At 32.1% G+C, this 56,093-nt stretch overlaps 2 protein-coding genes and 1 long non-coding RNA gene across 6 annotated transcripts; 2 read left to right on the top strand and 1 right to left on the bottom strand.

Annotated features, from left to right (window-relative positions):
- Positions 1–3,526: 3,526 nt before the first annotated feature.
- LOC127738424 (leucine-rich repeat and immunoglobulin-like domain-containing nogo receptor-interacting protein 3) lies at positions 3,527–5,602 on the top strand. The gene is made up of 4 exons (XM_052249670.1): positions 3,527–4,019; positions 4,293–4,652; positions 4,896–5,090; positions 5,313–5,602. Exons 1-4 carry the CDS (start codon positions 3,527–3,529, stop codon positions 5,600–5,602), a joined length of 1,338 nt encoding a protein of 445 aa, XP_052105630.1.
- Positions 5,603–10,488: 4,886 nt separating this feature from the next.
- On the bottom strand, positions 10,489–37,711 carry LOC127726679 (uncharacterized). Of its 4 annotated transcripts, XM_052234129.1 has the most exons (17): positions 37,618–37,711; positions 34,511–34,652; positions 30,594–30,683; positions 28,638–28,736; positions 28,162–28,260; positions 26,951–27,052; positions 23,486–23,574; positions 20,914–21,253; positions 20,434–20,619; positions 19,917–20,203; positions 18,504–19,228; positions 17,198–17,346; positions 15,413–15,540; positions 13,962–14,047; positions 13,282–13,442; positions 12,121–12,245; positions 10,489–11,664 (listed from the first exon to the last, which is right to left on the bottom strand). In XM_052234129.1, the coding sequence occupies exons 2-17, from the start codon at positions 34,553–34,555 to the stop codon at positions 11,583–11,585; spliced, it is 2,793 nt and encodes a 930-aa protein (XP_052090089.1). In that variant the 5' UTR covers positions 34,556–34,652; positions 37,618–37,711; the 3' UTR covers positions 10,489–11,582. The 4 variants fall into 4 exon arrangements, with proteins under 4 accessions (XP_052090089.1, XP_052090096.1, XP_052090103.1 ...); XM_052234136.1 differs by lacking the exon at positions 34,511–34,652; XM_052234143.1 differs by lacking the exons at positions 26,951–27,052; positions 28,162–28,260; positions 28,638–28,736; ... (1 more) ...; positions 34,511–34,652; positions 37,618–37,711 and adding an exon at positions 26,256–26,859.
- A 10,610-nt stretch (positions 37,712–48,321) lies between these two features.
- LOC127726741 (uncharacterized) lies at positions 48,322–53,671 on the top strand. Its single transcript, XR_007993671.1, has 3 exons — positions 48,322–48,510; positions 49,765–49,797; positions 53,076–53,671. It is a non-coding gene; the product is annotated as an uncharacterized LOC127726741 (long non-coding RNA).
- Positions 53,672–56,093: the final 2,422 nt, after the last annotated feature.

The following is a 56,093-nucleotide window of genomic DNA, read 5'->3' as shown; positions in this document are numbered from 1 at the left end:
CTATTTTTTCAAGCCAGTAAACAACAAGTGATATTCTTATGCGATCATCGTGGTTTTTGAGACGACCCCTTCATTTCTTCTGTCGATGTCGTTTTCAATTGTAGCTGTAAACAATTGTTGAAAAAGTCTATTATTATATACCAAAGAAATTGCAAATAAAAGGGTGATGTACATTTTTTAGTCGAATTATTGACAATTAATAGTATTTTGTTTTCGCATTTTTTTGGAAGAGGATTAGAGACATCTAACAGAAAAAATATTTGCGGATCGCTTTTGATAGAAATGTGAAAATGAATTTGAAAATATATATAATTCTGTATTATAAGGGATGGAAATCCGCAGGGCCGAGTTGCCCATGGTCACTTAAAATTGTGAATGTCTTTTATTTTTCCACATATTTGCTTGACTATAGTATAATTCATACTAGCTAACACATTTTGTTTTCACATTTTAATCGGAGGATCTTAAACGCGTATCAAAAAAACTTGATTGTTTTAGAAGGAATGTAAAATAATATTTTTAAATAATTCTATAATATACTTGCTCTACCACCATACAAATCTGATATTTTGCGACTTTGTTTACATAGTTGCATGCTTTTTTTTTCTAATTCACGAATTACGTACCAAATTATAAGTATCTTTGATGAGTTTTTACAACCACCATTGAGTCGATGCCACTGCTGGTGGACATTTAGTTCCCGAGTATATCACTAGCGCAATAGTGGCACTTTTTCGTTTGATATGAAATATCATTAATATGATCATTTTCTAATTTAAATAATTTGAAATTCATGGAAAATTTTGACTCTTGAGTCGGAATTTTTAATTTTATTAAGTCAGTATTTCAAGTGTAAACAAGTCGAAACTTTAAGGTTTAATCTGTCGAAATAAAGTAGCTTAATACGTAAACAAAATTTTTTTTAACGTCGAAAAAAATGAAAACACTTTATAAATTTCTTGCGTTCGAGGCGCTTTTCTGGATTTATCTTCATCAAGAATGCTCAAAGCCGAATATTTGAATGCCAAAGATGTATAAGAACCAAAACAGTTGAAAAGCTATTTGACCAAAAAGGACCTAGAAATAATAGCCAAATCCATCTAAGGTCAACTTTGCCTGAGGGAGTTGAAACCCTAGTTAGAAGAAACTAAGGTTTATAAATTCATTAATTAATTATATTAAAATAATTTATAAATTTATAAACGAATAATTTAAGAAATGTCGAGTTAATGGAAACATTCAAGATTTGAAAAGTGAAATTTCGAGTTAAAGTCAAAATTTTAACATATCAAATGTCGAAATTTCGACTTGAAAAAATGAGGTACATTTACTTTGTCCCTACGGCTGATGCATAACTAAGTCTTTATACTATACAACTTAACTAAAACTGAGAATTTAATCTCCTCTGACGTTTCATAGGAACGAAAAGACAAAACAATACATAAACACTAAAGAATATATATACAGCACGAACCCTACCAAAGGCTGGTGGTGAAAACTTAATATTTTTTTTTTAAAGCGGTATATTCTTATTCATCCAGGTTTAATCTACCATTTACTACATAAAGAAATGTCTTTACTAAGTCAGAAATATGACAGTTGTTTCCATCCGTTTGATGTGTTTGATCTTTTGATTTTGTCATTTGATAAGGGACTTTCCGATTTGAATTTTCCTTGGAGTTCGGTATTTTTGTTATTTTACTCTCTCCTCACTTTTAGTTACTTTGAATAAATTATCAAATTTAGCACAATAACAAAATTAGGATTAGCAGTCCATCCAGCAATGGATCCCTTCTTGTCTATTTTGGTAGTCTTTGATTATCCACCTTGATGATCTCATAGTTAATGTTGTAAAATGGGCATATACTAATGTAACGTGTACACTGGGTAAGCGTGTCTATTTTTATTATAGAAAAGGTTCGTAACCAGTTCGAAACTAGATTCAAAATGTTCTTTTTACAAATACTCAATAATGTCAACGAACTTAATTATAAACAACTGACCTTTGCGTTTCTATAAATTATAATGAATATTATTCATAACAATTCTACGTAAAATATCTATACAACTGATGCACAATAGTATTATTACAGATGTGCGTCCTTGTGGTTCAATTATGTACCCTACACGACACGATTTACACGGTACAATGTGTACGTGACAAGCTACAACTTGCTCAATAGAAATAAGAAGATGTGGTATGAGTGCCAATGAAACAACTCTCCATCCAAGTCACAATGTGTTAAAAGTTAACAATTATAGGTCAAAGTACGGCCTTCAACACGGAGCCTTGGCTAACACCGAATAGCAAGCTATAAAGGGCACCAAAATGACTAGTGTAAAACAATTCAAACAGGAAAACCAACGGTCTAATCTATATAAAATAAACGAGAAACGAGAACCACTGAAACAGGTTCCTGACTTAGGATAGGTGCAAACAAATGCAGCGGGTTTAAAAGGTTCAAGTCTATTTAGAAAAGACACCAACCCATTCCTTGTTCCACAACGATTCAATTACGTATAAGGGACTACAATCTCTAATAATCACGTACCGTGTCATATCCATCGTCTTCGTAGATTTAAGATGAATGACACTGAACCAGAATTCTCGTCTGCTAGCATACTACTCTAAATTTGTTACCATTATTGCAGAAGAGATGATCCCCTACATTTTCAAATTTCCTTTGACCTGACTTAATATTTACCCGCCAAATAAATTTTTAATTTTTATGATTTATGTGACAATCCTTGAATATGATATCACTGAATTAGGCTTGGATTTTCATGAGCAACACGACGGTCGCAACATATGGAGCATGATATGCTTACCCTTCCGGAGCACATAAGATCACCCCGGTTTTTTGTGGGGTTCTTGTTGCTCAATCTTTTTAGTTTCCTTTGTTATGTTTTGTAGACTGTTGTTTGCCTTTTTGTCGTATTTCTGTTTTTTTGCCATGACGCTTTCAGTTTATCTTCCACTTATCAGTTTTAATATCCTTTTGGTATCTTTCGCCTCTTTTTTTTAATTAAGTATGAACAAATCGTAAAATAATGTTGCTATCAAAAAGTTACTATTGTAAAATTGTAAAATGACTAAACTACAATTCAGTAAACATCACACTTATAACTGATTGTTCACAAATGATTAAGAGTAAAACAAGAGTTTCTGTTTGACATGCAGGTCTGGAATGACATTTATTTTTGCTGATTTACATTATAAGGGAGCTATGTACGGGAAAAGTTTGTCGGCCGAGAGCAAAAACCCCATAGGACATTAGATGTTATGGTATGGATGTGTATGCAATATTTCCCGTTTCACACCTCTCAAACAAGTCAATACATCTTCTAGGATTCGCGTAACCGAACATTTCATGCATTTGTCTTCTTTAACATTTAGGCTCGAGCGTACATGATGTTCTACTAGCAAAAACATGTCGTACGCAATGCAAACGGCATTGCACGTTTATGTAATTGAAAACTTCACTTGATTCATTGGTATTTTTTTCTATTTCAGGATACAGGCAGTATGTACAGGTTGTTATTTATATTGGCATTGAACCTGTATACTGTACATTCATGTGAAGTTTGTGAGCCTTGCGAGTGTAATGTTATCAAGTTCCACAGAAGGTTTTTATGCACAGCTAATTGTTCTAGTCGTGGTCTAACTTCGATTCCAGGTACACTTCCAAGCGAGATAGAAGTGATTGATTTATCTTACAACGACATTCATAGTGAAGATTTGGAACGATTAAAACTATTCACAGAATATCTTGCGGATCTGAACCTTTCATATAACAACATAACATATCTTCCACCTCGATCCTTGTCAACAGCCTCCCAGCTTAATGTACTCAACCTTGATGGAAATGTATTGGAGAAGGTTGACAGTACTTCATTTGGACATTTGAAACAGTTACACAAACTGATAGGGATACATGCAAAGACATTTGAAGAGAACACGTTTGATAATTTGGAAGGATTGAATGATATGTCTATCGTTTTTGGTAGTAAAGAAGTCAGTGAAAACATATTTAGTCATCTGAAATTAAAAACTTTACACACGAATTTTAAAACAGCTACACGTATTCCTGAAAAACTGCTTAATTTTGGAATTGATACGCTCGTAGATGTTTACTTGAATGCACCGAACGTTGAAAGTCTTCACGAGAATACATTTAGCGGGCTTACTATATTGAAATCTGTCACTATACATACTGAAAAGATGCAAACATTACCGACCAACTTATTTCATTCGACCGTGAATGACGATAGAAAAATGCCTGTTAATTTAGTGACTGTTATGATAGATGGCGTCAAATCACTACCTAGAAATCTGTTCGATAAACAACAGAGCTTGAAACATTTGTCTTTAAATAACATTGAGGATCTCATCTTGCCGAAGTCTGAGTCCCAAGTCGACACACTAGATCTTTCTGGAAGTACATTATATCGAATATCGGCTGATTGGTTTATTGGCTTTAAAAATTTACGGTTTTTAAACTTGAGTCGGACAAAACTGATTGAAGTCAACAACGATACTTTAATGTCACTTTTATCGCTAACGGTATTAGATTTATCATATAACAATATTACAAACCTCCCAGATGCCTTATTCAAATCCTCACAGAATACTATAGTAGCATTTAACGTAAGTCACAACCAACTTCGGAATATTTCAAACCGAACATTTGAAGGGGTAAAGTCTTTGGAAAAAGTAGACATGGGAAACAATAAATTAAATTTTATTGATGAAAATGCTTTCAGAGATCAATTCATGCTTACAGACTTATTTCTAAACGATAATGAACTCGTGTATCTTTCAGGTGATACCTTATTTGACCAAACAAGTTTATTAGATCTTAATATTGCAAGAAATAAAATTAAACATCTTCCAGGTCGTTTATTTAGAAATGCCCGATCTCTCAGAAGACTGGATATCTCTGGAAACAAAATACAAACATTGCCACATGACTTCTTTGAAACAATCCGCTTTCTTGAATTTGTATCATTAGATGACAACCCTGTTCATTGTGACTGTCCTCTTATGTTGATACGAGACAGCATGCCGAGACTTAATTTAATTGGAAAATGTGAGGCACCTCCAAAATTGCAGGGCACATTGTTGAAAAATCTAAAATTAAATGAAAATTGCCTAATTACTACAAGTCCTACCGTATTATCAACATCGTTTTCATTCTATGATGTATCGCTCGTTTTGTCTTCAACGTTAGACCTTAAAACGTTTCCGTCTACCATCGCATCAACGCCATATACTTATGCAACAGAAAAAGTGGAAATAGCATCAACCTCAGCAAACCATCTTCATCCGTCCATAGTTCAAATATTTAATCGGGACACACCTGAACAGGCTATAGGGAATGATTTCTATGATACATTCCTCGGAACCAGTGCTTTTTATATTGCTATTGGTTGCGTAGCTGCGGTGTTCCTTGGAGCTTTAGTTGGAGTTGCTGTTGTCATGGCACGTCGAAAATTGAGAAGCAGAGCCTATGAAGTAAGTGAGACCACTGAAATACCGAATGATGATATTGCTATGGCTTTACGGCATGTTCATGAAGAAGATGAAACATTGCATTTGTAAAAATATGTCTTTTGTGTTAGTGCTAAAATCGCCGATTTCTTCGGTTCGGGATAGGTTTATAATCTGCACAGTCAAAGAAATTCATGCGTGATATCTGTACTTTTGATTTGTTTACCTTTAAGTGTAATTAATTTTAGAGTTGATATAAGGAGAATAAATAAGGTTGAAAACTGGCAAATACAAATAACTAAAAATACCCACACAGAAGAAGTCCCTTACATTTACTAAATATCAAATCACTGATAGATATACCAATGTAATCATAACACAAAAAATAATGAAATCTATCTCAATAACAAATATTTGTATTCATAATTGTTAATGCAAATAAGCAATTGATCAAGTGCACAGGACGCAAAGCAAACTCCATTTTTTGGACAAATAAATCATCATTTTTCCTGTTTGTTTCAAACCCGTTGAAAAAATATTTCAAAGGAAGGAATATTTTATGAAATTTAACATTTTACATAATATAATACTTGGTGTTTTAAGTTAATAAGAATATCATGATTTTTTATTGAATGTATTTAAGGAAGTTAATGATGGTACAATGTTTTATAAATAACAATATACATTCCTTACATAGGTTAAAAATCTTGATAAATCTGTTAAAGCTCTACAGCTTACAAGAAAGTTTTATTAATAACTCCATTTCTCAAAACATAGAAAATCATATATTAATCGTTTCACTTTAACGAAGCTCAAGTCCAGGCTGTTCCTAAATTGATCGTGGTGAAATTGGTGGGAGGAACTCAAATCAATAAATTGTGGGTGATTGCATTTTCCTTATAATTTTGTAAGAGTTATCAGTAAAATGAAAATTTTATGGGTGATTGGTGTCTAAAAAATGCCTCCCATGCCCTCCCCTTTTGCATTTAATTCTGGAACAGCTCACAATCTATATAATTAAAGTCAAAATATTTGGGAGAATATCTACATACAAAAGGTGTAAATACAACATTGTATAAAGGGTGCAAAACACATTTATGATAAAAAATGGATTGCATGACACATTTCAAAAATTGGATTAGATAACAGATTCAATATCACATTAGAATTGTAGAAAAAATAAGACATCATTTTTATTGACACTAAAATCTTTCCAATTCGAATGCATATTATCTCTTGTACTAGAATACCAACGTATGTCAACCATGTATAACTTATATAGTATTATTGATGTTTTTACACATTAAATGAGCAAAAATAAAAATAAGAATTAGAAAATTATATACCAAAGTAACTTATATTGCTCATTTGCCAACAAGTTATCCTCTAATAGTTTGTTTATTATCAAATGTAGATATCTCAAGAAATACAGCCATTCCATAATTGGATTTTCGTTAGACTGTTTATGGTGAATATTCTACAAAGAATTTTGTAAAGGATGAATGGATTTTTATTGATTTTGCATGTTTTTTGTTTCATTTGTACGATATATGATTTGTGTGTTTGTTATGAATGGAAAGACCATAATGCATAATATGATCGCTGAAAACTAAGATATAGGAGTTGTTCAAAATTTTATATAAATATTGTAAGAAGACTAGAATTTCATTGTGAATACCAAGGTTATTTCCCTTGTTTTAAAAATCATGTAAAATTCACGATTAAGTTTGATGACTTTGAATACAACACAAGTAAGTTGCTTCTATTTCACACTACTGCTTTGATGCATTATCAAGTACATATATTTAATTTGTAATAGATTTACCAAATGTTAAATGTTTTCCGACTATATAATTGGTGTTGAAATTCTATATGTTGTGATTTAGTTGCCTAATTATGATAATGTTCTATTAGGATAATTTTCTTTATTTGCCTTGTTTGTCGAACTTATTTCACTTTCCTAAGTTTACTTTTTCATTTCTTTTTTTCTGTTACACTAGTCGAATGCGTACCTGTGTCGGCAGTCCGTCAGCTGAAATCTCAACAATGTTAAATAAATGATACTTTCACATTTTTATCACTGTTAAATACATTGTGTATGGTAGAGCATATTGAAAGTTAAAAACTTCTTATTTTTGTAACTCATTTCACATGAAATTTGTATAAAATCATGATTGTTGTAATATAAATATATTATTGTTTTATTATTGTTGTTGAAATAATTATGTTTTTTTTGCGTTACTGATGATTGATTTACTGTTGACATTATCAAATAAAAACTGTATTTAGTCAAAATAATGTTCCTTCATGGTTGTACAGTTAGGATCAGTTCTAACCTCTCGTCAGAACTGTCAGGATCTGTTCTAGAGTAGAACTGTCAAAATATGTTGTATAGTAGAACTGTCAGAAACTATTTAAGGTGAGAACAGTTCTAAATGACGGTAATTAGAGCAGCTCTTTGATAATGATGAAGAACAGTTCTAGTGGATATGGAACAGGTCAGGAACAATGTAGAGAATATTTTGTTTGAAATAAGATCAAATTAAGCAATAAATAAAGGCATAAAAAATGAATGAATAAATAGAGCTGTCCAAAATTATTCCAGAGATAGAGCTTTAAGGATCTGTTCTTAAGTAGAAACCAGAATCAATTAGTGGTACCCGTTATGTTGCTCATTACAAGTAATAGTTCGGTCAAAGGTTGCATTCGTTGATAGTCGTAAAATAGAATAAGAGGACACGACTGTGGTTACAACGATTGAACATAACCGCAGTCATCTATGAGACGCATTTCTCTTTATTGTCAACCAAGTCAGCGCGTTTCTGGATTTTACTTCTCTAGAAAAGCTCTAACCTAAAACAATTTTGGGTATATAGGAAGAAAACAAATAGTTTATGGGCAATTCAAAACAGCACCAAAATAACATTCAAAGTTCAAATACTTTCTATCTACCACGAATACATTAAATTTTCCTCAAAACCTAAAATTTGCATAATGCATATTTCCGTAATCTTTGCAATTGCAAACATGAACAGTTTTCCAAATTAATCATATTACACGAATGTATGAATAAAACCAAATGCGTCAGTTTGATATATACTAATGATATGCAGAAAAAAATCTCCAACTATGCACCATTTTGCAGTAAGATGTGTAATTTAACTTTTTAATCAATTAAATGATAAATATTTCACTACTTGTTACAACCTATATGATATAAGCCTTGGTTTTGCGTAGCTTTTGTCATATAAAGATCCGTATCAATTTCCTTATAAGAAATTTCTAATAACAGCTCATATTATTCTTCATACAATTGATGTACTAGTCCATTAAAAAAACCAGCCATTTGTAAAGCTTAAAAGAAGAACAAAAGAACAAAATTATTTACATCAAATGAAAGTATAGATTTAAGGCGACAGTAGTTTACCAATTTGGATCGCGTTTTAGCAATTTTCTGGCATAGTCCTCAACTGCATCCATCAGTAACTTAAAGTTTTTCTTCCAGTTGATGGGTTTTGAAATTAGATATTTCGGGTCTTTGGCTAACAACTCTTGAAGTTGTTCATTGTTTACGATGCTAATGTCAACAGTTATAACATGACCCAGGGGACTATATTTGTATATGGAATATGCACAAGAGCAATCAGGAGGTTTTGGTTTTTCATCTCTAATGGTAACTGTCTCTAATACCCTCTTTTTGTTGAAAATCTTGGAAATAATAGTTTAGGTGTAGGTATATGAAATTACAGATGTAGTTTTATCTTCAAAGTAATCAGGTATTCTTTTCTGCACCGATTTTCGATAGAAAATATAATAGAAAAGCAAGCATAAGTATGTTTTCAATTTGTACGGCAAACTAACTTGAATCACTTTTTTAGAGAAACAAATTCGTCCGTCGTTATTTGAGCTGTATTAATATGAAGTAATTAACTTTGATCAATCAAATAATGTTTGTGACGAATATTCCAGTCCTTGACCATCTCAGTTGTGCCAAATACGGCTATGGCAGTATATGCCTCCGGCTACAAATTATTGGGACGCAACTAAACAGTTGGGATCAGTTTGAACATCTCTTCAGAGCGTCAAAAAATTCTGCCATAGAACTGTTCCAAGATAAAATTGTTAGAATCAATTCTATGGTAGAATTGTCCGAATTTGTTTTAGGAAAATTAAGGCGACGGTAGTTTACCGATGTTCAAATCTCGTAAATCGAGTAAAAAGAGACAAATGAAGGGCACAAACAAAAACAGGGGAAATCGTATGAACTCCAAAAAGAGAGAGACCGGTTGCGTCGACAGAGTAAGCGTCTTCTGCTATGCACGCATCACCCGCCATGCGAATTCACACTTAGTAAAATGTCACAATCGGTAAAATTACAGACCAGGCGGCTACACTGGTGAGTTATGAAACAGACGAATCGTATCGGTCAACCATTTTGTTATGATGACCATAAAACTTTTGTAGTATCTATTTCACTCGTTTATCTCATAACTCTGCTTGAACAGTTTTGAGTGTAAGGAGCACTCCCTTGTTAATGAAGTCTGTACAACGTGAACATGTAGGATAGAAATTAAAGAAGCTTTCTGATTATAATTAAGAATGGTTCTAGTCGTCGAGAAAGTCAGGGCATTAAAATAAAGGCAATAGTAATATACCGCTGTTCAAAAGTCATAAATCGATGGAGAGAAAACAAATCCGGGTTACAAACTAAAACCGAGTGAAACACATCAACTATAATAACAACGAAATAACAGAACACAGAAGTGCAACAAAAACAAACAACAATGCAACATTCATAGAAATGAACTATTGAATATCAACTGCCATATTCCTGACTTAGTACAGGACATTTTAAGAAAAAATGGTGGGTTGAACCTGGTTTTGTGGCTAGTCAAACCTCCGCGCTTTATGGCAATTTTAAACATACTGCTAAAATGACTACATTACATGACGGGAACAGAGTACAACTAAATGCAAAAACACCAAAGAAAGAGAAATACATAAATAAATAATATAATAGTACATTTCGACATGTTAACCAAAGAATAACAACGAATAACTAAAATAATTTAGGACAGTACACAAAAACAGCTTAATAGAACTAATTGATTTAACATTATTTGTAATTTTAGAATAAAGAATTGAACAGTAATCTATACAATGTTATATTGAAAAACTATACTATACATCAACAGTTCATAAGCAAACAAAAAGTAAAGAAAATAATAATTAGAAAACACTTGTATTTATGTCATTAATTGATACTCCTGTTCATTTTGACGGACCTCAAATGTTGAAAAGAGACAGCATGCCGAGACTTAATCTGATTGGAAAATGTGAGACGCCTCAAAAATTACAAGGCACATTGTTGAACAATCTAAACATAAATGAAAGTTGTCTAATTACTTCAAGTACTACCGTATCATCAATCTCGTTCATTCCTTGATACATCCCTCGTCTTGTCTACAATATAAGACCTTAAAACGTTTCCATCGATGCTCTCATGAACGGTATATACTTATGCAACAAAAATACTGTAGTTGAAATCGTGTTAAATGATTCCAATAACACATTCCTCATAACAAGTGCTATCCTTATCGATTTTGGTTTCGTAGCTGTGGTGTTATTTTGAATTTTAAGTGCAGTTGCTATTGTCATGAGACGACAAAAATTGAAAAGCAAAGTCAGTGAGAGCACTGAAATACCGGATGAAAATTTTAATATGGTTTGACGACATGTCACTTCAACCAGATGAAATATTTAAATGGTAAAAATCAGTAGTGTGTATTTACGCTAAAATCGCCTCCATCTTTGGTCGGGAGAAGTTCATTTGACTTGCACAGTCAAAATGAGGTTTGTATCTCTATTTTTAATGAGTTTTACCTTAACGTATAAGTTCAATTTTAGATTTTACAAAAGGAAAATAAAAAAAGTCTAAGATTGGAGCAAATGAATATCATTTTGAAAACACACACACAAGAAGCGTATACATTCCTTGGATATCAAATCACTGCTTTACTTATGAGACAAAACATATTGAAATTTATTTCAATTAAAAATATCTTTATTAATTTTTTTCTAATACAAATAGTCAACTGATCAAGTGCATAGGCCGCAAAACTGACTCCACTTCTTTGACAAAAGGATCATCATTTTTCTTGTTTGCTTCAAGCCTGTTAAAAAATATTCAAAAAAGGATTATTTGGTGTTTCAGAAGAAAAAAAAAAAAATTGTGACCCATTGTACATTACTAAACAAAAACCTTATTTTGTGGTGACAACGCTAATTCAATTATAATACACCAAAAAAATGTGAGACAACATTCCGTAACCCTCCTTCTATATTATCGGAATCTTTAAAATCGGTTAATGTTTACAATAAACATAGAGTAACCTAATAAACATATAGACATTAATATTCAACATCAAGAAAATCTCATTTAAATCCGCACCCCTTCAACCAAGTTTAAATCCACTGCTACTACTCTCGATAATTCTAGTCAACATGTTTAGGAGAATATCAATATACCAAAAAATATTTCAATATAACATAGTAAATAAGGTAATCGTACCGACTATCCTTATGGTTATATATCTTATTTGCTTTGAAAAAAAATATGTAAATCTTACCAGTTTTCTGCTGCCATTATTACCCATTTCTTTCCAACTAACATTTCTACCTCACCCATAGCATTAACAAAACTCCGTAAAGCCTCACTTTTTGATGATTTCTTATCTCTTGCTTCAACAAAAATCTGAAATATAACCCAAAAGCATTCATGGACAACACATATCTTAATCTTATCTATACAACTAAATAACATGAAAAAGATACCGAGACTAATTTTGTGGTCTCTATTCGAATTTCGTCGAAATTAATTTCTCGTTAGTGATGGTGCTTGAAACCTCTCTAAAAACCGGAAAGTATGAAACGTTGAAGAGTATCAACTATACATAACGCCAAACAGAGGACCAAAAAAAAAAACAGGTATAAGGAACTCTTGTGCATCAGTAGGAAGACCAAATCAAAATTGCAAATGACCTAGATAAAATTAACAATGTCTTTAAAAGGTGTTTTATTGGCAAGGTCTTCCAATTTGGAATACACATTCTCGTATGGTTGTGGGCTGTTATTTATTTCCTGCATAATGAGATATTTCTCGTATCACACTGAACCGATCTGATATGGAAAAGTGGTTAAAAAAAATCGTTAATTTAGTTCTTCGATCCTGCAATTTGATTCGAAATTGCGACATTTCCATTGGATATTCGTTAGGTCAATGGTGATTTTCAAAGGTCAAAACAGACTATTTTCTCCCCGTGGCAACGGAAATTTATGATTTCTTCAATACTTCAATACTATGCAAAACACTCACATTTCACCTGAAAGTATGCTTTTTTACTCAGATTCCATTCTGAAGCGTACAAAAAGCTTGGCAACGACTCGGATTATTGAATGGCACAAGGAAGTCATACTTTTTAAGGGCAAAAGACAAGTACCATCATTTTGCAGCTTTCCGTTTTAACACAAATATATTTTTGACCATACAAGAAATAGGTTTAACATCTCGTAAGAATTGGATATCGCCAACGTTTATCATTATATTGAAATCAAAGAACTCGATTTGATATCAAGCGATTTTCAATTTTCACTCTATATGAAACCTTTAAGTATTGTTCGTATCGGGATATCAAAGGTTCAAAAATCTGTACGACGTAAATAGTAAACATGGTGTATTTACAAGATAAATGAACAAACAGTAAAATGAAAAAAAAAAAGAAATTATATACCGCCAGTAACTTATGTTCTTCAGTGGCCATCAATTTATCCTCCAGTATGTTGTTAGTGTCAACTCTAGACATCCCGAGAGACACGCCTACTTCAAAATTTGGATTTTCTATCGACTGAGTCAACAGTACCAAGAATTGATCAGACATGGGTGGTGGATAATCTACAAATAAATTTGACATGATTGAATTGACTAAACTGTTGTCCATATGAACAAATGATGGGTGTTCAAACTAATAGGTGTTTTACTTGATTAATTTTATTTTTGTTTTGTTGTGTCAGTGCATCTTTTATTTGTTGCCTTGTTTGTTTAGATGTCTTCACTGGTCAAATTTTAGTATTTCGCTTTTTTACAACTTTGCTAATTTTGACTGCATTGCAGAAGGCGAATACCATAAATGTATAAATGTATTGCAATTAGAATAAAATAATTCCTGAATTGGGTTTTAAGCAATTACCCTTTTTCTACATTCAACAAATAGGCTACACCACCTCGATTTGTTCGAATTTAAATAGATATTTTCACAGATGTAAAATATGGTAGAACATGTTGAAAGTTTAACAAATTCTTATTTCTTCATTTTATTATGGTTTTTTTTTTGTTGTTGAAATAATTATATTCATAAATTTATTTATCATTGTGCTACTGTTAACTTTTATCATATAAAAAGAAATGATGTACCTCCGGGGTTGTATATGTCAGGATCTGTAAAAGCTTTGTTTACCCAGCGCCAAAATTTTGTTTTCTTGTTACCGTCATTTTCATACCTGGAAAATTAAACAGATATTTCAGCTACCGTCTTTAAAATGCATCAGATCATGACATCTTGTAGACCTTGTCTAAAATAATGTCTGATATTGTACCATGTTCCTCGTTATCCCATTTAATGAAATGATATTCTTGTAAATATTCTACTGACACGAAATGAAACGGAACGAAAAACTTGCCATAAATATCGTACAAGGTGAATAAACTGGATTTAACTATTAGAAACTGACCATATTTTATTTTCATGACACCATGGTAGCATTTCACTCTTAAATAAAAAATAAAATAAAAAAAGCTATGAATAAATATTTAATCATCACTAAACAAGTACTGCGGATGCCTCAACGAATTGATCGCTACTGAGTGTCGCATATTCTCATCTTATCCGAGTCCTTTAATTTCTGTCATGGATTTCATATTTCGCTATTGTAATCGGAGATTGTTATCGATTTTTTTTAATTCCCATAGCTTTGACGACTACTACTTAATATGGTCGGAATCGTATGACTGGTAATGAATGTATAGAAGGATATGCTTACCATGTCGATGCACTTAGTTTTATTGTTTTCACTGGAATGTTAGTCAGTTTATACCATACCAATGAAATTTCAGTAGACATTTTATATACTACATTAATAATACAAATGTACACAATTTCGATTTCTTTTTTTTACAGGAACTGGATAATTGCTGCAGATATTTGTTTCTTATGGTACGTGTATTTCGAGATCTTTTAGTAACAGCTTATTTTCTAAGCTATCGGGTTGATTTTATTATTCGTTGTTTGAGCTTTGTCGTCACAAATTATATACCAATAAGAACTAGATAATTTGTTGGTTAAACAAAAATTTAACAGCTAGAGGCGATACCTGTTAAAATGTAAAAAAACATCACATCTATAGTGACCTTCACACACTTGTGTACTTAATTGAATTACTGTACGTTGAATTTATTTTTTTATTGCCGTGATTTTCATGTGGAATGTCTATGCAAAGCAAATATATTGACAGTAATTTTTCATCTTATCCATCTGATGATAAGTGTTTTCTTCTCCTGCTAGTGATTTTGAACTTTTGATTTGTGAAAGAACTTTGGAATTGAGTATTACAAGATAATTCATATTCTTTCAGCATCATTCTCAAACATTTGAATAGATAAATATACATAAAACCGTAAACGATCTCAAATAATATTAGATTCTATTTACTTGCAGTCAGTTGAAGTCTAATGTGAAAAATATGATATCATTAATCGATTCAATTTATAATGAATTACAACCAAAACATAAAATACAATTCTAATCATATGCCTTATGCATTGATGAAGGTACATTTCTGAAATAGCAGTATCGGTAATTAAATTACCATTGTTTCATATCAAGCAAAATTGATGTGCATATATCTCGCCGGCCTCCTTTTGACACAGCAGTTATTAGATTTGCCATTCCGAGGTCGTCTCTTGCTCTACTACTATCTCTCCATCGTAATAAAAACTGAAATGCAGTGATAGAATATGCCTTTGTTTGCAAATATATTCTGTACAAATGTGAGACAAGGGGTCTATAAAGTTGTACTTACTATCATAATATTGTTTTCTCCCGTTTTAATCAAAATTGTATTAATCAACAGTATTCGAACAACCATAAGTTTTGTAATGTAGACATTTGTTATCCTTCATACACTTTAAGAAATATTTTTGACATGTATGTCCAAAACAGTTAACATTTTGACTGTATGTTTCCTTTTTTTTACGTTGCTTACGGATCTGTTGCGATAAGTGTGTTTTCCGGTCCATCATGAATTCATAAAAGTTAACTACAACAAGTGAAGTTTGGTTTTTCATTAAAAAAGATATCGAACTGAACATGTCTGGCCATGAGATCACGTGATTTCGCCATGACGTCTGAACGTATTTATTTCAAAATGTTGAAATCTACCCAAGGCATTTGATACAGAAGTGTTGGCACTTTGCTTGCTTGCTATATGAATGGTGGTTCTATCCAACAAATGGTAATAAGTCGAGTTCGTTTTTCAAAAAGATCTTTAATTAATATCAGATAATCAAAAGATGAAATAGGGAAGACGCATGTTGTAACGTTATAACGATATATTTTCAAAGAACTGTAATTTCTTCTATTATTACAAGGAAAAACATATTTTATAGACTATGTAGTTATAAAAAAAAAAGCGGTTTAACACATAAACCAATGAAGTAAGAATATCACTCTTTCAAAAGTTTGACTTTCTCATGGTTATTCAAAAGGGGATAAAATTGCAATAAGTTGATATTTACTGTCAATTATAAAAAGTAAAATTACAAAAATATCCTTATTTTGTCATTGTGCTAAATTTAATAATTTAATCAAAGTAACTGAAACTGAGGAAAAAGTAAAATAACAAAATACCGAACTCAAAGGAAAGTTCAAAATGGAAAGTCCTTTATCAAATGGCAAAATCAAAAGCTAAAACACATCAAACGAATGGAAAACAACTGTCATTTTCCTGACTTGGTACAGACATTTCCTTTTGTATAAAGACGTACTGTTTGCAATGAAAACACACTTTTTTAATTTTGCGTGTCTTAAGATGAAATAATGAAATACCTCTGCAATAATTGATAAATGACGATAATATGAACCGGGTTCCGCGTGCAAAACATAGAGAAAGTCAGATTTAATAGAAATTCCATAGATATTTTCCCGTAGGCCAAATAAAATTATTGGTTAACAGTGGTCTAAAAGACAAATATACTATTTAAAGAAGTGTTTATTGAAGAAACCCATGGGCCGCAAAAGTCTATTATCGCAATGCATCCCTTGTTGTGACAGTTATTTAAAAATATTAGTTTAAGGAAATTAGAAAAATAAAAGAAATAATGTTCAAAATTGCCTTTCTAGCAACACCTAATTAGATTTTTCCATTGAAATGTAAAATTGCATTATACTAACTTTTCGTAATATTTGCAATTGTGAACATAAATAGTTCACTAAATGAGTCATATTGCATGAATATTTAGTGACAACAATCAGTTCGGTAATTTCTTGTTGCTATGCAGAAATATAACCCAAATGCAGCAATATAATTAAGAGGTGTAATGTTACTTTATAAATCAATGATTTGATAATTATTTCACTATGTGTGAATGCCTACATGATATATTTTTTGGTCTTGCGTAGCTTCTGTCATATGAAGTACCGTATCCACTTCCTTATAAGGAATTCCCAATAACACAACTAGCTTATACCATTCTTCATCCAATTGATCTAATAGTCCATGTAAAAACGAGTCATTTGTAAAACCTTTAGAAAAACATAATAAATCAGAAAGCATAGATGAGTATGTATTCAAAATGTACGACAAAAATGATTTAAGATAGTTGCTTGTTAAGAACCAAATTTTTAAGTTGTGAAAGGAGAAAATAAAAAGTCAATCAGCTGTCAAACTAACAACATCCAAATTGCTTTGAATTGGAAAATAAAGAGAACAATTCTGAAAAATAAGTGTATTTGAAATAAAATAAATAGTATAACAAATATTACTGTCCATGAGCGCTAGAGTGGTTTTGTTAATCCTCATGTAATTTGGCTAATTTGGGATGTCCTTACAAAAGATAATGAATGAACATAATACTTTATAGATTTAGTGCGTCCAAAGCACTTTTCTGGATTTACCTTCATCAGAAATGCTCATACCCAAAGTTTAAAAATCAAGTATGTGTAATAACTTTACCTGAGGTAGTTTGGTGCTAGTTTCTTGATAATATCTAAATTTATCAACAAAGGTTTGTTTTAAAAGATATGTCCGATCTGATATTTTATCGATTGTGTCTTATTCTCGATAGTGATATTTTGACTGATTGTGGATTCGTGTGGCGGGTGGTGTGTGTGTATAGCAGACGACGCATGCCCTTTGGACACATACGGTATCTCTCCTTCTGGATTCGTGTGGCGGGTGGTGTGTGTATAGCAGACGACGCATGCCCTTTGAACACATCCGGTATCTCTCCTTCTGGATTCGTGTGGCGGGTGGTGTGTGTATAGCAGACGACGCATGCCCTTTGGACACATCCGGTAACTCTCCTTCTGGATTCATGCGATTCCCCCAGTTTTTGTTTGTTACCTGGATTTGTATCTTCTGAATTGATTTATGAGGTTTGAACATCGGTGAAATACTATTGCCTAAATTAATCATATCAGTACTGAAGCTAATGAGACCATCGGTGATTAGCAGCGGCATCGACCTAGTGGTTGTAAATAAAAATAACACGTTATAAAATTCTCATTGCAGTTAATCGATCTCAATTTAAAACATTTTTGATCCCCATGATTTTGGCTAATTTTATTAGTCCTATCATGAAATTCTAAAAGTTACTAATTAGAGTTACTGAACGCATCAAAACATTATATGTTTGTATACATAAGACCATCTACAAATATCAAAGAAATATTTTATTTACCTTTCCAGGATGGATCCCCCTTTGCCTCCTCTTTAAAGTTGACACCTTTCATGTTGTTCATTTTAGACATTGTTGGTGTAACATCTACTGGTGTCATGGTTGTCCTAGTTGGCGATCTAAAATCATCCATGGTAGGAGACATTGGAGGGATATTTGGAGTTATGAGTGTTGGTTTAACATTTCGAAATAGTTGAATGGAAATAGATGCTAATGGTTTGTCTGGCTGTGTTTTATCAGGTTTCTCCGTTCGAATGGACAGATCTTTATTTTCATCTCGTGACTTTGTTGATTTAACAGAAAATATCTGTAAATCACCTTTAGCTTCGTCAAAGTTTTCTGCCATTTGCAGAGTAAAACATTGGTAATTTATCCTTCTTGCATGGAACTGCAGATAAACTTCGTCAGAATCGTTAACAAGGAGATTTTGAAATGACTTGCTAAGTTTACATCTATATTTGTATCTGGAATAAGCATTAAACCATGAAGATTGCGTAGGTTTTTGATCAGTATATCCTTCCTCTAACCAATACTCTTTTCGACTTTCTGCATTTTCAACTTTGGTACACTCAACAATAATGGTAAAAGTATTTCCATTGCCAATGCGTTTTGACATGACTAAAAACATAACAGTATATTCTCGTTTTTTTGCTTTTTCAAATGCGATGTGTACCTTATCTGTTAATGTTGAAGGATCGATTCCCTTCTTCGTTTCCACACATGCTTTGCTAAAATACAATGAAAACATAAATACAAGTAATAATGATAAAGATACCATAAGCACATGTCAAAAACGTGTCTTCTCGGACTATTAAATGAAAGAGTAAAAATGAAAGAAGACACGAAGACACGAAGGAAGAAGTTGGAGAAATACAGGCAACGTCTAGTCAAAAGAAAAAGACAAAAGGACAGAAAAAAGTTCACAAAACATTTAATATTGAAAAAAACACAAAAACCTAGGTTGGACTCGTTTGCATCGCAAAGGTGAGCAGATCTAGCTCCTCTAAAATAGCTTGAACACTCAAGTAAGTAGCCCTAATTGAAAAGTAAATCATCCGACACCTTGGTATTGAGACGGACAAAGCATTTATCTCCTGCAGCTCTGTATAATGAAAGCAAATGTTTTGTCGAATAGGACTTCGAGATAAAATAATTTATGTCTGTGTTTTGTTCGTATACAATTATTGTATGTTCTGAATGTAATTAACATCTGTACATGTTAGTCGACTTCAATTTGACTGCAGATTGATGAGCTGATATACACTCTGATTTCTATTCAATTCAACTCCTTCTATCTTTACCCCCACATCTCTCTTTCTCTCTGTCGTTTTAAGTAAATGATGATGTTCAGCCAATTTTTTTTTTCTTCAGATTTTTCTTTTCCCTTATTCATGAAAAGAAATATTCGATACTTACACTGAAAATGTCCGTGAAGAAAATTCTACAAGTTTGTTAGAAACATTAACATTTGTATTTAATGCTGTCCAACTGTCCACACTGACATCTCCTATTTCATAAACATTAGATTGAAATGCATACAGTTGACCACCTTGGCCATATTCTTCTGGTAATGGAAAACGAAATATGACGTCATTTTTTGGTCCAGCTTTGTTTTCCGTATGAACACTACAAAAACATGTGCACGAATAAACATTTTCCATATGAGTTGTTGCAAAAAGTTCAGGGTTAGGTGAATCTGTTATCTGAAAAGCAATGGAAAGCCTATTTAAATTGCAAAATAAGTAAGACAATCTTTTTAATTGTGTAGTAAAAATTAAGGTCAAGCTTCTCACTACTACTCAATATTTTTTGTTTCATCATACAGATATAGACTACTACAGCAATAACATAAAATAAAAGTGCTGCGTCAGGATAATTTGAAGCATTTGCCTTCGGAATACAAACTGTTGACTCTTAATACCGTTCTACCTACTTCTAAAGTCAATTGCGTTCTTTCTTCAAATGTTTCAGGAGGAATGACTAGTTGTACGCCTGGGTTAACCTTTGACCTGAGGACAACAGCTGTCGAATCTACATTGAAAATTTCTTTGATTGGACGACTCACAACAACGAAAGCATCAAGTGATGACATATCAATCGTGACGATACCATAATATTTCTGAAATTAAAAATAAATTGTTTGATGATAACAATTGTTTAAGTATTGCTTGTCTAAATTATTCTATGTTTTTACTTTCATTATATTTCTTGCTTTTACTTTTTTCCTTTATTTTTTTGTTTTGTTATTGTTATTGTTTTGCTTTTTTTATTTTACGCATAAAAATACGGTGGCATTCAATTAGGATTACATGTCAAATGCTAAGACTAGAAGTACATTTTTTGGCTGATTTATCCTTTTTAATATTAATAAACATATGGAGATAAAAATGTCAAATACAATCATGGATCTCACCTGTCCTTCGTTTTTTAGTGAAGTTATCGGAGCAGAATAGCCACGATTCCCTTTCAACACAAGCTCTTCTTTTATCTCAAGTTCACCAAATATTGGTACAGTGAGAGTAGCTGTAGTTTGTCGACCTTTCCGACCTAACCTGTAGTTAACGACATCACTAAAAATTTCGTCCCTATCCGTGAGTCCGAAGTCCTCGTCAGAATAGTCAATAGCTTGCTTCCGGCACATTACAGAAAATTGGTCGTCAGGTGAAGCATCTGTATAGTCTATCAGGAGATCGAGGCGATCACAAAAAGTTTTGGTGCCACCTTGCATGTCAACTGTTTGTAACTGAATCTCTCTGTAATTTCAGGAAAATATGTTTATGATACTTTATTTACTTGTTATTAAACCAAAGAGTATGACTAAAAAAGTTTCGAATTATTCAGGAGGCTGGTAGGCCAGTAACATCTTTTAATTTCGGTTGGCATTTTGGACTGAAATGCCGCGAAGAAATTCGATATTAAAAATCGTAAACTAGATAAAATTGTAATTCAGCCTTCATGAAGGTATATATAGTCTAGCTGATTTTTACAGTTTGTTCTATGTTGTGCCGTTACATCACTGTCGCAGGTAAGGGGATGTTGATCCCCCACAAACATGTTTAACGCTGCCATATTATCTATGTGCCTGTCACAAGTCCGGAGCCAGTGTTTGTCGTGGGTTGCTGTCTGTCATGTTTTTTTCGTTTATTGTTTTGTAATAAATCATGTTCAAATATTTGAATAATGATATTTATTTAGAATATCATTATTATATCTATATATTTTGACCTTTAAATTCGATCGATAATATAAACCCGAGAAAAAAATGCACCAATACAATTCTTTTAATATACATATACTATGTACTACACATACATGGCATAAAGGTTTTTTTTTTTGGTGTGGCTATTGAATAACTATAATGCAAACGTACAGATAGTAATTCGCAAGTCAGCGAAATCTATTTGATGCATCATAGCCTTTCCAAATTTCCTTTCTTAAAAGTAGTCGTTAACGGCAAAAGTTAGTTTAAAGTTTTGTGCATTTATACAAACAATCTGCAAAAATAACTGTTTTTCGCTATATTCAGAAATGAATGTGATCAAAATGTATGGCAACCCGTTTTACTATTTATTCTAACTTCAAGATATCTCATATAATATATAAGATATCTCAAAAAATATATAAGTTATCTCATATAATATATAATATATAAGATATCTTATATAATCTAGTTTTAATAAGATATCTTATAAACTTTATAAGATATCTTATAAACTTTATAAGATATCTTATAAACTTTATAAGATATCTTCTAAAGTTTATAAGATATCTCATATACTATATAAGATATATCATATTATATGAGATATCTTATATAGTATATGAGATATCTTATATAGTTTATAAGATATCTCTTATAATTTTCTTTATAAGATATAGTTTATAAGATATCTTATATACTTTAGAAGATATCTTATAAAGTATATAAGATATCTTATAAAGTTTTAAGATTTCTTATAAAAACTAGATTATATAAGATATTTTAAACAAACTAGTTTGTATAAGATATCTTATATATTATATGAGACATCTTATATAGTTTATTAGATATCTCATATAGTTTATAAGATATCTCATATGATTTATAAGATATATCTTATAAATATTTGTATATAAGATATCTTATATACTTTACAGATATCTCAGATAGTTTATAAGATATCTTATATAGTTCATAAGATATCTTATATAGTTTATAAGATATCTTATATTGTTTATAAGATATCTCATATAAGATATGAGATATCTTATAAAATAGTAAAACGGCTTGCCATAAAAATGTGATAAAAGATTTAGATGGTGAACAACAGGTGTCTTCAGGTTACATTTTGTTTTGTCAAACGCCAGGTAATGTATATTTTGTAAATTGACGACTAGATATCTATGTATAATGTCTTATCTTACCTCCTATACATTTCTAGGAATATGATTGGTTAAAAGCAACCGCGTGGTGATCGTGTATATTTCATATGGGTTAGTAGGCATGGTTTATTTCAATATACTGTTAGTAGTGGTGTTACGTCCCTTTGTAAAATCGGCAACACGGTGTTGAGGGAAAATCTGAAAGGTTTCAACAGACGAAGAAATTGATGATGAACGATTGAAGTAAATGCAGAAAACATATTAAAAGCTAACAAGTTGTTATTGTTGGCATTTGTTTTTTTGTATAGACCAATCGAAGTACGTTCTCTATATTGAAGATTACTTTGATAGGCCAATAGTCTAAATGCCACATGTTAAGATAGTCGGTAAGATAAATTCGTTACACAGTGTGCTAGTGACCTAATATGGAATTTACTGACCCCATTTATATCGTATTAGGTCACTAGTACACTATGTAACTAATATGATACGCAAGTTACACAATTACACATATTTACATGTATTTCAAACAGTATAAATGCTAAAATCTTCGATAATTTTTACTGACATTATACAACTGTGTGCCATTTGATCTTCAAAATAAATGAACGACAATAACTTACCTAAGACCACCTTGCGTACTCTGAGCAAAACCTGCAAGCAAGTTCCGCATTTCTTTTGATCTGCATAATGCTATTGGTGATTTCCCTTGCTGAAAATATAAAACTATATTTTACAGCGATATATGTGTGACCTGTTTCATGTACTTAACGTAGCCTGATAATATTATTATAACTTATTATTATGGTCTGAGGTACAGACAGCATAAGGATATGATTTTCTACCTGGTTCATCCTACAACGGAGTCTCGCTATGCAAAGCGTTGTGTGCTAAGTTGTTCTGTTCCACGTTTTTGAAACAAAGGATACCGTTAATTAATATTTGATGGTTTCTTACTACAATGACACGAACAGTACAAAAAAAACAATTCATTTATAATTGAAAATGTCAAATCACCTACTGAAATGATGCGGAAGCGCGTGCTAATAAATTTTTATATCTTGATATCTGAAAACTGTATGCAAAAAGCTCATTTTATGTGTTAGTAATTCATTTAAGTTATTTTGCTTCTTTTGGGTAACTGTGATATTCTTGTTTTTTTTCTATACTTCTTGCGTTTCAGTTGTTTATTTTTTATGAGCCATGGAATGATCAAAGGGGATTTCTGTTTTCGTGAAAAATTTAATTTACTGAATGATCGATTAACAATATGAAATAATTACTATACGACATAGCTTTACTTTGGTGGATTGGCAGCGTTCCAGCATTTCTTAAGATCACAGGGTCAAAATGCATGGACAATGTCCCGATTTGTTCCCTAGATCTTAGCTTCGATGTGTTTAAAAAGACGTAAAAATTTCTCTTTCATATATTTTCTAAAATTCTTGCAGACTTTCGTTTTAAAAAAGTATTTGGCAACCTTGTATTTATAGAATACATTGGAGTAACCACCAAAGGACCAAGGTTGAGAGCAGATAACTTTTCGAATTTATTGAAATAAAGATATACTAATTGGGAGAGCTTGAAGTAATCTGAACGCAGATTTGACTGGTATAATCTTCATATTTTGTAGGTTTTATTGAGTAGTTTCGATATTGTTTTGTCTTTTCAATTTTGTTTCCCTCACTTATCATCGGTAATCTTTTTAAGACCATTCAATTTCTGTCCAAAAATTGAAATAACTTACCGGTAACAACTCATCTAAATCGTCTTCAATATCCCAGTCATCCATTTTAGAAAGTATTCACTTATAGTTGTATGAAATTGACGTATTTAGTATATCATTGTTTAAAATATGAAACTTTACTAGCATCAATATATAATTTACGAATAAATATCCTCTGGGAATTCGTCAACACAAAATGCTGGATATTCTGATAAATTACTGAATTCAATAGCTCCCATTTAGGGAAATACTCTCAAAATATTAGAATTCAATATCAAAGTAAAACAATATAATTAAGTGTTATTTGTAATAATGATAAAAGTAACAACTTTACAGAGCGAAAATATTGAAATGAAACATGTATAAGCTACTAGGTACTGGATTGTTTGATAATTCTGTTTTATTGTTACCAATTGTAAACATAATTTATGTGAACAGAGAACATTTTCAGTAGGCGATTGTGTACCTTTTACCTTTTATTAAACCGATTTATTGTACAAATATAAATTTTATCAAATTGTCTAAAAAGTTAGAATAAACTTTCTGAACATATTGAATTATGTATGTTTAAGATATTTGTTATTTAAATGTTCATATCAATAAACTGTTTTTCTTTCTTCATTTTCGTCACATAAACGTAATACAATTGTATTCCGTCCTTTATTCTTGTGGTCTTTTTAATCGGAAAACAGGATTTACTTTGTTTATTCTAGAGCATGCTTTTTTTTTATTCTTTTTGGACTTTAAATACACAACGTGCTTTTATTTTATTTTTACAGATACGTGATCTTTCAATAAAGTTTAAAAGAGTGCGTGTAGATACACCACAGATATAACAATTGCAGCTCTCCCTACACATGGAACTGTTCATGTAACCAGTTGTAAAACCACTCCAGTATAGGTAACCACACATCAAAACATATTTTGTAGATATCCAGGAGAAAATAAGCAAAATGCTATAAGAACAAGCACATGTATGAATGACGGTGTTATACTTGTTTTAGTGAATACATTACACTTCAAAATCTTTGATAGCCTATATAGTTACAATACGTTAATCCCTCGAGTGTCTAGTATTGATCTTCTCTGCAAAGAAAGACGAAAGATACCAAAGGGACATTCAAACTCAAAAGTCGAAACAAACTGACAACGCCGTGGCACGAAAAACGACCAAAAGACAAACAACAGTATACAAAACACAACATAGAAACTAAAAACTGAACAACACGAACCCCTCCAAAAACCGGGGTGATCGCAGGTGCTCTGGAAGGGTGAGCAAATCCTGATCCACATGTGGTACCCGTCGTGTTGCTCATGTTAGTACATACCCGGCGATAATTCTAATTTGGTAGGTCACATTCGAAGAAAAAAAGACAGGTTTGTGGTTACGAGAATTGGCACATATCCATCGTATCCAGGCTTATGATTATCCATCGTATCCAGGCTTATGATTATCCATCGTATCCAGGCTTATGATTAAGAACGCCAAACGCGTGTTTCGTCTACATATGACCCAACAGTTACACTTGAATCAAAACAGTTGGAAAACCAAACGAAGTTGAGAAGCATTGGAAAAACAGAGATTCCGGAGAATGAAAAGATACTGAAGTTAATTGATTGAAATTCCTGTGGAATTTTAATTATTAATAAGACATTGAATAACTTACTGAAACAAAGAAATCTACAGTAACATCTCCACTATGTATTAACCAATCACTTAAAGATGTAACTGACATTTTATTCTTCAAGTCGTACTATATCCATTTTTTTATATTTTTTGGTCAAGATATTAGGAATTCATACGCTACATTCATGAACATTGAGTACGTATAAAACTCGATTTAACCAGATTTTTTACTATTTTACACATACTTTAAATGTTCCCATTGTGTCTTTTAAACGGTAGATTGCGCAAATCTAATTGAAAAATTGTTTACTGTGCACATATATGTACGTAACACATATATTTGTAAGTAAGGTAGTCTTAGCGCAAACATATAAATAAATGAATATCTTGTTACTTTCTTTATGAAAAAGGGGACATTAACTGACCTGTTACAAGTTGGAAAACATTAATTTGGTATTTAAAATAGACCCAACATGGTATAGATATACGGAATATGCTATTAAAGATCTAATCTAGATATATTTCATATTTGAAATCTATTTTCATTTCCTTCTTCTTCATTTGTCACGTGATTGCTATTATTTTTTTTATTTTTTATTTTATTTCATTGTTATCGCATTTCATTTCTTATCATGTTTCATATTGTTTTCTGCAAGGATTTGTATAGTGTATACAAATCCTTGTTTTCTGTAACAATAGGAATAAAATTATCATGAAAAGTGAGAAAAAGATTACCTTATCTTTCATCGAGGCATCGGCACCGCTGAACAGTAAAAATTGAGCTGTTGTCAGAAAATTCTTCGATACAGTGATGTGTAATGCTGTCTGTGCAGTTTTCTGCGGAGAAAAATTCCGAAATGAAACTTAATGTAACGAAAACTAAACATAAGCGATTGGTAAAATACAAACTCCACCGATTTATTACGGAAAAAGTTAAACACAAGATTGATTTGAATTTGAATCAGACATGTAGGGATTACTTCAATAAGGAATCCACCTTAAAACGCAGCAATGCTAGGAAAAACATCAGGAGGACGATATTTGTACTTTATAGGCGAATTATAGACAAGTTTTTATCCATATACTAAATTTTAAATTGTCCAGAGTCTATTTAAAAATTTCCGACTATAATTATGTCAACAACACGAAATATATTTTAGCAAACCTAATATATATCCTCTCTGATTTATCTTTATAAGTTACATGAATCGTAAATATATTGATTGATTGATTGGCGTTTAACGCCACTTTCAGCACTTTTGGCTATTTCGTGGCGGTCAGTTTTTATTGGTAAAGGAAGTCGGAGTGCCCGGAGAGAATCACCGACCTTCGGCAGGAAAACTGACAATCCTTGTCAATTAAGATTGGAGTCGAATGCACCTACCACGTGCGGGGTTCGAACTCACAACCTCAGTGTTGACAGGCTAGCGATACAGTAGTTGGACTACTTAGCCCACTCGGCCACGCAGTCCCTAGATACGTCTAACTCTGCTCTTTGATTGACTCAATATATTTGTTAGTGTTTGATACGTAATCTTGTCGCTTTAATTCTATGCTATCTTCGTGTATCTAATAGCATGCTTTTCTTTAAACTAGTCGACGGATCTCATCCGTGCTTGTCTTTTCTATATTTTATAATCATGTTATTGTTTAAATTATTTGGCGAATTTGGTGTTGATGGCAGACCTTTGATTGTCTGACTGTTGACTGGCATCATTTCTAGGCTTTTGGCGATTAAGAGCTTGACATATTGTTTAGACACTTGTTTGTTGTCGATTACCGTATATTGACCTGTAAATGTAGATGTAGCATGTTGGTTTTTTTTGTCACTGAATTTCTGTCTCCTTAATGTACACCCTACATCTCCTTTTATTCATTCAATTTGTAATGCCGACTTTTTTTCTATTTGCTTACACGTAACACTGTTTTATAAATAAAAGAGTTACCGTTTCAATGGCATTAACAGCCGCGCCATGAGTCACCAAGGATTCAATAATGTCTGTGAAATCTTTCTTAGCGGCATAGTGTAATGGTGTCATTCCCATCTGAAAATGTAAGCATGATTTTAGTGTTCGTAATATAATATAGTGGACATTTTCTTTGCAACAAAACAAATCTTTAGTTATGTTAGTTTTGTTCACCTTTTTGTCAGATGATGTCAAAGCAGACAGAAAAAAAAATGTTAAATAAGAATTTTGATCATTTATGATTGGTTCACTATAACAATCTGTATTTCTCATTATGATTAAAGTTCAAATACAGAATTGTTTTTTTTTTTACTGAAATCGTCCCTGAGTTTCGTTTTATAAGTAATATATGCGATGTTAATTTATCTATTTATGGTGCTATTATAGTACATATTACATTGTAATTGTATATCGTTGTTTAAAAAGAAAATTAACTATAATAAAGATGTAATTACGTTATCTGATTTGTTTGGTGGCGCTCCTCGGTCTAACAAAAGCAATGAATTCTCCTTATCTCCTGCTGAAGTACAATGGTGAAGTAGAGTCTTGCCGGCCTAAAAAGAGCGAAAAACTCATGACTTTTAGAATAAAAATTTACACATATAATTTGTTCTGACACGATATGAAACAACATCTGAAGCGACATTTATAGGCGTGGATTAATTGCGATATTACCAGAGCTTACGTATTAGGTTTTTATCATATAACAGTTCAAACCGCTGTTTTGAATATCTGATGATAAAGTAGATACATTGAAACCAATTTTTCCTACCTTGAATTACATTTTGCATACCCAGTATCATATGTTCAGTATTGAAATCCCTGTATCAAAGTCCCGTATTGTATACCATGTATTTTATGTCCCGTATTGCACACCCTGTATCACATATCCCATATTGACATCCCTGTATCAAAGTCCCGTATTGTACAGACGGCGTGCATATAGCTGAGTCTACAAACGTAACGTCTTCAAAATACTAAATCATTTACGACGTCGACATTTTTTCCTCAGAAAACAAACGCATAACAAAAACACTGGACACTTAGTTTATCACATAACTTTAAACATAAACGTTAAACATATTTCTTTATTTTTCGAACAACAAAGTGCAGCAAATACACATTCCGGAAATATAAATAAATATATGCTAAGAGCAGTCTAACGGAAACAATAAGCGACTATGTCGTGGACCCTATTCAGAAAATAGCGTTAAAACGTCATTTCTTTAAATTGTAACATAATAGCTGGATATTTAAAATTTTCAGGTGTTCAGCCTGGACTATCGAATCATTCATATTTTACAGATTTTTTTAAACCTCTTGTTATGCACATATGGGATATCAAGTTATTTCGAAATTAAAAAATAGCAATTACATATTTTTCTGACCTATTCTTACATTTTCGAATATTAATCCTTCCAAATTACTACTTCTTACACATAACGAACTACATTCCAAACTCATCTTCCATGGCCGTTTTTGAATTTTGTTGCATTGAATTTCGTCTGACGTAATAGTCCGAATCCGAAAAATTCTATTATAAGAAAATGCGGGAAAATATGTTGAATTTGTATAAATTTTAGGTCAAAAACTCTATTTTATGCTTATTCAGTGTTACAAGTTTCACATATTTTTGCCGTTTTCTCTATAGTTGTTTCATACTTTATAGATTTAATTTTGATAACCTTACTAGTAATGTGGATTTTAATGGCTAGCATTCAATATTTTATCATAAAAAAAACTTCCTATTCAAAAGATATTTTAAACACGGTTGTATAAGACTAGTTTTAAAAGCGCATTTTACAGTTGCCGTCAACTTTGTGCACGCCGTCTTACCATGTATCACATTCCCGTATTGCTATTCTCCCGTATTACATATCCCGTATTGCATACGAAGCATCACATGTTCCGTATTGAAATCCATGTATTAATGTCCCGTATTACACACCATGTTTCACATGTCCCGTATTGCACACCCTGTATCACATGTTCCTTATTGTATACAATGTATCACATGTCCCGTATTGTATACAATGTATCACATGTCCCGTATTGTATACAATGTATCACATGTCCCGTATTGTATACCATGTATCACATGTCACGTATTGCATACCTTGTATCACATGTCACGTTTTGAAATCCCTGTATCAAAGTTCCGTATTGTATACCATGTATCACATTCCCGTAATGCAAATCTCTTGTTACAGTAGTACATGTCTCATATTGTATACCCTGTATCTTTACCCTTTACTGCATACCGTCCGTGTTTTACAGACCTGTTTGGAATACCCCTAGACTCATCACGTTTAGAGTAAATAATGCATGGTTTTTGTTTCTCTAACTGATATTTATGGGGGGGGGGGGGGGGGGGGGTAGAATCTGGACTTTCTTTTTAAATTAATACTTACATCATCTGTAAACGAGAGATCAATATTTCTCCATTCGCCGAGAAGTTTAGACATTGTCTCCATATCACATTTTCTGGCCGCTTGTAACAACTATAGATAATAAAATAGTAAGTGACATATTATGGTTGTTGCTCATACAAAACCAGTTAATGCTTTGTTGTTATGTTTTAGAAGTGTACAAAAACACTTCAGTAAACAGAGGAGCTCTACTGAAATTTCGTTTTATCGCACGATTTGTGTGCTAGGTTAACATTTACATTTTGAAATATAGTAAGCAAGAGTAACGCGGACTGTCGGCACTATAAGTTGATAAATATGTACATCTAAGAAATAACTGTATATATTATTGTGTGATGATGACTCTTATACACCTTCCTTAGAATTAACTTTATATCATTCTTGTAATAATCAGCAAATAGAGAATTAACAAGAATATTTGGTGTTTTAAAAAAATATAGTATTTTATAAACACTGCTCTTTTGCGGATACCTCACACTATGTTAAAACTTAGAAATCAATATATAGCGAGAATGCCAGAAGTCCTGCATCTCAGACTTTGAACATAAGATTATTTAGGGTTTGTTTCGTTGGTGTCAATAGACAGCTATATACTCTACAATCCATAGCCAAATACCTCCATATTTTGATAATACAGAACCACCTATTATTTCGTATTAGTACAAAAAACCCAGCAGAAGTTTGATTTTTAATTATACGTCAGTAACATCAGACGTCAATATAGAATTAATAGAAAATAATGCTCCTTCCACTTGAGACTGTGAAACATCTAGTTTTAGATATGTTCCCTATGGTCATGTCATTACAGGAGACCTCAACATCGTTGAAGACCGTGAGGTCAAAACTTTTCTTAAGAAAGGACCTAAATATCGTCCTGCATCTATTATAGATTGGAAACAGTGTCGTCAGGTCATTAAAGACGCTCTGTCTGCCTACTGTAAAAATTGGTGTAAACGTGAAAAATCTGATAACAAATCTCTAGACAGTTATTTGAATAAAATTATGAATACTGTTAATATTCGTATTTCTCATTTTGAAAACAATTCTGAAATTAATAATAGGGTTCATGATATACTCCTTTCTAGAATAAAAAATAAACACCAAGTACTCGCAAAGCGGTTTGTGTTCGTACCGGCAGACAAAGCAGCCAATAATGTAGTGGTGGTGTGACGCATATACAACACGGTAGTTCTCCAAAACGAAATGATCAATTCTTCTGCATTCAGGTCCGTACGCTCCACAGAGAGTCAAATTATAAACAAGCATATCACTGCCACTACCAAGCTTATGGCCTTTTCCTAACATTTGAAAGTCCCAACTATGTACTGGTTACCTAAATCACACAAACAACCATTTAAATTTCGTTTCATCTCCGCTTCTAGTAAGTGTTCTACTACTAATCTGTCAGTGCTTCTAACTGCCTCCTTTACTACTATATAAGCTGTCAGTGCTTCTAACTACCTCACTTACTACTATCAAAGAACTTGTTATTAACTTTTGTAATATAGTTTATGAAAATAATGGTATTAACTATTTTTGGAGTGTTAGAAATTCTTAGGAGGTTTTAGATAAAATACGTGCTTTTGATGGTCCTTTTAATTCTGTTGACAGTTGTGATTTTTCGACTCTCTTCACTACACTACCAAACAATCGTATCAAGAAAAAGTTTTCATATTTGATTAAATGGTCTTTTGAAAAATCTCATTGCAAATTTATTTGCTGTTACTCGTTTAAAGCCTTTTTCTGTAACGAAAAAGGAAAGTATGCTAGATACACTTACTGGAAATGTGAAGATATGACTGAAGCTTTAAGTTTTCTCCTGAACAACATATATGTACGTTTCGGCGATAAAGTGTATCGACAGGTAGTAGGTATTCCTATGGGCACTTAATGCGCCCCTTTAATAGCAGATTTATTCCGTTATTGCTATGATCACAGTTTATGGCCAAACTCAGTAAAGACACGTGATTGTTACATTTGGTTGACACATTCAACAATACCTACCGTTATCTTGATGATATTTTTTTGTTGTTAAATAATCCAGAGTTTTCTAAATATACTACCGAAATTTACCCAAAGGAGCTTACTTTAAATAAATCTAATAAACAGCAGTAGTTGTCCTTTTCTAGATTTAGACATTTCAATTTCTAAAGGGAAGCTCCATACTAAAATTTACGACAAAAGAGACAATTTTGCATTCCTTATTGTTGATTTTCCTTTTTTAGACGACTATGTTCCTTTGGCTCTATCATACGATGTTTATATATCCCAACTCGTTCGCTATGCCCGTGTGTGTAGTGAAGTCATAGATTTTAACGAACGTAATCAATGCATCACTGGTAAATTATTAAGTCGGGGATTACGTTACCATAAATTACTTAAAACATTTACTAAATTCTTTCATAGATACAAAGATTTGATTAGTAAATTTGGCTGTACCTGTAACTTATTATAAACGATATTTCACATCCTAAATTTTACAGTAATATTGTACTAAAAGCGCGGAAATCACTATGTGATCCTCGTAAACTCATCGAACCTTTAAACAAACTTATTAGTAAAGGTTATCTTATTAATGTTGTAATGAGATCTTTGAATATTGTTTACATTGGCACTAACCTCAATTTTGTCATCAACAAATTAAACATAACTAAATTTGTATTCTTTTCGAATGGTTTTTGGGATGTAAAAATACACACGTTTATTTTCTATTTAGAGATTGCTTTATCTATATATAACATGATACATATTTATTATAAGGTTAAGTCCTAACTACCCTACTGCCTGTCGATATTTTTATTTTTATTTTGGCATTGCACAAGTCATGTCTTCTTGACTGTTCATGGCGTTAAAACACTTAATCCCTGGGATGTGTTTTAATTGATTCTAGTCTCTGATGGATGCTTTTTTATTATCAATTGTTTTTGGCTTTAAACTAGCTTTCAGTAACTGCGAGTACTCTCAAATCGTACTTTCGTGTTAATTTGACCTGTTGACACAATTTGTAATGCATTTCTGTAGTTCAATGTTTACTTATTTTGTGTTATATCTCGTCTCAATATTTTTAATATGTACCACTTTTGATAAGTATTTAGTATGACGATAAACTTTTACTTCTCTACTCGTACTGTGAACAACAAATTTATTAATTTTGTAAAAAATGTTTCCGTACTCCTAACAACAAAATTATTATATTTAAATTTTCCTGTGTACGCTATTTTATTTAACGCCATTTTGTCCCAGGTTAGAGTTGTCTTTTTGACACTGTTGCTACATCTTTTTTTTTTTTATTAATATTGTATTTATATTGTGTCATAGATCAAACTTATTCGTTCAGTGTTTGTTTACTTGTTTTTGTTTATATGTCTTTTTGATCGAGTTAAGCCATCTCAATTGATATTTTATAGTGTGTCTTTTTATGTTGTAATGTTACACTACTATCTCAGGTTAGGGTGAAGGTTGGCGCCTGTTAAAACGTTTAAACCCGCTGCATTTGTATGCACCTGTCCTAAGTTAGGAGCCTGTTGTTCAGTGGTTGTCGTTTGTTGGTGTGGTTCATAAGTGTTTCTCGTTTCTCGTTTTTTATATAGATTAGATCGTTGGTTTTCCTGTTTGAATTGTTTTACACTAGTCATTTTTTTATCCTTTATTACTTGCTGTTCGGTGTAAGCCAAGGCTCCGTGTTGAAGGCCGTACTTTGACCTATATTTACTTTTTATACATTGTGACTTGGATGGAGAGTTGTCTCGTTGGCACTCATACCACATCTTCTTATTTATATCATATGCTTCCAATGCTTTATGTGTGGTCTTCCAAATCTATCATTGATTAACACTGGTATGATCTTAACGACTGTTGACAGTTTAAAAAACAAATATTGGCATATATTGTTCACTTACTGATTTCTTGAGGCCCTCTCCAGCTGGCGTTGGCTCAGCATCCATAACACTGATTTAGATGTTATAAACCTTATTTGTTTATCCAAAAACCAATATTAATTAGCCTTCACGTCAACATTTTGAAGGCATTTAACATTTATTTCTGAAAAGTATATATGCTGTGTGTTATGGTTTAGGTAACTTAATACCAGAAGTAAATTGGTTAAAAGGACACAGTGAGGTGAATTATTAAAAGACATGCATGTGTTTAATTTTAAATTGTCAGTGAATGTTAGTGATTAAAAGATTAAACATAATGGGAAAAACAAAACTTTAACTTGTACTAATTTTAACCGGTTACTTTATCTTGTACGTATAGGGCATATATTTACGTCATTGGTTAAATACGTTTAAAGTCTTCTTATTTTAGAAAGCTTGCATATATAACTTGTACGTTCTTGGTTAAAGACCTTTAAAGCTCTCATAATAACTGGCATTAAAATTTGTTTTTTTAATTATCACAAGGGTCATTAACGAGAACATTTCCGTCTTATAGCACTACAAATATTTATACTTCATAAGAGATTTTTGTTGTATATTGCAAAAGCTATAAGTTTAGTTTTCTTTTGTTGTCAAAAGTTTTAGTAAGGTCTTCATTTATGCACATGACAAATTTTTAGCATCTCTTCACGGTGAATAAGGGTGTCCTGCAAGATAATGTTCTGTGCTGGAGGATCTTGATTAATGTTGGTAGATCCTGATTATGTACTAGTTGGTTTGTTTATATAGTATCAGAACGGAAATAAAACAAATATTTTGTTTTACTAGCGTAGGAAACACGTGTTTTTTGCAATCAAAGAAGCGATGTGTTGCTAATTAAAAGGACGATCATACAGTTGTTTTGGGGAAAGAGGAGCACGAAAACATATATAAAATGGATTCATACAGCAGTTATCTTCTGTCTAAGTTTAAGTTGATACCTGCATATAAATGAACAGGGTATCGTTTTTGATAAGCCAATATATACTGGTAAATTGGTAGACGAATGTGAATTCCGTGACATCTCAAATATTGACTTAATTTAGAAATAGGCAGATAAATGCAGTCCCAAGATGAGAATCGTTACCCTTTGCTTGTATTCAAAGTTTTAGCAGTTGTGCTTATGTCCAAACACATTGTAAAAAGTGATTAGATTACAATAGATCTTTTTACCTTTTTTTCTAATAGAACCATTCATTAGTAAGAGTGATTACTAAACAATCCTGTCCTGAGAAGATGAAAATGTGAAAGTTTACAGACGCTAAATGCCAAAGGATGTCAATTGCTCACCTACCCTTATATAGGCTAGAAGAGGTAAACACGTGGATGAAAGTCCATGAGAAATAGATTTTTAACATTCATTCCAATAATGTTTTGTTGAGGAAAATTCCAATTACTGAAACAGGAAAAATATTTGAAATCTTAAAATGGAAATTGTGCATACAAAAAAGTCTTGCGCCAAATATACATTCTTCATGGACTATGTTTGAATTAGATCTGCAATCTCCATTTCTTTCTGTTCAATAAGTTGAGCGGTCGAATACAATCTTCTACATGACGATTTAAAATTAACTGTCGATATTGGAGAAATATCGTATAGCATGAGATTTGGTTTTAAACGAGCACCGACACCGATCAGGACCAGGTCACCAGCACAGAAAATATTTCGAAGGGCAACTTAAGTCACCGTGATGGTTGTTGTCGAATCATAAAGAGATCCCTTTTGTGTTTCACTAACGTCAATATAATATGAGACAGATGTTACCTGTGAAAGAGGACGAAGTCCGAATCGCTTTCGTGCTAGTCGCCTGCTACTTTATAAATACATTTGCGTATGCTTTACAAGAAGAAAGCTTCTGTCAACAGCGAAATGCGCAAGTGCAAATTCTATAAATTATTAAACATTATTGCAGCCTGGCCCCGGGAATATTAACGCCTGTCGTCGTCACACTAGTGAGGTATAATCAGAAAACATGATTCACTCACTTTTAAAATCTCCACAAGTACAAAATATGATTTTTTTTATGTCGATCCAATGCGAATTGACTAATCATATGCAGATATGATATTATAAAACCTTAGACAGCTTCATTTGTAATAGAAATAATAAAAAAAAATCTTCATTTTAATACGCAATTTTAGAAATCAGACACAATATTCAGATGCTTAAATATTTGACGAACAAGACATGGAAACACATCAGTTTAGGTTTATTACTTCTGAATATCATGTGTCTATCCTTACATTTCGTTGACATACCAAATAATTTGATTTACTATAGAATATCAACTTGTCATGCGCAACGCAATAGATTCCACAGGGGGAACAGGATTTGCTTACGTTTCAAGAGTACCTGTATTAACAGACCTGTATTAACAGTTTATTTTCTCTCTGTGAATGGAAAAGGGAGGGGGTTGTGATATGTTGGTTTTGTGTTGCTCTATCGTAAGTTTCTGTGTAATTTCTGCGGACTTTGGCTTTTCGTGTATTTACTTTTGGTCATGAATTTGTTTGTCCTTTGACTTCTGTTTTTCTCTTCTTATTATTGATTGATTGATTAATCAATTGATTTATTTCTTGGTTATTTATTTATTTATTTATTTATTTATTCATTTATTTATTTTTTATTTATTTATTTATTTATTTTGAATGTTTGAATGTGCAATTGGAGAATCGAAACTAATAATTTATGTTGTTTATCGCCAGTTGCAACTTAATTCAAACATTAATTTAAGAAAAAGTATCCTTAAAAAATATTGACATAATCAAAATCCAGGAACATCGCTTTTTTTGCTGTTTTTCTTGTCAAAATCACGGCGAGGAATTCAACTATAAATTGGTTGTTTAATCAATTTATATATTTATTTATTTGTCTGTCTGTAATTTTTGCCATTAATTGAAATTATATATTTACGAATAGACATGTCAATAACTTTATTTGAATTCTTAATTATTTTTCACTATGTTTGTTATCATTTTTTGGATAGGTTGTAATACGAGGAAGAATTCAGTAAGTATGTGATCTGCGTGGTAAATAAGTGAAGATTACAGGAAAAGTATTTCTTAAATATAATGATAATTCAACTTACTTGACTAGGAGGTCTATTGTATATCTCCATTCTGAACTACGTCATGAGATTGGGGACAGAAATTTTTATAACATCCCTCTCAAACATTTTGTTACAAAAGATTTAATCGAGCAATTATATTAAGATTAATAAAGATTAATGTGCTTAAAAACAAGTATATAAAATCAACAAAGTAGCTTTTGTCTTTTAAATAATTATTGGTCACGATATCAAAGTGTCTTTTTAACGGGTTAATAACCAGAAACAATCACTATCGAATGTGCCATCTCAAGTATAGAATTACTAGTTATTTTATTTCATAAGTATCTTAGTTGATCATACAGTGTAGGTAAAGACTTGAAGAAGACTGTATAACTGCTATAATATCTATTTATTCAAATGACTAATATATTGGTTAACCTGCAGGTATCACACATTTGCACTCAATAAGATTTGTTCTTTAGTGTTTATATTAAGAGAAACTTTGTTCGGTTTGAAAATAAAACTATACAGATAACAAGGAATAATTTACCAAATGATTTCTGATTTTTATGATATATTTTCCATTTTTACTTAAAATTGTACTAATATACATACAAAGAGAAATGAGGTAGCAATAATAAGAAAGCAAGCCAATGACAGAAGTATCGAGGATTTTCTTTTTACATACTGCAAACCACGGACAGTAAGTACGGAAAGAACATGAAAATGGTATAGGGCAACATTAGATAACAGAATAAACAACGGACAAGGAATTCAATTTTTTTTTTTGCTGATCCGATGCTAAATGTTTGACCCATGGCCAATCTAATGGATCGTAAATTATCTAAAATGTGTGATAAGGGTAAAAAATAGTTTGAACATGGTATATTAATTTTCATTAATTTGCTAAAATAGGGATAAATTACGAAAGTAGTTTTGCTCACGCATGGAGTTACCGTAAAAGACATACTAGTATTCGGGAAAAAAGTTAATCATAACTTTAAAATAAAATCGATGTTACGATTGGCAGGATCCTTAAAAACTGATTATTTACTGCCATTGTAAAACAAAAGTATTTGAAAGTAAGAGAAGGGAAACATATCGAAACACTTCAATCACATGAGGGATTTTCTGTGATGTGTTTTTTTTTTCATTTGAAAGGAAGCTTGTCGGTGATTATTTGAAAATCCTGTTTGACATTGTAAAAAAACTCACTAAAGATACTAGGCTAATAATTTGTACACTAGACGAGCGTTTCGTCTGAAAAAGACTCAACAATAACGCTCGAATTAAAACAGCTAAAAGACCAAATAAAGTACAATGTATCTTAATTGTCATCAATTTGCTAAAATAAGGGATAATATAGATTACTGCTTTTATGCATAGGCCACTTTTCTAGTATATAACTATGTTTAATCTAGCTTTCTAGATTTGTTAATCGGCTCTTTGCAAACTGAGATTTATTTTGTACAAACATGGTTTAATTTGAAAAATAGCTTAATTTGCACCAATCGACGATTTTTCCACTATAGCAATATTTCTGAAAATTAGAACATTTCAATTTTGCGGATTTAGTACAGGTCACCACGCGGACTTTCACGATACATAAGTGAGTCAACCATAAGACAAGCTCGTAATCTCATTCAGTGGTTCGCAAAAACGACCAGCTGGATTTTAGAGTATAGATATGTAGTGAGATAGATATCAATTGTGTACAAACATTCCTTAAGATAAGATCAACAACATCATAAATGTTTGATAGATGAGTTTTTACTGTTAAAAATACTTTTTTACTATTCCTTTACGACCTGTATACCTAACAAATAGACTAGAAAAAGCATCATTTGTGTTTAAATGCTAAAAAAATACAGCCTTTATTATTTTGAAATATTTAAGTTTCAAGACCAGTTACATTAAATATGTACTTGTAAAACGTTAGAAGAAATCGGACAAAATAGTGATAATAATTATTTATCGCTGATTGTATTTGCTTTAAGAGATATGTCTATTTTATCATTATTCTCTCGTCGTAATCAAGAAATATGACAAGAAATATTTCCTTTTTTTCAAAACAAGGTGAACTAGGGAAGCATGCATGTTGTATTTCTTGTGATGATTTATCTTTATTGCTTTGGTTTGAGTTTATCGGAACTTGTTTGTAACATCAAAAACATCTCTGATCAGGTAAGATGATTCAGTTAAATAAAAGAACAAAAATTAAAAGAGATATGATCGCAAATGACACTATCCACCTGACACCAAAGGACACGGATGTAAACACATAGAGGTCACGTACAGCTTTCAACAATGAGCAAAGCGCATATAATATAGTAAGCTATATATATAAAAGGACCCAGAATGACAAAATATGAGACATTTCAAAAATAAAACCAATATCAATGGGGTCAATATCCCAGGACCAGCTATTGTTCAAGAATCACCGACCAACGAGGACCCCAAACAACGTGTATTTTGTGATGGTCGGATGCGGCAATTTACGTTTTCGCCTCGGAGATTTCATAAGGAAAAAAACGCGAAAAGCCAAAATGTGCAGGTGAAATCGCGAAAAGAAAACCATTCCCTGTTTTCTTGATTTCGCTTTATGAAACACCAAAGGCAAGTACGCGAAATTGCCGCATCCGTCTATCATATACTACAACAAAACTTTTTTTGAACCTCGTTGGTCATACCAGATCTCCTTATTTTTATACAGATGCATCACATTTAGAATTTCTATAAATTTTAACTAGTTTTTAGTTTTGTTCTAAAAATGATTGAAATGAACATTTTTAACCAAAAGCACTGTTTTAAGCTATCTATTTACTTATATATAAAAATTAATTCATTTGATTAAGGACGAAAAATGTAAAATTCTACATAGTATGATCTAGTATTCAACAGCCAGATATAGGACTGAATAATATTTCTATGTAACGGATATAGGTATGATTTTCAAAATAACTTTTATATTGAACTTCGCCAAGGTTTCATCAACTTTTTGATTTTGACCTTGTCAGTGATACAGATTCAGAGGAAATTGGCTCTATATCTCTTACAAAAAATACTGAAAACAATAGAAAGCAGCCGAAGGTGAAATGGTACTAATGTCTCTAGTTGAAAACAGATTCAATTCAAGTTGACCAACAAAATACTCGGTATTTACATTGGTGCAAATATTCATCTACAAAAAAATGCAAATTCTCTTTCAAATGTTAATAAGAAAGGCATTACATATAAAATAGTGCTTGCAAAATAAGATAAATGTGGATAAAAACCGCCGATGAAAACGCGTAGTTTTATAGAATATTAGAGATTTCTCATGTAAATAAATTTCATTTGATTATTTCAGACAACTTATCAATTGGAAAAATTTAACAAGACATGCACTAAGAAGGGTCCTAGGATTTGCATACCAGGTATTCATTATTGATAAAGTAATCTGTTTTTAAAGAGTCGATCATATTCACACTATTACAGACGATAAAAGATGTTGGTACTTTTTGTGGTAATAAACAGTATCAAATATAAAAATAAGGAGATGTAATATGATTGCCAATGAGACAACTCTCGACCAGAGACCAATTGACATAGATGTTAACAACTATATGTCACCGTACGGCCTTCAACAATGAGCAAAACCCATACCGCATAGTTAAAATCTTTTATTAATATATGGAAATATGAAGGTATGATATAGATGTACCGAGATTCGAATATTATTTCTGGATATAACTATGGTAGTCTAAGCAGGTGCAATATTACGAAGTCCGACCATGTAAAATGTGAGAGGAATAACAGATGTACTAAGCTTCAAGGTATTATAAAAAAAAACAATGTTCATATATATTCTCTACCCTTTGGGAAATCTCTAATAACATCGGAATAATTGGCTATTTACTGCTATAGTCCTGACTTTGTCGAGGCTCTTTCAAATTAAAACGTTTGGTTGTACTAGGTTTTACATCGATTCAAACCTTTCGTTTGTAAGATAGTCATTTAATTTCCAAGTATGTATCTTGGACTGAGTCAATGTCACTAATGTTATTGTTCTTTTTCTCTATGATTTCAGATATGCACAGCAGTCGAATGCTAAATAATGTAAAGCCAAGAAATGTAAAGTTAAGCTCCGAAAATAAAACCTGGATTATTTCGTGGGAATCTCCAGAAGACGGAGTCTACGTAGGTAGGATTTCAATAGGTTTTTGATTATCTAAAATGACAATTTATTCTTCTTAATACTTTCTAGATTTTTTTACTAGTTTTGTTGCTGGCTCATTGACGTTTGTTTTCATATCATAAACAGAACTAAGTTTAACGTGCGAGTGTTATCTTCGTTTATTTCACGATCACGGAATATGCTCAGCGTTAATAGTTTGATAATCAACTATGAAATTAAAACCAGCTCAAAATGTTCATTCATTGAAACTGTGACAAAAAAAAAACCAACACAAATACATTCACATTATAGTATTTATCCCTGCTGTCAGCTAATTGTTTCTGTTTATATGGTGCTATGAAAACCAATATGAAAAAGATTACCGCCTATTTTTGGTGGTGTTTATATTAATCAGTCTTTTGATTTTTATGCAGTGTTTTGCTGAACTAGTATACATTATTGTTTAGGGGCCAGCTGAGGCCTGCCTCCGGGTGCGAGATTTTCGCGCTGTGTTGAAGACCCATTGGTGGCCATGGGCTGTTTTCTGCTCTTTGGTCGGGTTGTTGTCTCTTTGACACATCCCAGTCTCAATTTTAGTGTTGTCTTTTCTTCGTTTTTCGTGTTTTGTTTAACTAAAGCCTGATTTTCACAAAGTTTTGTAGAGAAAATATTAAGTTTTTTATTTTACTATTTCTTGGGGTTTTTTTTCTTAGATTTTAGATAACATGATATCTATGTTTGATGGAATAATAATTTTTATGTTTGGTTATAAATCCAATAACCGAGTTTCATCAACATATCTGATATTTTATGGCATGTCCAAAATATGCTCTCAATATTTTCAATAGTTTCATTGCATAAAGTACACCTATCACTTTGTTTTATCTGAATTTTAAATTAAAAATGCATTTGTGCCCATAATTCTGTTTTTGTAGTGTAAAAAGACCTTTGATAATTGAACACGTTTTTCCATTCAAAATTGTAATCAACCTCTAGAACAATTTGTCTTCGCAGTGAACTTGAGTATTACTTTTTATATAAAATATTTTATGGTCCGCTGAAGGCAGTTAACAACTAACACAAGTTATGATGATGCAGGCCACAAATGTGACAGTTATTATTTAAATTTCATATGAAAAGATAAATGTATAAAATTTAGCATACACTACAATTATAACTACCAATTGTAAATTTTGATATACCATACTTTTAGTACAATCTCAACCCATGAAAGCATATTTAGTAATAATTGATAAGACAAATGTCATCAATTATTAAAATCTGAAAATTGAAAAGTAAAATACTTTTGAGTTATCTCCCCTTAACTATAAATTTGCTAATAATGGGGTAACATCTCCACTTAGGGAGTAAACACCGCCATAACGTATGAAGCTCTAAACAAAGCATTTTTGAAGGAGCATGTAATATAACGAGTCACTGCCTGTCTACATTTTAATATCTAACTTAGAACCCCAATATTTAAAATCAGACAATGTGTTGCTGATGCAACAGAAAGTTCAAAGATATTGTACACAATATATAATATACGTTGACAGTTGTACCAAATTTATTGGAATGAAACTATGTTCAATTGAGCTGATACAAAAATACTAACAAGAAACTTTTGTGACTCATGAAACGACTTTAAGCTCCAGAAAACAACTATATCTCTCATAATATTATTTCACCGAAGTTTTTAGCAAATCGATACTAGTAAAGGCAATTGCATGCATCACCAAAAACTCATTTGATATGATTTACCAACATTGAATCTGAGTAACATACTATTGCTTGACATATATAACATAATAAAATGACACAATTTACAAACATTGTATTCAACAAATGTATTGAAATAATACCAGGAAATTATGTACAATTTACAGACATTTTGTCCCACAAATGTATCTAATAGATAAAAACAAATTTTTCTTAAAAAGACACATTTACAGACATAGTACCACACAAATATATCTTATTGATATACAAACATAAATGTCTACCAAATACATATCTTTCCAGCCTTTTTTTGACAAAACAAATATTCTTAAACAATTTGGAAGAATTGGTCCTTGAGATTTACAACGATTGTGTAAAGAAATATTATTATAGAGATTTTGTGTATGACTTTAGTTCTGAGATTACCCCCATTATAAGAAAGACATTTTTTTATTTAAACGAAGAAGAAAAAATTGGCATTTTTGAAAAGTCATCAGTTTACCCTCATTATCTAGTAGATCATGTATAAAAACGATCCCTTTATTTGCCCAGTCCTTATAGATCTATTTCATATCTAAATATTTTCATTATTCCAAGGTGAGTCTGTTACAAACTCTTCTTAATTTTTTTGTAAACGTTTATTTTGTAATTGTGTCCAATTGAGAAATGAATAGTTGAATAAAATAAAATGAAATGAAATGAAATGAAAGAATGAATACCATTAAATAAAATAAGATAAACAAAATTAAAAAAAACATGTAAAAATCTATATAAAATGAAATAGAAAAATAATATAATGTTTTTTTTTTTAATTATCAAAAAGGATTAAAAAAAAGAATGAGTCAAGTTATGTCACTGTCAACAGAAAACACTGATTCTCGTATATCATGGTAACTTTATACTTTCAGAAATCAACGGATTCCTTATCATAATACTTGCTGGCTATGACGATATAAATATGTACCAGTTAAAAATTACCAGACGTGTTAGAACTGAGGTAAATCAGCAATAATAGAAAAAATCTAAAAGATATGTCAATGAGACAACAAATAACGACACAAATATCTTTGAAATATATCTTATTAAAGAGATAACTTCTGAGAAAAAAAAAATCTATATAACACTGCATAAAAAAAATTTGAAAACAAATCTTCGAAGTATAATTTACAGTTATTTCCTACAGGAATGCCCACAACAAAAACCTGTATACAAAGAAAGACAATCAACAACGAACAACACGTGGGGTAAAAAGCTCCCCCCACCTTTAACTGGAAATAAATACCTTCTTTTATAAATCTTTCAGTGAGAGCACGAGGAGGGGGGTTTAACTTTAATATGGTCTGAAAAAGGAAAAGTGTTTGGTGTATGATAACATAAAGGCTTGTTTTGTTTTAAACTACTCAGAATTCCTAATTTTCAGAATCGCCATTTTAAGATGAAGTGTTCATTTACCACAACGAGACAATACGATACACCAGTTGTCAGCGAAGTCTGCATACAAACATTACCCAGGTCTCAGTTTAAGTCTCAGACGAGGGATTTTGAGCTTTGTTACAATATATATGATGTAAAAACAACACAAGGTGAGATGTTAAGTTGTAAATAGTTATCAGTAATATTTGTATTTAAAAATGTGACTGAGTCTTTCGAAATACCAGAAACTGAAAAACAATACCATTGATTATTAAAAATGTAAGTAATTGTCAAAATCAACCATTTTTTAAAAGTGCGCATCATGCATTACGAGAGTTATTAACTATTCAACTTGCCAAGCGGTAGTGTTACTGTTATTAATGCGCAAGGGGAGCCTTTATCACCTCTTCTTTTTTTTATTCTTCCTTAATGACATTGCTGAGGAGCTTGAAACAAATAACAACGACGATTTCGTAAGTGTGAATGATATTTTAATTCATCCGCTACTTTTTGCTGACGATACAGTTTTAAACGGTAAAACACCAGAGGCACTACATCTACTTCTTGATAAACTTCAAAAATATTTTTTAAAATGGAACATTGAAGTGAATAAAGATAAAACTGAAATAATTGTATTCCGTAATAGATGGCAACACGTTAATCATAGTTGGCATTACAACAAACACGAGCTTAATGTTGTGAACTCTTTTGTTTACCTAGGGAATCTGTTTCATTACAGCGAAAAAATTCAGCAAACCCAAAAGATATTATCCCAACAAGGTAATAAAGCACTTGCGTCACTCTTTAATTCATTTAAGATGTTATATATATCAACTCAACAGAAATGTGAAATTTTCGATAGCCTTGTCGGATCGATCTTGAGCTATTGTTCTGAGATCTGGGGTTTCCATCATGCCAGATACATTGAATTGGTTTATAATAAATTTTGTAGATTTGTACTTAAAGTTGGTAAACATTCTCCTATATGTGCTGTTCATGGCGAACTTGGTCATTTGCCAGTGCATATTATTAGAAAAACAAAGAATACTCAAATATTGGTTAAACATTGTTACCAAGAAACATCCTATTGTATTTGATGTATATAAAATGTTAGTTGACGATGCCGAGAATGGTAAATCAAACTGGGCGTCAAATGTTCATACCTTGTTAATTGATCTTGGTTATAATTTTTTATGGTATAATCAAGAAAATGTAATATTATATGATGTTTTGAAAATACGCCTTTATGATCAGTTCATACAAAGCTGGCGTTCTAGTATGTTAGATTGTGAAAAATTGGATGTTTTGAAAATGTTTAAAACTGCCTTTTGTTTGGAAAAATATTTACTTCTTGATGTTAATGTTAGACTCTTAACACAACTTAGATGTGGTTCACTAGAACTCAACATTGAAATTGGAAGATATAACAACGTAATGAAAGGCTATGTCAATGTTGCAATATGAAAACCATTGAAAATGAATGTCATTTTGTAATTATCTGTCCAGCTTATATACATTTGCGTCTAAGATTTTTGCCTATTGTTTTTGTTCTTGGCCTAATATGTCAAAATTTGTATCACTTATTCAAACATGTTCAAGAACTTTGGTGTTAAAACTTCGTTGTTGGTTGTTTGTTAAATGAAAACTGGAAACTACGATCACAATTGATAAAGTTGATTATAAGGTATTATTTGCTTTATATACGAAGAAATTTGTTTTGCATGCACACGTATAAAAATTGCGGTTTTTATCCAACGCAATCATAGGTTTGAACGTTGTTTCCAATTTAGACTTGTTTATATTTTTTCGTTTGGGCTTGTATTATATTTGCCTTCGTGTTTATATGATCCGTTCATCCTATTTCGACTCTTCAAAATTTAAGAGTCTATCCTAAATTGAGGTAAATTATATGGCCTTCCAAATACCGTTTCGATTCCTTACATCACTGAAGAGACATTAATTGTCGAAATCCGGATATGGTGTACTAATTTTTGCACCTTTTGTTTGCGGTATACCATCTTTTCCGCAAGTTTATTGTTTTCTGTTTGGTATTAAATTAATAGTTAAGATCCATTTTGTTACATCTGGTGATCTGTTTATTTGGCAGTCGCCATTGGCAGTCAGCAGCGTTTAAGAACATCCGTTGTTTGACCTGCTGGTCAAATGCGTTATGTTAAAATATACTTTTTCAATTTTTTGGTCTTTTGGAAAATGTTGTTTGTGCTGTATTTAGACCCCTCTACCAAGAAATTTGTTTTGCATGCACACGTATAAAAATTGCGGTTTTTATCCACAGCAATCATAGGTTTGAAAGTTGTTTTCAATTTAGACGTATATATATATATATATATATATATATATATATAGAAGTCTATAAAAAGGACCAACCAGCAAATTTACTATGTACTGGATCGTCTAGAATAGACGATACTGTGCAGATAAGGAAAAAAATTATATAAGTCTAGAGATTTGCACAACGATACTAATATAAGATGGTATTATACGAAGATGTTGTTAATACATCTTCGTATAATACCATCTTATATTAGTATCGTTGTGCAAATCTCTAGACTTATATATATATATATATATATATATATATTGCTTTCTGTTTTCATTTATATTTTGTCGCTTACTTTAGTATATATGTTGTTGATGCTATAGCATTTTCCTATATGCTGATTGCAATAAACTTATTACAATCACAATTAATACGAAAAAAAATATTACTTTACATTATTTACATTATTTTTACAGTATCTACTCTAAAATAATAATCCTTAAATTAGTATAGCTTACAGATGGAAATAGCATTCATATAACAGACAGACAGAAAATAGTCCAAAACATTATTATGGCAACAAAACATTTAGCAACTCGAACCTACCTTAATTACGGGCGTAAACCTAGTTGGTATCAGAGTGCACTGTTTACTCTTTTTTAAACCTCTTTTTACCTCATGAATACAGATATCATGATTGATAAACTCATCAAAGACTTCAGTCTTATAATTTTGTACGCCAGACTACAATTATCCTAAGTGACGCTCGAGTCGAAAAAATTTAAAAGGCCAAATAAAGTACGAAGTTAAAGAGTATTGCGGACCCAAAATTCCAATAGGTTTTGCCAAATACAGTATCATAAATCTAACGAGTAACGATATATTTCATATGAACAAAAGACAATTGACTATTTAATATATGCAAACATGGATAAGTGGAAGTGCGATCAGAAACACTTTGTATGTTTGTATGTTTGTGTGCTTACTTGTATTTATTTTATTATTCTCTTTCATTTGATGAATAACAAGTCTATATCAATACGTCCTACTTTTATTTGTTAGATTGTTTTTTCAGTGTATGAAGTAGATATTCAATATATATGAACAGGAAAAAAATATAGTGGATACAAATACGATTCTGCATTTTAAAAATATTTATATTTTGTATTTGCTGTTTAAGGTACGACCAAACTATTTTTACCCTCGTTACCACCAACTCTCATTGTCAACGACTCGATCCAAGTCACAAACATGGACCATTTATCCGGATCAAGCACTAATAGTGCTGGTATAATCGGAGGAGTGGCTGTATCAGCTTGTCTCATTCTTTCAGTCATCATAGGGATACTTTTTTATAAGCATTGTAAGTATGATTTAGTTCATGTCCTTTTAACGTTTTCTTCGCATCTCTTTTTGATGCACTTTCTAGGAAAAGATCGTGTAAAGAAAATATACCTTTAAAATCATATACATTGACACATGTAACCGTATTTTTTTTGCTATTTTTTCACTTTTCATTAAGGCAATATTTATTACATGTTTTCTATCGCTACACGAACTAACATCGTTTAGCTTTACTAGTAATTCTAGAAATTAAAGCAACACAAACATAGTTTTTGTTGTAGAAATGGTAAATGAAATTAACTTTCGTTCGAAATTCAAACTGTTTCTCGTAATATTGGCCTTCACATTAAGTTGTCGTAAAAATAATGTTCCATTCACAACAAATATACTTTTTTATTTTACATGACATATTATAAAGGAGGAGGTATGATAAAGCCGTCGTTTTGCCACTGATATTGCAAACAATTGTACAATACTGAAAAAGTTGTCAATCCTTTCAAACTTATGTTAGTTCTATTTATAAATCATAATCTGGACACTCTAGTTCAACAGTATTAGTTATGATGTCACTGGGGTGTCATCACCATGTTAAATTTGGCATGTATGATCTAAAATAACCATTTTACAAGCAAGTTTTGGTAAAATTAGTTATGAGCTAAGCCCTGACCCGCACTTACTTCTTTGTACGAACCATGTTGTAGCAAAATATCTTGTTTATGTAAGGTCTTGGCCCATATCTACATATTAATGAAAAAATCCGAAAATTGAGGCACTTAAAAGTTAGAGTTTTGCATTAAATGCATTATTGAAGCCCTACACAAAATTTATGACAAAATTAAAAAAATAAAATATTGATATCTGTCAAAACATAAAAAGCTGATAGATTTTTTTCTTGATTTATAAACAAATCTCTCGTTTTTGATTTTAAAATTCATGCGTCCATAAAAGTTACCTTATCATATACCCCATTTAATGTACTTAAATGATGAGTACATATAAAATTTGGCTGAATTTTGTAAATTTCCTTTAATAGATCAAAACTAGCTAAAATATAAGTAAAAGGATTTTTTAAATTAGCAATTGTACATGAAATTAATAGAATGCTTCATGTAAAAGTGAAAACAACACGTAATTAATTTCATGCGTCCGAAGCGCAATTTCGGCAATAAGATTATGTAAAACTTTTCACTTGATTTATGTTCCATGTATCTCTTTTCGAAAAAGAAAATTTGCAAACATTACAAAATATAATGAGAAATTTTTTACATTACAGACCGTTGTAACATGAAAAGCAAACCATCTGAAGGTATACTTATTTTTTTTTAGTCACAACACACATACAGTCAAAAACTCGTAAACATTTTTTATGTTAGAAGCTGTATTCAACCTGATTAAAACACTGCATATCAAAACACGTAACATTTCAACTAACCATTCCTATTTAAAAACAAAAACAATCTGATATTCTGTCTAAACAGTTACAGCTTTATCCTGTTGTACTTTTTCATACACAAAAAAAAAACAAAAAAACCAACGAATTAAACAAAAAGGAAATAGAGAACCAACGACAAAACAAGTGCATATATTAACTTTCCGGGGTCACCTGATGATATCTCCAGTCTTAAGTGTGGTTCTGTTTAGGCTTTGTTGACTATTTGTTGCTTTGTTTTTCAATCGGGTCATGATGTTGTTTATCATCTTTATTTCAATTTATGATTTGTTATTGCCTTCGTGGTAACCTCTAACTTTTTTTTTACCGTGAACTTGACTGTTTATGTTGCTGTCCTGCCTTCGTGGAACGTAACTGTAAGTGTCACTATCTTCCCTTGTAGGACTTGAATGTACGTATAACCGTTCTGTCTTTGTGGCACTTGACTGTAGAGGTTGCTGTCCTGTCTTTTTTCGACTTGACTGCAGGTGTTGCTGTCCTGTCTTTGTTGATCTTGACTGTAAGTATTGCTGTCCTGTCTATGGGAGACTTGACTGTAAGTGTTGCTGTCCTGTCTATGGGAGACTTGACTGTAGGTGTTGCTGTCCTGTCTATGGGAGACTTGACTGTAAGTGTTGCTGTCCTGTCTATGGGAGACTTGACTGTAGGTGTTGCTGTCCTGTCTATGGGAGACTTGACTGTAAGTGTTGCTGTCCTGTCTATGGGAGACTTGACTGTAGGTGTTGCTGTCCTGTCTATGGGAGACTTGACTGTAAGTGTTGCTGTCCTGTCTATGGGAGACTTGACTGTAGGTGTTGCTGTCCTGTCTATGGGAGACTTGACTGTAAGTGTAGCTGTCCTGTCTTTGTTGATCTTGACTGTAAGTGTTGCTGTCCTGTCTATGGGACACTTGACTGTAGGTGTTGCTGTCCTGTCTATGGGAGACTTGACTGTAGGTGTTGCTGTCCTGTCTATGGGAGACTTGACTGTAGGTGTTGCTGTCCTGTCTATGGGAGACTTGACTGTAGGTGTTGCTGTCCTGTCTATGGGAGACTTGACTGTAAGTGTATTTGTCCTGTCTTTGTTCATCTTCACTGTAATTGTTGCTGTCCTGTCTTTGTTGATCTTTACTGTAAGTGTTGATGTCCTGTCTTTGTTGATCTTTACTGTTAGTGTTGCTGTCCTGTCTTTGTTGATCTTGACTGTAAGTGTTGCTGTCCTGTCTTTGTTGATCTTTACTGTAAGTGTTGATGTCCTGTCTTTGTTGATCTTGACTAAGTGTTGATGTCCTGTCTTTGTTGATCTTTACTGTAAGTGTTGATGTCCTGTCTTTGTTGATCTTGACTAAGTGTTGATGTCCTGTCTTTGTTGATCTTTACTGTAAGTGTTGATGTCCTGTCTTTGTTGATCTTGACTAAGTGTTGATGTCCTGTCTTTGTTGATCTTTACTGTTAGTGTTGCTGTCCTGTCTTTATTGATCTTGACTAAGTGTTGCTGTCCTGTCTTTGTTGATCTTGACTAAGTGTTGATGTCCTGTCTTTGTTGATCTTGACTGTAAGTGTTGCTGTCCTGTCTTTGTTGATCTTGACTAAGTGTTGCTGTCCTGTCTTTGTTGATCTTGACTGTAAGTGTTGCTGTCCTGTCTTTGTTGATCTTGACTAAGTGTTGCTGTCCTGTCTTTGTTGATCTTGACTGTAAGTGTTGCTGTCCTGTCTTTGCAGGGCTTGATTTTAATGTTGGTATCCTGTCTTTGTGCATTTTTACTTAAAGCGTCTCTGTGTTGCCTTTGCAGGGTTTGACTTTAAATGCGGCGGTCATACATTTGCTGGACTTGACTGTAAGTGCTCCTGTCCTCTTGTCTTTGCGAAAATGACTGTAAGCGTTGCTGTCTTGCCTTTGTAAGACTTGACTGTAAGTGCTCCTGGCCTCTTGTCTTTGCGAAAATGACTGTAAACGTTGCTGTCTTGCCTTTGTAAGACTTGACTGTAAGTGTTTCTGTCCTGCCTTTGCGGGACTTGACTGTAAGTGTAGCTGTCCTGCCTTTGCGGAACTTGACTGTAAGTGTAGCTGTCCTGTCTTTGCGGGGCTTGACTGTAAGTGTTGCTGTCCTGCCTTTGCGGAACTTGACTGTAAGTGTAGCTGTCCTGCCTTTGCGGAACTTGACTGTAAGTGTAGCTGTCCTGTCTTTGCGGAACTTGACTGTAACTGTTGCTGTCCTGCCTTTGCGGAACTTGACTGTAAGTGTAGCTGTCCTGTCTATGCGGGGCTTGACTGTAAGTGTTGCTGTCATGTCTTTGCGGGACTTGGCTGTAGTGTAGCTGTCCTGCTTTTGTGGAACTTGACTGTAAGAGTTGCTGTCCTGCCTTTGCGGAACTTGACTGTAAGTGTAGCTGTATTGTCTTAGCGGGACTTGACTGTAAGTGTTACGTTTCTGTCTTTCTGGGCCTTTACTGCAAGTGTTGCTGTCCTGTCTTTCTGTGCTTTGGCAGTAAGTGTCGTTTTGCAGTCAGGTAAATTATTACCAAATTTCAGATTAAACCAAAATGATAAGTAAGTATAACTAATTATGTAATTTATAGACCAAAAACGTCATAAATACATATGATCTAACTTTTGTCTTCGACTGTAAGGAATAACAGAATTGAAGATCAGTATCAGCTGCAATCAGATAACGGGTGTTATACCTTTTTTAAATTACAATTACAGTAAATCTCAATTTGCGGTAAAAATAATAGGTCATGACTTAAAGTCGTTTATCAGCTATTTCTCTGTGTTTTGTTTACGCAGATTGTAAGTAGATTAAGAAAACGAATATGTTCACTTGTACAAACTTGCAAACATATACTTTAGAATACGTAATCTACTATTAATTCCCTACTTGACTAAAATGAAAGCCAAACATACAACTGTATCTTCGTTTTACATTTGCAATACTAACATTGCAGTCGTGCTACAGTCTTCCTACAGATGTTGCGATAAAATAGCTGATCAGTTTTTTGGCATAAGGTAATCTGGTCAAACATTTTATCATACAAATTGGAGTGTATGAACAACCGCAAAAAAATGTAATTTAAAAAAGCAAATTTACTTTACAAAAATAAAAATAAATACATTTTTCACAAAAACACTTGAAGACAGTTTTCGTTTTTTTACAGTTTATCAACAATCTAAACAGCATTCTAAGGATTACAGTCAGTCAGATGATCCTTTAGATGTAGATGTCGACGATTGTCCGGTCCATGGTGGTATAAAGTATAATATTACAAGCTCCATTGATACAAAAGACCATAATATTCATTCAGTTCCTTATTCGGTAGACAGTCACTATAGAGGAGGCGTTCATTTACATTCAGCCTACTCTGAAGTGCAGAATACATCGTGTTTTTATAATGAATATCGTTTTTCAAACCGTAACAAATCAGCAACATTAGATTCGGAGCTTGAAAAGCAAATAATTAACATTAATTTTAAATAGAATCTCAGTCCTATACAGAACATTCTATATACTAGTGGTATAATGACAATTTTGTGTATGTCAATGTTAATATTATCATAAAATGCATTTGATTATATATTTTTCACAGAGGCTTTCAGATCTTAAATCTTGTATGTTTATATTTGATAAATTAATTGTTTGATTTATATAAAAAAAATGTGCAAACCACTCTGTATGTTTTGACCAGACTGTTGGCATTGAATCATCTTGAAATGGAAAATTTTCAACTTTACATAAACAAATGTTTTAACTGTTCATGTTTATTATATAAAGGAACACAAGACGTTGTTTGGTGAAAAGGAACCGATAAAAACATTAAAACCGAAAAAGAAACATTTAAGTCAAAACACGGTCTTTAATTTTTACCATATGTCATACTCTAAATAAACCAGAGTCTAGAAAGTCATGGATGGGTTTAATATACTGTGGATTCATTATTATTCTTTGGATACCAATTTTCGTGGGTTTCGTGGGTATAGATGAACCACGAATTCAAATGTTCAACGAATAACAAATTGTCTATAGGCTTTGTAGACTACACATGACAACACCACAACAATCAACATCAAATTTAACCATGGACAATAGACATATCATCACCCTAACCAATGACATGGTCTCTAATTTGGAGGAACATATTAACATGTGGCGTTATCAACTAGTTTACCCTGTCGACATACGCTGTCTAGCTCCTTTTGGAGTACATGAGATTCTCTCAGTTTTTGTTTGTTACCTTGATTTATCGATTTATGAGATTTGAACATCGATAAACAACTGTCGCCTAAGCAAATCTGCTTCTGTATGACATCTCAATCATCCAAATCATACTAGGACACCCTCGAGGAGATCATGGCATTTCAAAATAAACCTTAAGGTAATCTACGAAACATTCGATCAAATTCGACATTTTTTAATAAATGTAATTCGGTGTTCTTTCAGACAAAGTCACTTATTTTCCCCGGTAAGGATTCCCGAAGGGGGCAATATATGTAATAAATTGTATTATCCATTAGGATAATAGGAAAATTGAAATAAAAGTGTAATCTCAGATTATTATCTGTTCATAGAAGATAAATTAATTTTATCTTTCATATTTATTGACAGTCATATGAAAATAATGTAAAATGTATCATACACAAAATACTTTGTTTAGATGGATTGTTTATACTTAATTCTGTTTTCAACTCTTCTGGACACTATATTAGCCACTATCAGATGTGATCAATCATGCCCAGACATAGTAAGTAATGTTATTTCTTTTTAGGAAGAAGTGTAGTGAGAACACATTTTTTCCCTTAGATTAACAAATATATAATGCCAAATGTGCTTCCTTCGTTATTTCAATTTGTGTTTTTTCCCCTTAGATTAACAAATATATAATGTCAAATGTGCTTCCTTCGTTATTTTTTTTTTGTATTTTGCACAGAGGTATTGACAATGGAAAATTGTTGCTGACGCATGTCTTACTGAAAGATGAAATTTGAATGTTTCACTTTTTATTTTTGATATCTAGAAATGTTGGTATCTATAACATATTAGTGATAATTTTGCGTATATCATATTAACGTGGTATTTATGGAAATTATGCCTTGAAAAGTATATGAAAAGTATAAGTCAAAATAATTTACAAATTTTGCTCAACTTCCGGTTGCAACTTTCTTTTTTTAAAACATACGTTAGATGCTACAGTTCTCATAAGACTGGTTTTCCCTTTTCTGTTCGAAACAATATGAAATACGTGTTATCGGGTACAAAAACCATATCATTTGGTTTTTTTTACTTACGCTGGGTCGATACCGCTGCTGTAGGACTATCATTTCTGAAAGGTAATCATTCGCCTAGTAGGCAGTGATTTGGTTATTGCTTGATTTAGATTATACAATTTTTGTTGTAAATGTTCCTATTTCATATTCCGTTAACTATAGGTTATTTTTGATGGTTTTTTTTAGCTCACCTGGCCCAAAACGGCCAAGTGAGCTTTTCTCATCACTTGACGTCCGTCGTCCGTCGTCGTCGTCCGTCGTCGTCGTCGTCCGTCGTCCGTCGTCGTCGTCCGTTAACTTTTACAAAAATCTTCTCCTCTGAAACTACTGGGCCAAATAAAACCAAACTTGGCCTAAATCATCCTTAGGGTAAATCAAATCTGACATGTGGTAAAAATGTTCATCAGGTCAAGATCTTTTTGCCCTGAAATTTTCACACGCATCAGACAACCCGTTGTTGGGTTGCTGCCCCTGAATTGGTAATTTTAAGGAAATTTTGCAGTTTATGGTTATTATCTTGAATATTTTAATAGATAGAGATAAACTGTAAAAGCAAAAATGTTCAGCAAAGTAAGCTCTACAAATAAGACAACATGATCAAAATGGTCAATTGACCCCTTCAGGAGTTATTGCCCTTTAAAGTCATTTTTTCACAATTTTTCGTAAATATTTGTAATCTTTAACAAAAGTCTTCTCCACTTAATCTACTGGGCCAAATAAAATTAAACTAAGCCACAATTTTCAATAGGGTATCTTGATTGAAAAATGTATCGGATGACCCTGTCATCCAACCAACATGGCCGCCATTGCTAAAAATAGAACACAGGGGTTTACTATAGAAGTCTATGGGAAAATTGTAAAAAAAACAATTTCAAATGGTCACAACTTGAAAACTAATCTAAATAATTATAAGG

The sequence above is a fragment of the Mytilus californianus genome, unplaced genomic scaffold, assembly GCF_021869535.1.
Source record: "Mytilus californianus isolate M0D057914Y unplaced genomic scaffold, xbMytCali1.0.p SCAF_1, whole genome shotgun sequence".
NCBI classification, from domain to species: domain Eukaryota; kingdom Metazoa; phylum Mollusca; class Bivalvia; order Mytilida; family Mytilidae; genus Mytilus; species Mytilus californianus.
This window is presented reverse-complemented; position numbering and strand designations above follow the sequence as displayed.

What these genes read in the sequence shown, in the direction of transcription:
- LOC127738424 (XM_052249670.1), top strand. Translation starts at nt 3,527, where the DNA reads ATGTACAGGTTGTTATTTATATTGGCATTGAACCTGTATACTGTACAT. An exon ending in TTTTGGTAGTAAAGAAGTCA is followed by an intron (nt 4,020 to 4,292) that starts GTGAAAACATAT and finishes CTGTTAATTTAG; the next exon opens with TGACTGTTATGATAGATGGC. An exon ending in TATAGTAGCATTTAACGTAA is followed by an intron (nt 4,653 to 4,895) that starts GTCACAACCAAC and finishes AACATCTTCCAG; the next exon opens with GTCGTTTATTTAGAAATGCC.
- LOC127726679 (XM_052234129.1), bottom strand. Translation starts at nt 34,555, where the DNA reads ATGGATGCTGAGCCAACGCCAGCTGGAGAGGGCCTCAAGAAATCA. An exon ending in GAACGCAATTGACTTTAGAA is followed by an intron (nt 20,204 to 20,433) that starts GTAGGTAGAACG and finishes ATTGCTTTTCAG; the next exon opens with ATAACAGATTCACCTAACCC. An exon ending in TGACATATACAACCCCGGAG is followed by an intron (nt 13,443 to 13,961) that starts GTACATCATTTC and finishes ATTTATTTGTAG; the next exon opens with ATTATCCACCACCCATGTCT.